This window comes from Microcaecilia unicolor, unplaced genomic scaffold (assembly GCF_901765095.1).
Source record: "Microcaecilia unicolor unplaced genomic scaffold, aMicUni1.1, whole genome shotgun sequence".
Lineage (NCBI taxonomy): Eukaryota > Metazoa > Chordata > Amphibia > Gymnophiona > Siphonopidae > Microcaecilia > Microcaecilia unicolor.
Genome location: NW_021963151.1, coordinates 112,568 through 174,119, shown reverse-complemented (window position 1 = coordinate 174,119; position 61,552 = coordinate 112,568). Strand labels below are relative to the sequence as shown.

Genomic DNA, 61,552 nt, shown 5'->3' with positions numbered 1-61,552 from the left:
GAGTTCGAGACAGCAGATTGTACCCACCTGGTCGTCAGCAATATGGTCGGAAGTACCCGATTCAGGCACATCAGTCTTCTTTTATGTGGACAGGAAGTCCTCCTCTCAAGTCAGTGCCCGAGCTTTGCAATGATGTGAGGCTGGTCCACTCCTCCAGTGGAAAGATGTCTTCAGGAGTTTTGGGAGGAGTGGACCAAAATCACGTCAGACCAGTGGGTTCTGGATATTCTTACAAAAGGTTACTCCCACCCAACTGGTCCTCTCTTCTTGCAGCCTCCTTGTTGAAAGGGAACCAAGGTGGTCGAGGTTCAGGCCACCGTATATTTCTTTCTGGCAATCTGGGCCATTGTTCCAGTTCCCCAGGCCAAACGGGGACAATCAGATACTCCAATCTTAGATCTCAAAGGTCTAAACCACTGTCTTCCGCTTTCACCTGGAGACACTAAGAGCAGTTGTTAGCCTCGGTTCAAGCAAGAGAATTTCTTACCACCCTCTGTCTCAAGGAGGTGTACTCGCATATATACATATGGCTGCCACATCGGAGGTTTCAGTGTTTTCTGATGCTGGTCTATAACGTCCAGTTCAGGGCTTTGCCCTTTGGTCTTGCCACGGCTCCAAGAACATTTACCAAGGGTTATTGTGGCGGCCTTCCTTTGGTGACAAGGAAAAGTTCACATGTATCTCAACTGGCTCGTTTGTACATCATCCTATTTGGATAGTGTGGCGGTGACGGAAAAGTTGTCCATCTTCTGCAGTTAGGTTGGGTGATCAATTTTGAGAAGAGCAAACTAACTCCAGTTCAGACACTGGAGTATCTGGGCATTCTATTCGACACAGCATGGGAGAGTATCTAGCTCACGGATTACAGGAAGTCGAAGCTGGTTCACAGATTCATCTTCTCAGTCAAAGCAGGCCCAGGTCTGGAATTACGTCCAGGTTCTGGAGTCAATGACAGCATCAGTGGAAGTGATGCAGTGGGCAAGGGCTCATATGTAGCCATTACAGGAATTTCTTCTCTGCTGCTGGTCTGTGGTGTCACAAAGTACGACCTTCATCTTCTTGGATGCTGATTGCCGGACAGAGTAGGCAATGGTGGTTGTCGCCCAGGAATTTGAGTGTTGGAGCTCCCTTTCTGATAACACATTGGGAGGTGGTGACGGTAGAAACCAGCAAGTTAGGTTGGGGAGCTCGTTACAAGTTCCTTCTGGCACAGAGCACCTGGACGGAACAGGATGGTCGATAAATTGGAGCTCAGAGCAGTATGGAATTCCTTACATGACTTTGCTCCCTTTCTGGCAGGAGCCTCAGTCCAAGTTTTCTCCGACAATGCAGTGGCGGTGGGTTACATCAGCAAGCAAGGTGGGACCTACAGTCCAATGATAGTGGAGGCGGCATCCCTCATGGGTTGAATAGAGAAAAATCTGTGCTTTGTCAGCAGCTCACTTCGTGATCTTGAATGTGGAAGTGGACTTTCTCAGCAGGCACTCCTTGGACCAGGGAGAATGGGAACTATCAGCCAGGGTTTTCAGCTGATAGTGGACTGATGGGGTTTTCCACGTCTGGACTTGATAGACAAAGAAATGCCAAAGTGCCCAAGTTCTTGGAAAGAACCAGGCATGATGGGGATCCATGCCCTACTGCAGCCCTAGCAGTAGATGTCTTCCCTCCTTGGCCAGTGGTAGGCCACGTGTTTGAAAAGGATTGCATTGCACTAGGGTTGATAATTCTCATAGCCCCTGATTGGCTGTGGTACACAGGCTTGATTTGACTGCTGGATTGGGGTCTTCTGCAGGTTCGCAGCCAAACACAGGGTAGCTGTGGCATGCTCAGAAGTCAGTTGTGAGGCTTCGGTCCTCAGGGAAGATCTCACCCACTCTAGGGATTGCTTTTCAACATCCCACGGGTTCAGTAATAGTGGGAAGCTATGTAATGAAAGGAGAAATTAGGTCTTACCTAATAATTTTCTTTCTATTAGACCTTCCCACTATTCCAGAGGCCCGCCTGAGGTTTCTGAGATGTTTAGTCAGTGCAAAGTGATGGGTAAAATGATTGCCACCTTGCATGGTGCTTCCTGCATATCTCTTGTTCTCTACAAATGGTCCAGAGATTAGAGGCCACACATGTTTGCTCATCTGGTTAGTGTGAGATTAGAGGGGAGTTGTGTTTATTCTGAGCTTCTCCTTACCGCACATCTATGTAAATATTGAGGAGCTGGACTGCTGGTTGATGGACACAGCTATGCCACAGGTTCTGTAATAGAAAATGATCAGATAAGACCTAATTCTCCTTCTATTGAATGATCAAGTTTTGTCTGAAACTGGGATTGGTCTAACTGCTAATGGACTATTTTTTTTTTTTTTTTTTTTTACCAGTCTGAAGATCTTTTCTCCCTCATTGAAACACATGAGGGAAAACCATTAAAACTTTACGTGTACAACACAGACACCGATAATTGTCGTGAGGTGATTATTACACCAAATCATGTTTGGGGTGGAGAAGGCAGGTAAGGGAGTTAAGTATTTCTGATGTTGTCTGCCTGATTATTTAGTGTGTTTAAGCTGCTTTTTTTTTCCTCCCCCCAGCTTAGGGTGCGGCATTGGATATGGATACTTGCATCGGATTCCTACACGCCCATTTGAAGAGGGCAAGAACATTTCTATTCCAGGGCAGGTGCCCAATGTACCAGTTAGTCCTCTCAAAGATGGTTTTACAGAGGTAATAAACATTACATCTTAAACGCGATTTCTGGATGAATGTCTTGTATATATTGACCTTAGATCCTAAACCAAAACCTGAGGAAGAAAATTGAAAAAGAACCATAGTTGGGGGCCCAGCAGTGATGAGTGCTCACTGTAGAAATAATGGAAAATTTCTTTAATAAGAAGGACCTAACGGTATAGTTCAAAACCTGTAGTAATGTTTTTAAAATTACACTTGCAATCTAGAGGTGGATTGTATAGTACTATATTTTGAGAGGCTAAATAATCATTTATACTAGTTGTACCCAAACCTGGTCCTGGAGGCACCTCAGCTAATCAGGGTTTCAGGATATCCACAATGAATATTCATGAGATATTTGCATACACTGCCTCCACGGCTTGTAAATCTCTCATGAATATTCATTGTGGATATCCTGAAAACCTGAGTGACTGGGGTGCCTCCAGGACCAGGTTTGGGAACAACTGATATATACAGTTTTTAATAGACACACAAGACAGTTCAATGTCCTGGTTGCTTACAATTTAGAATAGACTGGCAAGACATACAGACTAATTGACAAAAAAATAAGAAGCTTGGTATGTGCTAGCCATTAGTAAATGACCTATAGAGGTACCAGAGAATTGTGTTAGGTTGGGATGAATCAAGATAGGGGCAACTTGAGTAAACTTGCAAGTAGTGAGGCCACTAAGCTTTATATAGTCTTCTGCCAGTGGGGCAGGTGAAATTCTAGAAAAGAGTGGTTAGATGGAGTTCACTTGAGGATAGGAAACACTCAAAAGCATCTGAACTCTGCCTCTTAACCAGAGATGGATGTGAGACAGCTTTGCAAAAGCCAGAGGCTAGGCAGAGCTCTTAATCTGCTACGTTTTAAAACTTGGTTCCATTATCCTTTGCTATCTTACAGCACACCTAGGTTGTGTAGTTCAGAGGGGTCTTTAAATTAATGCTCTTGGGTATTTAAGTATGTTCTGGATGCCTTTTAATTTATGAAACATCCTACTGCTACCTGCTTTTCCCCAGATTTTGACAGAATAGTCAGAACATAGTATAATTTTTACATAGGTGGCAAAAACCTCTCGGAATACTTAATTTCTTAACAATATCTATGAAACATCTCTGTAGGCGATGTAAGTCTAGATAAGGAAAATTAAGTATTCTCGGGTTTAAATGTCACACAATTTTCAAAACTTTCCACCTTATGGTGAAACAGTCTTTCTCCAATGAACTGAGCCTGATTGTCCTGAATCTTTGTCACTACCTATTCCAACTGAGTTTGTTTAATCAGAATAGTCAACTCACCCTTCTTTATTGCACAGCATTATTTAAGGAAACAGACAAGAATGTGCAAACCTTGTGTAGAGATTCAAGATCCGTCCAGGTTGAGTCCCGCAAAATCTCTTGTGATCTTAATCGCTGAAGCGTGGCAGTACGTAGAGAAATTTCTTCTGAGGTATAACCAGATATTGGGGAGATTGCCTTCGCTGACACCATATACAAAGATCGCTGACCCCCCCCCCCCCCCCCACTATATGCTGCGGGATCAAACCAGCAGCAGAAATTTCCCCCAACACAACCACAGATAAGGACTGCTGTTCCTCCAGCTCCACTGAACCACTTCCTGCGGAACCAGTGCAAGCTGCTCACCGGGTTGTGAGATGGGAGGGGTCGTTGGTCCTGCCAGGCTGAGTGACGATGTACTCTACGGGCTCTTCCCTGCCCTGGAACAGCAGAAATGTCTGAAATTGGGGAAGATATAGCATAGGCTGCAATTGAAACTTGACGAAGGACTGGGGGGGAGGGGGGGGAAGAACACCCTTCAGCTTCCCTTCCTATTCAGCATGCTCACAGTCAAGAGCCAAAAGGTAATGCTGAAATTGCAACAAACAGGAGCACTCCATTTTGGATCATTCCTTTTTTAACAATATAAATTGTAATTCATACATGGCACATGTCCATGCTATCAAACTAGCAGTTGATGTATGCTTAGAAATTAAGAACATAAGAGTAGCCATACTGGGTCAGACCAATGGTCATCAAGCCCAGTATCCTGTTTTTTCATACAGTGGCCAAGCCAGGTCACAAGTACCTGGCAGAAACCCAAATTGTGGCAACACTCCATACTACAAATCCCAGAGCAAGCAGTTGCTTCCCAATGTCTGTCTCAATAGCAGACTATGGTCCTCCAGGAATTGTCCAAACCTTTTTTAAACTCAGATATGCTAACCGTTGTTACCACATCCTCCGGCAAAGAGTTCCAGAACTTAACTATTCGTTAAGTAAAAAAAATATTTCCTCTTATTTATTTTAAAAGTATTTCCATGTAACTTCCTCTAGTGTTCCCTAGTCTTTTGGGACGAGTAAAAATCGGTTTACTTCTACTTGTTCTACATGGTTAACTGTACTTTGTTTCTTTGAATCTGTGGATTCCTTCAGATGTACTGGGAGGATGATGACATTTATGGCAGTAGCATCAAGATTGTCTTGCAGAATGGAGTGTTCTGAGAGTGAGAATAGTGTCACCAGGAGTTTCTACCAAGCACAATGTTACATTTAAATTTATATTTTTAGATTCTTGGTACAGTAATTTAAATCACCCATTGTTATACTGTTGCCAAATTTGCTAGCGTGTTAACGTTTCATCATCTGTTTGTCCTGGCCTGCTGGATAGTAGTGTAGCCCTACCGGTATTCTCTTTCCCTTCACATATGGAATTTTTATCCATAAGGATCCATATTGCTATGTTTCCTTCTGAATTTTTATTTTGTTAATTACCTTTTTAACATATAGCACCCCTCTCCAATATGATCCACCATTATCACTGTTATATAATTTGTACCCTGGTGACACATGGCGGGGCATTTTCGATATGATGTTTAAGTCCGACTTTAGACGTTTGCAAAAACATCCAAAATCTGAAAAGAAAGAAGTTCATTTTCCAAAAAGAAAGACGTCTATCTTTTGTTTTTGAAATACTTTCTCTAACAAGGTTTTGTGCTTTGGACATTTTGTTTTTTGGTCCATTTTCAACAAAAAAAAAAAAGTCCAAGTGGAAAAACGTAGTAAATTAAGCCATTGGGATGTAGGAGGGGCCAGCATTTTTAGTGGTCTTCCAGACATCCAAGGAGATAAATGGGGTACCCTAGGGGCACTGCAGTAGAGTGCCAAAACGTGCTCCCAGGTACATCTCATTGTTGCTCCCCCAAAACCCACGTCTGTACACCACTACAATAGCCCTTATGGGTGAAGGGGGCACCTATATGTGGTTTCTGGTGAGTTTTGGAGGGCTCACAGTTGCTCCCACAAATATGACAGGTAGAGGGAGATAGGGACCAGAATATCTATCAAGCACTTAATATTCAGCCATTCTTGACCAGGACAGACTATTTAAAAAGTAATATAGTGCACATATCAGTAGAACAGGATATGCAAAAAAAAAATACAACCATAATCAAAAAAAAATCAAAGGCAGGCCCACCCACTGACACCAACTTGGATCTTAATTTCTAAGATATGAACAAGAATCAACAAGAAAAATTCCTGTTGTGGAAATTAGCCAAATTGATGAAAAATCCAAGAGGACAATTCTCTAAGTTGGTGCCTCAAGTTGGGTGTCACAATGGCACCTGACACTGAGTGCCAGTTCTATAATAGGACTCGGTGTGCCTACTTTGTGTTGGAATACAGTATATAACCCAGATTGGTTTACCAAATGTTAAAGCACTTGTGCCAGATCAATGGCAGAGGTAAGTGTGCGTGCCCAAGTGTGTAATTCAGTTCATTTAACTTATAGTATTCTGTATGTAGTGTGTGTAAGTTGGAGACTTGCCCATGGTATGCCCCCTGCAGCTATATGTGCCTTTATAGATAACACTTAACGCATTTGTGCACACAAGTTCCAATTAACACTGCACTGTGCACAAGGTACATGTAATTGTTAACACCCAGTTATAGAAATGCCCTTCAAGTGTTTAGATTCAAGCAGAAAGGATTAGTCACACAAACCCCAGTCTCGGTGAGGAATGTATTCCAGAAACATGAACCATTTGTAGAAAGACCTTGACCTGGTCATTTTTATCCACAGGATATTTAGGACCCCCAGCCTTTGTTGGCCTTAATAGCCAGTGAGTGTCTTAAATTAATCTGTATTTGGATTAGTAGCCACACACATAGTCAAATGGAATGTACCCTTTAGACAGGGTTTGAAACGTTCATTCAGGCCTCAAAAAGGACAAAACGCATTTACTGTGTTATTCTGCCATCATCCCTGCTCCCCAAGAATTATTTTATTTTTGTGGCGGGGAGGGTGTGACAAGGGGCATAATATAGTTGAGTTCTTGTCTTACCTCACACCTCACCCTACCCTCTCACAGCCCTCTCTCCTCCTCCTTCCTGCCTCACCCAGATGTAGTCTTTTGTCCTTCCAGATATGGCTTCTTCCTGCTACAGTCCGATTGCTCCCAAAAGTGTGGAGTAAACATAAACACTTTGGCAGGACTGCACTCGCCTGCTGATTTGACTCTTTCCCACCCCCCCCCCCCCCCCCCCCCCACCCCCCCCCCCCCCCCCCCCCCCCCCCCCCCCCCCCCCCCCCCCAATTCCTGCCTTTAGTTGTAGAAGGTAAAGATATAGTTATGGTTTTTTCATTCTTACCAAAGTTTGCCTTCTGTTTTTTCTGTTTTTTGAAAGGTTCAGCTATCTTCAGTGAATGCCCCCTCTAGCTTACCATCTGGGACTGCAGGAATTGAAACAGATCTTTCACACCTTTCCATTAGTTCGAGCCCTTCCTCTGTCAGTAATGCTCTCAGCACAGGTGAGTAGAGTGTGCCCTTCAGACAGATGCATAATTTGCAGTATATTGACAAAATATGCAGAAAAATGACAACCACAATGTCAAAAGTACATAAGTATTGCCATACTGGGAAAGACCAAAGGTCCATCAAGCTCAGCATCCTGTTTCCAACAGTGGCCAATCCATGTCAGAAATACCTGGCAAGATCCCCAAAAAAGTGCAAAACATTTTATACTGCTTATCCTAGAAATAGTGAATTTTCTCCAAGTCCATTTAATAATGGTCTATGGACTTTTCCTTTAGGAAGCCGTCCAAACCTTTCTTAAACTCCACTAAGCTAACCCTTTACCATATTCTCTGGCAATGAATTCCAGAGTTTAATTATGGCCCTAGTGTCCTTAGAAACCACTGCAGAGATAACTTGAGGGTGGGAGACTCGCCCAGAGGCAAGAGAAACCCAGGTGGGGTGGAGGGTATGCCATTGTGGAGCATGTGCAAAGGTGCAGGTGGGCATGAGCAGTGCTGGGATAGACCCTTTAGGTGGCCTGCAGGCATTTCGTGATGGTCTCTCATATTTCTCATTGCACGGAAGAGAGAGAGATTTTAGTTACCTGATTATTTAAAATGTATTTTCCATATCATCAAGCTGATCAATCCATAGACTGGTGGGTTGTGTCCATCTACCAGCAGGTGGAGATAGAGAGCAAACTTTTGCCTCCCTATATGTGGTCATGTGCTGCCGGAAACTCCCCAGTATGTTCTCTATCTCAGAAGGTGGTGGTCACACACAGCAGCAGCTCTGGCTAGGCCTCCAAGCCTAATCCTTAGGTTTGTTGAGGCCTGGGGTTGAGGGCTCTTTTGAGCAAGTGCAACCTGGTGGTGCCAGGTCCCTCCTTTTCTCCCCCCTCCCGCTGGCTCCGTTTAAAAAAAAAAAAATATATATATTTTAAACGTCTTTAAAGGCGTTAATTCGACGTTTCTTTAAACGTTCATTGCAGCTACTCACTGGGACACCAGTTCGTTACAGCTCGGAGCAGCAAGCAGGTAATTTTACCTTTTTATAGCGGGCAGGGGGTTCCCCGATTCTTCTCCTCGTGGCAATGGCGTCGGAGGGCGAGTGCGCAAAGGGTCGCTCCCCGGATCGCTGGAGCGCTTCTAGAGGGGATGCGGGGGTTTTACAACCTGATTCGCCCTTGATGGGTGATAGTTTAGTGACCGATGAATGTCCCGGTCGTTCCTCCGGCGTGGCGGTTTTTTTCCCGCCATAAACGCCCATCCCCCACTCCTCGCCTCCGCCATCTTGGCCGGCCACGCGGCTCGGATGGCTTCTTCGGGGCCGCCCTTGAGGTGGAGACATTAATGCCATGAACGCCCTTAATTTGGGCGACGGCACAAAAGCGGCTAAAGTTAAGCGCCGTTCTTCCCGCGCGGCTCCTTCACGGAGTTTCGCTCCGGACGCCATTTTGGATGCGCAGCATGTCTCTCCCCCGCTATTGCGAGCGCCGGTTGAGAGTGCGTCTAGGGGCTGTTGCCCAGGCTGCGGAAGTGCACAGTCTGGGGGGTTTCCCCCGAGTTTGTTTTGCTGCTGCATCAGGCTTTCCTCATGCAAAACGCTGCCCCTGCTCCCTCTTCTGATAAAGAGGTTGAGGTTCCCAGAGGTAAACGCCCTCGGGTTGATTTCCAGGCCTTGGAGGACTTTTGTCTCCTCCGATGTAGATGAGGGCAGCGTGTCTGAGGTCTCCCAACGATCCTTTGCGGATTCCTTGGAGGAGATAGATCCCCGCTCAGATGGAGCGGATGACCCCTCTGCAGCGCGGCTTTTTAGCCCAGAGGATTTGCCCAACCTGTTGTTACAGGCCATGGACACTTTGAAGATTTCCTCCCCGGAGGACGTCTCTCCCTCAGCCCCTGTTGGCTCTGCCATTATGCTGGGGACGAAGCGCCCGCCTAGAACCTTCCACGTGCATGATGCCATGCACACCTTAATTGCGGCTCAAGGGATGTCCCGGAAACGAGCCTTAAAGTGGCTAGGGCTATGTCCCGCCTCTATCCTTTGGCTGTGAGTGAACGTGAGGCCTATCTGTGGCCTACCGTGGATTCTTTAAGCACTGCGGTGACTAAGAAACGGCGTTGCCGGTGGAAGGTGGCACGGCCCTAAAGGACGCCCAAGACAGAAGATTGGAGGCGGCCTTAAGGTCGTCCTTGGAGGCAGCTGCTTTAAGTTTGCAGGCCTCAGTTTGCGGCTCCTATGTGGCCAGGGCGTGCCGGTCTATGGTGCAGCGGGCTTCCCCCTCGGATCATTCCTTGAGGGCTGATTGGCCGGCCCTGGAATCGGGCTTAGCCTATTTGGCAGCCTTGCTGTATGATGTCTGGAGAGCCTCAGCTAAAGGCATGGCTCAGACAGTCTCTGCGCGGCGGTGGCTTTGGCTGAAACATTGGTCTGCTGACCACGCCTCTAAATCCCGCCTGGCTAGATTGCCTTTTAAAGGCAAGCTGCTCTTTGGGGTCGAGCTGGACAAAATCGTGACCGATCTCGGCACGTCTAAGGGCAAGAAATTACCAGAGGTCAGGGCTCGGGTTAGTACTCATCCCGATACCTCCATACCGCCCGGGCAAGTCGGGTTCCTCTGCCCCCTCTTCCTTCAAGAGGAATTTCTCCCCCCAAGCAGCATTCCTTTCGCAGAGACCGCCGTCCCGGAGGTGCTCCCTCCGGTCCTCCCCCAGGGTCTCGTACCCAATGACGGGGCCTTGGTCCACGCCCCAGTGCAGATTGGAGGACGGCTGTCCTCGTTTCTGGGCGAGTGGACCACTATAACTTCAGACGCATGGGTGCTGGAAGTCATCAGAGACGGCTACAAGCTAGAGTTCTGCCAACCCTTAAGAGACGGGTTTGTACTCTCTCCCTGCAAGTCTCCGGTCAAGCTGTGGTAGTGCAGCAGACCTTGGACAACCTGATCCGCCTGGGTGCGGTCGTTCCGGTGCCAAAAAATCAGATTGGCAAGGGACGTTACTCCATTTACTTTGTGGTTCCAAAGAAAGGAGGTTCTGTCCGGCCTATCCTCGACCTCAAGGGGTCAATCGGGCCTGGAAAGTGATGCACTTTCGCATGGAGACTCTCCGCTCTGTTATAGCGGCAGTGAAGGCAGGAGAGTTCTTGGCTTCCTTGGACATCAAGGAAGCGTACCTGCATATTCCCATCTGGCCTCCTCTGCAACGCTTTCTGCGTTTTACAGTCCTGAGACGACACTTCCAGTTCAGAGCCCTCCCTTTCGGGTTGGCTGCTGCTCCGCGGACCTTTTCCAAAGTAATGGGGGTCATAGCGGCCTTCCTGCTAAAGGAAGGAGTACAAGTCCATCCTTATCTGGACGACTGGTTGATCCGAGCCCCTCTTATGCAGAGTGCGGCAAAGCTATGGACCGGGTAGTTGCTCTTTTGAGCTCCCTGGGATGGATCATCAACTGGAAGAAGAGCCAGCTGCGCCCGACTCAGTCCCTGGTGTATCTGGGAGTTCGATTCGACACCCAAGTGGGCAGAGTGTTCCTGCCAGACAATCGGATTGTCAAGCTTCAGGCTCAGGTGGACTAGTTCCTAGTAGCCTCTCCTATTCGGGCTTGGGACTACGTGCAGCTGTTGGGCTCTATGACGGCCACGATGGAAGTAGTGCCCTGGGCCAGGGCTCATATGAGACCACTACAGCTATCTCTGCTGCTGCGCTGGACTCCGATGTCGGAGGATTATGCTGTGCGCCTTCCCGTGGACCCAGCAGTGCGCAAGGCGCTGAGCTGGTGGACGCAGACAGACAAGTTGTCTGCAGGATTGCCTCTGGTGACCCCGGAGTGGATTGTCGTCACGACTGACGCCTCTTGATGGGCTGGGGAGCCCACTGCTTGGGAAGGACAGCGCAGGGGCTCTAGTCTCCTGCAGAGGCAAGTGGTCTATCAACCTCCTGGAACTCAGAGCCATTCGCTTGGTGTTATTGGAGTTCATCCCGGTACTTGTGTTGAAGCCTGTACGGGTCCTGTCGGACAATGCCACGGCTGTGGCCTATATCAACCGCCAGGGAGGTACCAGAGCGCCCCTCTAGCCAAGGAGGCTATGAGTCTTTGCCAGTGGCGGAAGCGAACCTGGAGCAGCTTTCAGCGGCCCACATTGCCGGAGTCATGAATGTCAAGGCGGACTTTCTCAGTCGCCATACCTTGGAGCCCGGAGAGTGGCAACTATCTGCTCAGGCGTTCTTGGACATCACGAAGCGCTGGGGCCAGCCGAGCCTAGATCTGATGGCGTCATCGGCCAATGGCCAAGTGCCGCGCTTTTTCAGCAGAGGACGGGACCCTCGATCCCTGGGAGTAGATGCTCTTCTCCAACAGTGGCCGACACAAGAGCTCCTCTATGTGTTCCCGCCCTGGCCCATGTTGGGCAGGGTGCTAGACCGGGTGGCAAAGCATCCCGGCAGGGTAATCCTGGTGGGTCCGGATTGGCCCAGACGTCCCTGGTATGCGGACTTGTTCAGGCTCTCAGTCGACGATCCTCTGCGGCTGTCAGTGGAGCAGGGCCTGTTACATCAGGGTCCCGTGGTGATGGAGGATCCCTCTCCCTTTGGTCTTACGGCCTGGCTATTGAGCGGCAGCGTCTGAGGAAGAAGGGCTTCTCAGACAAGGTCATCGCCACTATGCTGAGAGCGAGGAAGCGCTCTACTTCTACTGCTTACGCCAGGGTTTGGCGTATCTTTGCAGCATGGTGTGAAGCAGGCTCACTTTCTCCCTTCACTGCTCCAATTTCTTCAGTGTTGGCGTTCCCTGCAAGAAGGTCTGGAGAAAGGCCTGTCGCTCAGTTCCCTTAAAGTCCAGGTAGCGGCTCTGGCTTGCTTCAGGGGCCGCCTGAAGGGTGCTTCCCTGGCTTCGCAGCCAGATGTGGTGCGCTTTCTCAAGGGAGTTAATCACCTGCGCCCTCCTCTGCACTCAGTGGTGCCTGCGTGGAATCTCAACCTGGTGCTAAGAGCATTGCAGAAGCCGCCTTTGGAACCCTTGTCGAGGGCATCTCTGAAAGACCTGACGTTGAAAGCAGTCTTTTGGTGGCTATCACTTCAGACAGAAGAGTTTCCAAGCTCCAGGCGCTCTCATGTCGAGAGCCTTTTCTGCAGTGCACTGAGGCAGGAGTGACTATTCGCACAGTGCCTTCCTTCCTGCCCAAGATTGGTTCTCGCTTCCATGTGAATCAGCAGCTCTGTCTCCCTTCCTTTCGTAGGGAGGACTACCCAGAGGAGTACTCCGCTCTTGAATATTTGGATGTGAGACGAGTCATCATCAGATACTTGGAAGTGACCAATGATTTCCGGAAATCGGATCATCTGTTTGTCCTGTTTGCAGGTCCTCGTAAGGGTCTGCAGGCTGCTAAGCCTACAGTGGCAAGATGGGTCCAGGAAGCCATTGCAGCGGCTTATGTGGCCGCGGGGAAGGTGCCGCCTATCCAGCTGAAGGCTCACTCCACGAGAGCTCAGGCGGCCTCGATGGCAGAGGCCGGATCCGTCTCCTTGGAAGAGATATGCAAGGCGGCAACGTGGGCTTCGGCTCATACATTCTCCAAGCATTACCGTTTGACTGTGGCTGCACGGGCGGAGGCCCGGTTTGGAGCTTCAGTGTTGAGGTCAGGGATTTCTATGTCCCGCCCTGGGTGAGTACTGCTTCGGTACATCCCACCAGTCTATGGATTGATCAGCTTGATGATATGGAAGGTAAAATTATGTATAATCATACCTGATAATTTTCTTTCCATTAATCATAGCTGATCAATCCATAGCCCCTCCCAGATATCTGTACTGTTTATATTCTGGTTGAATTTTAGGTTCAAGTTTAGCCTTCAGTTACTTCAGGAGGACTTCGTGTTCAAGTTCTTCTTTCACTTGGATTCTTCAAGAGTTGAGACGACTTTGTGTTACAGTGAGCTGCTGCATTCCTCTCCCCTCCGTTTTACGGGGCTGGATTGAGACATAAATTCTGCCGGCACTCCCTCCCGCTTCGTGCGGCTGTAGGGCAGCTTTGTACCCCTCCCGCTTCGGCGGTGTTAGGGTCAGTCAGCTCCTCCCGCGGTTGCGGTTGCAGGATAAGCCAGATCCCCCCGCATCGGCGGGTGTGGTGTCCCTCCCCCGCTCCGCGGGGATGAGCTGGACGGATTCCCCTCCCCCACTTGTGTGGGGATGAGCTGGGTTAATTCCCCTCCCCCGTTTCGGCGGTGGTGAGCTGGGCAGAGTGTCCCTTCGTGGGTGTAATTCTCTAAGTGCTGAGTCCTGCGGATGGAGCTTTGATATCGACATACTGAGGAGTTTCCGGCAGCACATGACCACATATAGGGAGGCAAAAGTTTGCTCTCTATCTCCACCTGCTGGTAGATGGACACAACCCACCAGTCTATGGATTGATCAGCTATGATTAATGGAAAGAAAATTATCAGGTATGATTATACATAATTTTACCTTGTCTGCTAAAGTGTTGGCTCTGTGGTCTAGGAAGGTACCTGATGTGGTTCCACAGTTTAAATTTAATCTCAGATAGAGTATTGCTTAGATTTATTGTATTCTCTCTCATATGGCTCATATGTTTGTTTGAAGAGGGAACATCTCTCTTTTTTTTTTTTTTTTTTTTTTTTTTTTTTACAATTTTCTTGTCTCTATCCTTTGAGGGTTTAATTTCCTCTAGCATTTGAGATTTATTGTATATTTAATTTTTTGCTGTTTAATGGCTAAGCTATTTATTTAATCTGTATTTGCAATTTGTAACTTTGAATAAATAAAATACATTCTAGCTAAATTGTTGACTAACAGATTGCAAGTAATGATGCACAAGCTTATTCACGAAGATCAGGCCGTTATGTGGGAGATAATATAAGGCGAGTGTTAAATTTAACCTGGTGTGTGCAGATGGAGGAAATCGTATCTGTTCTGCTGGTGGTAGATGTTGAAAAAGTATTTGGTCACATGCATTGGGCCTATATGTTAATAGGGTGGCAAATAATGGAATTGGTCCAGATTTCTGTAGGTGTCTGAAGGCAATGTATTCTGCTCTAAAAGCTAAGGTTAGACTAAATGAGGGACATTAGGAGGAGTTTGGTTTTGGCCGGGGAATGAGGCAAGGATGCCCTATGTTGCCACTCATATTTGCTCTCATTTTGTAGCCTCTGGCGCAGCACATTAGGAGGCATGGTGACATCAGGGACATTGAGATGGGGCCATTGTCATTAAAAAGGAAATGCTGTACATGTATGTGAATTTGTTCATTTTTTGCAGGTATCCCAACAGTACCATTGTTGCCACCCCCTCCAGTAAACTCCTCCCTCAACACAGTGTCGCCATCAATTAACCCAACAACAACACTGCCAGGTAAGAAATGACCACCAAGCAACAATAAAGGGAATGAGAGTGGAGAACAGAGTGGACTGCTTTATATATATATATATATATATATATATGTGTGTGTGTGTACACACATGCGTGATTTTAGTTTGTTCCTTCTCCTTGTTGTGAAAACTTAATCTCCGTACCTCAGAACAAAAGAAGCAAGCAACAGATAATCAAAATGGACTGGGTGCAAAATTGAATAAACAGTCCTTTATTAATAAAACACTTCACATTGAATCTAAACAAGGACTCGACACGAGCCATGTTTTGGCGTAGACGCCTGCATCAGAAGCCACATCAATCTGATATTCATGTACTAAATCTGAAGGAATGAAAAACATCTCAAGATGATAATTTGAGACTGCATTTAATTCTGTAAATAAAATCACAAGAAGCTGTAACAAATGTTACAGAAAGCAAACCTTGATAAACAGTGGCAACAGCAAATCAGGGGATGAGCAAACTTGAGAGCATAACTATGCTGATTAAATTCAAGGACCCACTGATTTGAGGTTATTTGGACCTACCTGTGTAAAAACTGCCTTGGTCATCCTCCCACCAGAGGAACTGGAGCATGGGCCCCCATACCTCACACTGCAGATCTAGCACCTCCACACTCCCAGCTGGAGCACCCTGACCTTTCTGACCACCCCGAAAGGGATGGTCCCGATATGCAAATCTTCCATGCTGAGAACAGCTAGCCCTACCATATAGTGATGTTAGATAAAGACCTGTACAGTCCATCCAGGCTGCCCAACAAGATAAACATTACATATTGTATGATATACTTCATATATATGCCTAATCTTGATTTGCCCTTGCCATTTTCAGGGCATAGACCGTAGAAGTCTGCCCGGCACTGTCCTTGTTCTAAAATTTCTGAAGTTGTTGAAGCCCCTGATAAGCTCCACTCCAGCCCATCCAAGTCTATTCAGCCATGATGAAAGCACAGACCATAGAAGTCTACCCAGTACTGGCTTTGTTTCCCAATTAGTGTTGCTACCTAATCTCAGCTAAGTTTCTTTGGATCCGTTCCTTCTAAACAGGATTCCTTTGTGTTTATCCCATGCATTTTTTAATTCCGTTACCGTTTGCATCTCCACCACCTCCCGCAGGAGGGCATTCCAGGTATCTACTGCCCTTTCAATGAAAAAAATACTTCCTGACATCATTCTTGAGTCATCCCCCTTTCATCCTCAATTCATGTCCCCTAGTTCTCCTGCCTTCCCTTCTCTGGAAAATGTTTGTTTCAAATATTTGAAAATCTGTATCACATCGTATCCCGTTTTCTCCAGGGTATACATGTTCAGGTCAAGTCTGTCCTCGTACATCTTGCTACGCAATCCCCATAACATTTTCATCACTTTTCTTTGAACCACTTCGTCTTTTTACATCCTTCGCAAGATACGGCCTTCAAAACTGAACACAATACTCCAAGTGGGATGTCGCTAACAACTTGTACAGGGGCATCTTCTGCTGATTTACTCCTGTCTGTGCTGCCTAGCATCCTTCTGGTGGCAGCCACCTCCTCGTTGCACTGTTTCATCACCTTGATATCCTCAGACACCATCACCCTGAGCCCTCATGAGCCAAGCTTACCAATCTCTCCCCTGCTATCTGGTACATCTCTTTTGGATTTCTGCACTCCAAGTGCATCACTCTGCACTTCTTGCCATTACATTTTAACTACCAGATCCTTGACCATTCTTCCAACGTTTGGAGATCCCTTCTTATAGTTTCTACTCCTCCCAAATTATCCACTCTTGTCTATCTTCGCATCATCCGCAAAAAGGCAAACTTTTCCTTCTAACACTTAAGCAATGTCTTTCTTTCAAAAATATATTGAACAGAATTGGCCCCAGCACCAACCCCTGAGGCATGCCACCTTTTCCTCCAAGCATATTCCATTTACCACCACCCTCTTGTCTTCCATCAGTCAACCAATCCAGTTCACCACTTTGAGTCTTAAGTTCAGCCGTCTCGGCTTATTCCTGAGTCTTCTGGGAGGGACTTTATTAAAAGCTTTCCTGAAATCCAAGTAGATTACATCTAATGCGTATCTGTCATCCAGTTCTCTGGCCACTAAGTCAAAGAAGTCAATCAGATTAGTTTAGCAGGATTTTCCTTTGGTAAAGCCATGTTTCCTCAGATCCTGTAACCGGCTGGCTTCTAGAAAGTTAACTATCCTTTCCTTCAGCAGCACCAACATGAGGCTTGCCAGCCTATAATTTCCCACTTCTTTCCTGTCTCCGCTTTTGTGAAGAGGGACCACATCAACTCATCTCCAATCCCGTGGAACTTCTCTCATCTCTAAAGCTCTATTAATCCTTAGATCCCGCCAGGACTTCTCTGAACTCCTTCAGTATCCTGAGATGTATCCCATCCAGCCACATAGCTTTGTCCACTTTCAGTTTCTCAAGCTGTTTATAAACGCTTTCTTCTGTGAATAGTGCAATTTCCACTCCATTCCCAGATATTCCCTCAGCAGCCTACTCATGGTCCTTCTCCAGGATTTATTTTCCATGAACACAGAAGAGAAGTATTTCACACGTTCACTTTATCATCATCCGTCAGTCTTCCAATTCCATTCCTATCTTTTCTCCTTTCCCCAGTATATCTGAAAAAGGTCTTGTTAACATCTCTTTACATCTTTAACCATGTGTTTCTTCCACCTGCGCTTTCCCTAGCCGTATTTCCCTCTTCGCTTCTTGAGTTTACTCCGGTAATCTTTTCCGTGATCCTCTTGTTGCATTCTTCTGTATTTCTTGAACAAGGCCTCATTTGCCCTTTTTTTTTTTTTTTCAGCCACTTGTTTGAAGAACCATATAGGATTCCCTTTTCTCTCGTTTTTGTTTACTGTCCTTATGTAAAGATCAGTCACCATGTTTATAGCAGCTTTCAGCTTGGACCACTGTGGTTCCACTTCACCTATGCCTACCCATTCCATCAGCTCCTCTTTCAGGTGTTCCTACATTTTACAAAAAGCAGTACGTCTGAAATCCATACTTTGAATTTTGTGCATCTTCACTCCGTTTTTGCTCTTTACATCAAACCATATTGTGTGATGATCATTATTACCTAGGTGGGGACCCACACATACATTGGAAATACTTTTTCCATTTTAGAGCACTAGATCCAGCGTCGACCTTTCCCTCGTGGGTTCCATCACCATGTGATCTTTGTAATTCTGCTGACGGGATAGCCCAATGCACATCAGGCAAGCTGAAATCTCCCAGCAGTAGCGCCTCCCCTTTCATTCCAAGCTTAAATAGCCACCTGAACAAGAATTGTGATGTCTTGGAATCAGTACTGACTCAAAATAGCACTGTGAAAACAGTCCCATCAAAAAAGCACTGACAAAATAGCCCCATCAAAAAAAAAACCCTAACAAAAGAGCCCCTGACATAATAGTCTCTGACTACTATCTGCCCACATTTTGGCCCCCTACAAAATGGCCCAACATATTAGGCCCCCCCCCCCCCCCCCCCAACAAAATGGCCCAATTAGGCAATGCTCATTTACCCATTACTAGCTGCCACCAGTTGTTTAGAATACTGAACCATTGGCATTTATGTGGTTCAATTTAAATGCGCTGCTCAAACGCACCATTTTTGATTAGTTTAGCAGTGCTCCACTCCCAGGGTATGTTTGCAATCATGGTGTTAATGGTGAGTGCCTTTCTATATTTTTTTGGCTATTTACAGTTGTACTATTGTTTTAAAAAGAAGCAACATTTTACTGTTTGAGATACTTAAGCTGTACTGATCTCTCTCGATTATACTACAATCTGTTCAGTGTATTGGGCATTTTCAAATATAGAGGGTCTTACAAATGTGTGCTAGCGTTTCTAGCACACGCTAATCATTAGCTTGCACTAAAGACTAGAGATGCCCATAGGAATATATGGGCATCTCTTGCATTTAGCGCATGGCTTATTTTTAGCGTGCACTAAAAACGCTAGCACGCCTTTTTAAAAGGACCCCATAGAACATTGGCTTGTATTTATGTAAGGTACTATCTTTTTTTTTTTTTTTTTAATAACATTAGTTTCCACCTAGGTAAGACTCCCCTTTTTTATTTTTACTATTGGCATTTTTAAGAAAGTAGGAGCATTTCGTCAGGCATACACATTTTTAAAGCTAGTAATGTGTTGATAGCATCAGTTGCAGGCTACGATTTAGAGTTACATCGCATGTTTCTCAGGAGGAGTGCCATTTTTTAAGAATACATATTTTTATGAATATTCTTGTAGTTGTGGGTATTCCATTTTGATTCTAAGACTAAGATTTTTGGAAAGAAGTTTTTAGCAACAGTGTTTGCACAACTTGGCAACAACCTTGTAACTTTTCTTCTGATGGCCTATTATTTTTTATTACTTACACACACGCACAGTCTGCCCAACAAGATAAACTCATATGTGCTACTTTATATGTATACATGACCTTGATTTGTATCTGCCATTTTCAGGGCACAGACCATAGAAGTCTGCCCAGCACTAGCCCCGCTTACCAACCACTGGTGCTGCCACCCAATCTCTGCTAAGCTTCTGAGGATTCATTTCTTCTGAACAGGATTCCTTTATGTTTATCCCACACATTTTTAATTCTGTTACCATTTTCATCTCCACCACCTTCCTCGGGAGGGCATTCCAAGTATCCACCACTCTTTCTGTGAAAAAAATACGTCCTGACATTTTTCTTGTCTGCCCCCCTTCAACCTTATTTCATGTCCTCTAGTTCTACCACCTTCCCGTCTCCGAAAAAGGTTCGTTTGCAGATTAATACCTTTCAAATATTTGAACGTCTGTATCAAGTCACCTGTTTCTCCTTTCCTCCAGGGTATACATGTAGTGCAATCTGCTTAAGTGCAAGGGTCTGGGACCAAAGAAATACATGCAGTTAACCGGAGCGTGCACTTAACCGTTGTGACCCAAAAAAGCTTCACATCTGATAAACATATATACAGTACTGTTTATTATACGTTCAGTATACAGTCTTCATTAACTGATGTTATACTCTCTGTTAACTGATGTTAGGCTTACTTGAAGTAATCAGTCATATTCCTTGTCATCAAGCAGATGAATCCATTACAAATGGTTGTGTCCACCTACCAGTAGGGGGAGATAGAGAGCACTGAAAACCATAGTGCTTCTTGGCCAGCTAGCTCCATCTGCCTCCCAGTATTCTCTATCTCCCCAGCAGGGTGGATGCAGCTTATTCAGCTCCTTCAGAAATCTGCCTGGGTGGCTCCTGTGCTTTGGCCAGTTGTAGCAGGGGTGTTGTGGCTGATGGTGCCCACTTTAAAGGCACATAGGTTCGCCCTTTCTCTGCCTTACCCGGCCTCCTATGTGGATGCAGGCACATTGGTTCGTCCTTTCCCTGCCTTTCCCACTCTCCTGAACCTCGAGTGCCTCTGTAGCTGTTGCCTCTAACTTTCCTCACAACGTTAAAAAAAAAAAAAATGCAACGCGCTTGTTAGCGCTGCGATTCTGAGGCTTCCTTCTGTTTGTGCAGCGTGACCGGAGCTCTGGGACTCGGTCTGGGGAGGTAAGAGAGTCTTGTAGCTCCTCCAGGGAGGGCCCGCGATCGGGATGTTTTTGGTGCAAATCCACCATTTTGAAATTTTTCAGCGATGGCTGCAGAGGTTGTTAAGCGCTGCTCACGTTGTGGCAAGCGTAGATCTGCAGCGGGGCCCTGTAAATCGTGCTCTTCAGACATCAGGGCCGGCCTGAGCATGGCGAGCAATGTTTCTTCCCGCTCGGTGGAGCTGGCAGCGGGCGCCATCTTGGATGCGCCGCATGGCTCAACCCCCACAGGAGCAGAGGGGTCTGAGGCCGGAGGGGAGCCTCGGATGGAGGCTACCAGAGGAGCTGCTTACCCCGGATTGGAACCGGGAGGCAAGGGTGAGCCTTTCTCCACTGAGTTTGTGTTGCTTTTACATAAAGCGTTCATGTTAAGAGCTCTGCCGCAGATGTCTGTCTCTGCGTTGCTACCTGGTTCCCCTCTGTGGCCCAGGATTGCCGTCAGGCATTTTTTCCCCAGACAGTTGGCCGCAAGACAAGTGCAGAAGGGTAAATTCCCCTTTAGAGAGCGGGCGCCCCCCCCCCCCCCCCCCCCGTGGTCAGGCTGTGGGGATTCTGAGAGGTTTGGCAGGCCTTCGTGGTCCGAAGAGCCAGAGGTAGGTGTAGGATTGCCACTGGATCCAGATGATCCCACTGTGGTTAGGATTTTTCACCGCGAGGAGCTGCCAGCGCTTATTTCTGATGCCTTACAGGCCCTCTCTATTGAAGATCCTGTGATGGGCGAAGCCTCCTCTGGTAGTCCAAGAATGGCAAGTACTAAGAAGCCTGCTCGAGCCTTTCCTTTGCATGACTCCATCCAAGAGCTTATTTTGGCTCAATGGGCTGACCCTGAGGGGCATTTGAAAGTTGCCAGGGCAATGGAGCACTTATACCCTCTCAGTGAGGAGCACTTGGCACGCTTGGCTGTGCCTAAAGTGGATGCCCTAGTCACGGCTGTGACGAAAAAGACTACCCTCCCAGTTGAGGGAGGGGTCGCCCTGAAGGACATGCAGTGGAATCAGCAATCAAATGGTCCTTTGAGATTTCAGGCCTAGCCTTACAGGCATCTGTGTGCAGTTGTTATGCTGCTCGAGCCTGCCTTGCTTGGTTTTAACAGGCAGTGGAACAGCCCGGGGATGGAGCGGAGCCCCTTGCGGAGGTGACACCGCAGATGGAGTCGGCCTTGTCATTTTTGTCTGATGCCCTCTATGATCTGGTCAGAGCTTCAGCTAAACAGATGGCTGTGGCGGTGGCCGCTCGCCGCCTTCTATGGCTACGGCATTGGGCAGCTGACATGGCCTCTAAGCAAAGGTTGGTGAAGTTGCCCTTTCAAGGCCTTCTCCTATTTGGTGAGGAGTTGGAGAAAATTGTCAAGGGCCTGGGGGATGCTAAACCCCAGCGCTTACCAGAGGATAGGCCGCGGCCTTCTTCCAAGTGTCAGGCGGTTCCCTCCTCTTCCAGACCTTGCTTCCATGAAGCTAGAAGGTACCGCCCGGGGCGTTCTGCTGGGTTTACTTTGCGTGCCCGTTTTCAGCAGAGGAACTCCTTTCGCTCAGACAAACGCTCCGCAGCGGCCGGTTCAAGGCCTGGAGTTCATGGGCAACCCTCTCAATGATGGTGCTCCGGCCCACTCCTCGATTCCTGCAGTTGGAGGACATCTTTCCCTCTTTCTCGAGGAGTGGGTCAAGATTACCTCAGGTCAGTGGGCTTTGAACCTGATCAGAGGACGGCTACAGATTGGAATTTACTGCCCCGGTGAGAGACGTGTTTTTGGAGTCCCGATGCGGCACTACTGTTAAACGGGCTGCGGTAGAGGAGACCTTGCAAGGATTGTTGCACCTGGGAGCGGTGATCCCCGTGCCTCCCGCCGAACACGGCTGTGGCCGTTACTCCATTTACTTTTATGGTGCTGCGAAAAGGAGGGTCTTTTCGGCCCATTCTAGATTTGAAGAAAGTCAACAAGTCACTCAAAGTACAGCATTTCCACATGGAAACCCTGCGGTCCATCATTGCGGCGGTTCAGCCAGGAGAGTTTCTCTCGTCTCTGGACCTGAAAGAAACTTACTTGCACATCCCTATTTGGCCCCCGCACCAACAGTTTCTCCGGTTTGCAGTTTTGGGAAAACACTTTCAGTTTCAGGCCTTGCCTTTCGGCCTTGCCACAGCTCCCTGAACCTTTTCCAAGGTAATGGTGGTGGTAGCTGCCTTTCTCAGGCGAGAGGGTATCCGGGTTCACCCGTACCTCGACGACTGGCTCATCAGAGCGGACTCTGCAGAAGAGAGTCGTCGTGTAACAGCCAGAGTGGTCTCACTACTGCAATCTCTGGGCTGGGCCGTCAATATACCCAAAAGTCACCTGACCCCCTCTGAATCTTTAGAGTATTTGGGGGTTTGGTTCAACACGGCCTCGGGGTTGGGTTTTTTTTTACCTGAGCAAAGGAGGTGTAAGCTTCAGACCCAGGTCCGTCTGATCCTGAGGATGCCTCACCCGCGAGTTTGGGACATTGTCCAGCTCTTGGGGTCAATGACGGCCACCCTAGAAGTGGTGCCTTGGGCGAGAGCGCACATGAGACCGCTGCAGTGTTCCCTGCTACAACGTTGGTCTCCCATTTCCCAGGATTATCAGTGCAGACTCAGTTGGCTCCCTGCGGCCTGACTCAGCATGGAGTGGTGGCTCTCAGACAGCAAGCTGCAGCAAGGAATGCCGTTAGTGCTCCCCGACTGGTGCCTGGTGGTAACCGATGCCAGCCTGAAGGGCTGGGGAGCTCATTGCCAGCAGAGGCATGCCAAGAATCGAAGTGGTCCATCAATCGCTCGGAGTTAAAAGCAATTTTCCAGGCGTTGCTGGCCTTTCAATTGACCTTGGAGGGATTGGCTGTCAGAGTGCTGTTGGACAATATGACGGCATTGGCCTACATAAATCGTCAAGGCGGAATGCAGAGCAGTGGCTGTGCAGACCGCTCAGATTTGCCACTGGGCCGAGTTGCATCTACAGTTCCTGTCAGCAGCTCACATTGCAGTTCAGATAAACGTGCAAGCCGATTATCTAAGCAGACACCACATCGACCCAGCGGAGTGGGAGTTGGCAGACGAAGTGTTCCTTCAACTCTGTGCCAAATGGGGAACGTCCGTAGCGGATCTGATGGCGTCAAGCACAAATGCCAAAGTCCTGTGCTTTTACAGCAGACGGAGAGATCCTCGCTCGGCGGGGTTGGATGCCTTGGCTCAACCCTGGCCTCTGGGCCATCTATATGTGTTCCCGCCTTGGCCCTTGATAGGGCGAGTACTCCTGCGAATTCGGCTGCACCAGGGAGTGGTGATTCTCATTGCCCAGGCAGCCCTGGTATGCAGACCTCCGGCGGATGCTGGTGGAGGCTCCTCTTCCTTTGCCTCTGGTACCGAACCTGTTGACGCAGGGCCCGGTAACCATGGAGGATCCCTGCCGCTTTGGTCTTACGGCATGGCTATTGAGAGGGTGCAATTGAGAAACAAGGGCTATTCTAACAAGGTCATCTCCGCTCTCTTGCAGGCCCGCAAGCGGTCCACTTGTTGCGTATGCCCGGATTTGGCGCCAGTTTGAGGCCTGGTGTGTTCCAAACACGATCACACCCATGCGGGCTTCTGTCTCGCCGGTTCTTGACTTTTTGCAGGCTGGGGTACAAAAAGGCTTGGCCTATAATTCCCTGCGGGTTCAAGTGGCAGCATTGGTGTGCTTTCGAGGGAAGGTCGCTGGCCTCTCCTTAGCTGCGCATCCAGACATTGCACAGTTTTTTAGAGGGGTGCTTCGGCTCTGTCCTCCTGTGCGGGCACCTTGTCCGGCTTGGAACCTGGGGCTAGTATTAAAGGCTCTTCATTGTTCGCCCTTCGAGCCGCTGAGACGAGCTTTGGAGAAGGATGTGACTCTAAAGACAGTCTTTTTGGTGGCCATTACGGGTGTCTGAGCTCCAGGCACTGTCCTGTGGAGACCCATTTCTGCAATTCTCAGAGTCCGGAGTTATGGTATGTACTGTGCCTTCCTTCCTGCCTAAGGTGGTTTCAGCGTTTCACCTAAACCAGCCTATTTTTCTGCCCTCCTTTACTAGGGAGGAGTTTCCGGAATCTTTTGGGCAGTTGCACCTCTGGATGTGCACAGGACTCTGTTGCAGTATCTGCAGATGTCAAATGCTTTCAGGACCTCTGATCACCTTTTTGTATTGTTGTCAGGTCCTCGCAGAGGGTCTCCAGCGTCTAAAGCCACTATAGCCCCGTTGGCTTAAGGAAGCCATTTTTTCTGCATATCTGCTATCTGGCCGGCCTCCACCTGACGTCTTTAAGGCACATTCCACAAGAGCGATTTCTTTCCTCTTGGGCTGAGACGGGAGCACTCTCTCTTCAAGAGATATGTAGTGCAGCTACTTGGGCTCCTAAGCTCTCTTTTGCCCGTCATTACAGGCTAGATGTGGCTGCCAGGAGGGACGCGCTTTTTGGAGCACAAGTGCTTGCGCGTGGTGTGACTTGTTCCCTCCGTATCTAGGGATTGCTTTGATACATCCCATTCGTAATGGATTCATCTGCTGCTGATGACAAGGAAGGGAAAATAAGGTTCTTACCTTGGTAATTGTCTTTCCTTTAGTCACAGCAGATGAATCCATGATCCCTCCCTGATTGACTGTTTTGTGTTCAGTTTTTCCTGCAGATATGTTCCCTCATTGGGAGAAGTTGGAAAACAGTCTTCAGGATTTCTGTTCTACTACAGGAGGTTGAGTTCGTCCCTCCTTTGTGTTATTGCTCCTGTTCTGGGGCGTTTGTTCGCTGTGAGGAAAGATCATGTTATGCTACTTCGCGGTTTAACACTTTTGGAAGCTTCAAATACTGAGAGGCAGATGGAGCTAGCTGTCCAGGAGGCAGTATGGTTTTCAGTGTACTCTATCTCCCCCTGCTGGTAGGTGGACACAACCCATTCGTAATGGATTCAGCTACTGTGACTAAAGGAAAGAAAATTACCAAGGTAAGAACCTAATTTTCCCATTGCGGTTTACTTTTTTCTTTTAGGTTTGATGCCACTATCCACTGGACTACCCAATCTATCTAACCTACCAAATCTAAACATGCCTGGACCACATATAATTCCTGGTTCTGTATTACCAGACGTTATGCACCCTGGTATGTATTAATGCAATTAAAAAATAGTTCAGTCTATTCTCATATTTGATATACTGTTCTTAGTCTTGAGGTGTTAGAGCAGTTTACAAAACAAATATAAGGAGCAGAAAAAAAGCAGAAGATAAAAATTACAAAAAAACATAAAACAAGGAAGACTTCAGCCAGAATGCACATGTCCCTATCATTCCCAAAGGCTTTGGTGTAGAAGTAGGTTTAAGACTCCACTTTTTAAACATGGGGTAGGAGGACTGTACTCGCAGATAAGAGGGAAGAGTTCTAGAAGAAGGGGCAAGGAAAAGGAATTACCACCGGAACAGTGCAGGGAAAGAACTCCCTTATGATCAACGTTAATAGCATACAAATTTTATGCACGTTATTAGCGTTGATCATAGGGGGACTTCTGCGGGAGGATTGTGTCTGGGCATGTGCTCAAGGCACAGTCCTCCTGCAGAAGAGGTTTGACAGGTCTGAGATTTTCTCCCAGGCCTGTCAGACCTGGACATCTAGCCCCCCACCCCCACCGCCACCCCGTGCTGACAAACACAAGGGCCTGGAGATCCAGTGGACCCCTCAGCCCCCCCCCCCCAAAGGCATTTAACCCCACCCTCATGCCACCAAGTACAGGGGGGCCTGGAGAGTCAGTGGACCCCTTGCCCCCCACCAAGCACAGGAAGGCCTGGAGGTCCAGTGGACCCCCAGACCCCCCCCCCCCCCCCCCGAATGCTCTGGTGGTCAGTGGGGGGGGGGGGGTTCTCCCACCCCCATCCCATGGTACCTTTAATTTGGAGGTGGAGGGACTAGCACTACCTTCTCCTCTGTGGGCGTCTCCTCAAATGGTGGCACTTTGCCCTGCCCAGTGCATCCCAGGATACACTGGGCAGGCCGCTGACATTTTGAGTTGGTTCCTGCAGAGGAGGAGGGATTGCTAGTCCCTCCTCCAATTTAAAAGGTACCAGAGGAGGGGCTTGGGGGATCCCCTCACCATTAGACCACCAGGTCTAGCCTTTGGAGGGGATGAGGTCCCACTGCACCACCAGGGCATTTGGTGTATTGGGGGGGGGGGGGCTGGGAGTCCCCAGAGGGGGTTGGGTCCCACTGCACCACCAGGGCATTTGATGTATGGGGGGCCTGGGAGTCCCCAGGAGCTCCAGGCCCTTGTGTGTTTGAGGGGGCTCGGGGATTGGAAGCATGCAAATGCATGCTGATCAGGGCCTCCCTATTCCTCCTTAATGCCCCGGCAAACCCTAACGCCAGCTCTGAGCTGGTATAGGGTTTGCCGCGGAAGCAGGGCCCTTTGAGCAGGGACTGTCTTTTTTGTGTATGGTGTACAGCGCTGCGTATGCCTTGTTGCGCTATAGAAATGTTAAATAGTTGTAGTAGTACTCGGCAGGCAGCTCGCCAAACATTGGGGAGGAATAGTGGTGTCCCTGTTTAGCATGCCTGGCACTATTGGTCTCTAGTGTCCGTGTTTGCTTTTGATTATCTGGCTGACAGAGCATTGAATAGCCTTATGTGCCTGATGAAAGGGGGAGGGTGGCAGATACAGCTTAGACATAGCTCTTCCGACCCAGGCCACTGCTTTGGGAGAGCCCCACTCATCTGAAACCAGAACCTGAATGGGGTTTGTTGTTTTTTTTTGGGGGGGAGGGAGGGCTTGAGCCTGATGCATAGGAAAAGCTATTTTTTTTTTGTGGGGGGAGGCCTTGAGCCTGATAGGAAAAGCTTTCTTTTGGGGGGGGGCCCTTACTATGGGGTCATTACCTTTACCTACTGAAATCTTGCTGTCTTCTAAAGACTTTCTGAGCAACAAAGTCCTTGTTTGCTTCCAAAGACCCAAAGATCATAGCTGAAGCGAGCAAGTCTGACTTCAGGGATCCCCCAGAGTCAAAGCATACTTCCGAACTTCCCCTCCATGAGTCTAATGTTGAGTTAACCAGCCCTGCCACCACAAAGGCACCGGGCCTGCAAGCATTTCAGGCGCACATGGAGACAAAATAGCTGCTACTTTCTTTCTGTGAGAAGCGTAGTTTGGCACAGCCAGGTAGGAAAGGTCTCCCACAGCCAGATAGGAAAGGTCTCCCTGCTGGCATAAATCATGCTGAAAAATCATTTGGCATCTCCCCATGGGGCTCCCCTCCTGTTCAGCCGCAAGGAAAAACAAGTGTGGCAGGAAGCACGTTGCCCTGAAGAATCTTGCGGCCGACACATCGGATGTAATACTTCATCTGCTCTGCAGGAGCTTCCATAGGGAGCCCAATTGGCAGTCACCACTACTGCACATAGAAGAGCTGCCGGCCTATTTCATTACTTAATATGGACATAAAAATTATTTCGCAAGTTCTGGTTGATAGGCTGGCTACACATATGCCGACATTGGTGGGAGATCACCAGGCTGGTGTTATGCGTGGTCAGCATGCAGTTTTGAATGTGAAAGGCATTGCTTGCTCTTTCTCAGAGCAAGCAACTGGGAATCCTCTCTCCGGTGAGCTTGGATGCCGAGAAGGCTTTCGACCACGTGAACTGGTGTTTTTTTATTTGAGGTGCTTTAAGTAGGATTGGATGGATGGGTCAATCATGCCCCTAGGTTACTGGTAAATGTCAGTCGGCCCACGTGCTTTCCACATTTGTCGGGGCTATCCACTCTCACCTCTTCTTTTTTTATATTTAGAACCCCTTTTACGAACTATCCATCTCGGCCCCCGGGTTTTGGGTATCTCACTACCGAGTCTTAGAGTCAAAGCTCTGGCGTTTGCTGACTATATTTACTTATTCTGATAAGCCTCCATCAAACTATTCTGCAAATGCTCTCAATTCTGAATGAATTTCAGTTGTTGGCCAGGTTTCGCTTAAATCTCACAATCTATGGCACCCCCAATCCAACGTTCCATTTGCTATCTGTGGCAAGTGGATTTTCCCTTCCAAAGGGCTTCAGATACACTCGGATATCTGAGGATATTGCTTCCTTCGGATCTCACCCTCCTATACTCAAAGAATATTGGCCCACTGCAGGTATCTACTTAGCGGCTGCTGTGGACCTGGAGGGCACTCCCGCTTTCTTATCAGGTAGGGTGGCCCTCTACAATATGATTATTGTTCTGAAATGGCTATATAAGGATGGCATTTTTCTGCGCAGGGTTTGTTCCTCTTATGGAAGGGAAAAGGGCACGATGATACTTGTATCGCTTGCAGTTGCCTCGAGTTTGGGGACGTTTGGGCCTTTGCGGTAGCTTGCTGCATGTATCATATAAAGGATTGGTTTAGGGAACCTCTTTTTTTTTTTTTTTTTTTCCTCTCATACAACTAAGGAGCGGGCAGTATTTCAACCCCATCATTTTCGCTATTTGCTCCAGGCAGCCCCAGGTAGGATGTGGGCACCACCCCATTTTGCTATTCTTTTTATATTTCTATACAAGACCTGGCAATGGCTTTATGGATTACATAGACTATCCAGAGAGGTGTCCCCTTGTTGCCAGTGGTGGTAAACTTGTCCTTCCCAGTAGGGAGCACTTCTTGGTATTTAGATGATGGGCAGAGGGTGGGGCCTATTATTAATAACATGTACTTATTTATATAATTTTTTTTTTTTATTGTTGCATTTGTATCCCACATTTTTCCACCTCTTTGCAGGCTCAATGTGGCTTACATAGTGCCGTTAAGGCGTTGCCTTACAGAGCAGGGCACTTTGAAGCAATTGCAAGATGTTAATGTGGGAACAGTGTTCCCACAGGACTCTTGCATACCTACTTCCAGCTACAGCACATTGTGGGGTCCCTACCCAGAGACTCTCTCTGATGATTGCTGTATAACACAGTTTTAATGAGATGTTTGGTTTGGATGTACAACTTTCCATACCTGTTAAGTTCTATCATAATCATTTACGAGCCAAATGAAAGACCCAGGCTATGAATCCATGGCACAAAGGTGGTTGCGGGAGCTGCCCTCCTTGGTGTCTGCAGCTCAACTCAAAAGTTGTTTGGTACAAGTGTACACCCTGATGGAAAATGCCACTCTTCGAGAGTTACAATTCACGTTCCTTTATAGACTTTATATATCGCCACATAGAGCTCACCGAGCAACTTTGAGACCAGATGATCATTGTCTCAAATTTGGGGGGGGGGGGGGGAGCTACATTAGGGCACATGTTTTGGACATGTCTTCTCATACAGATTTTCTGGACGCAGCTGGTCCAGCATGTGTCCCAGTTTTGGCAAATTCATTGGACTCATCCTCTTCCTAACTTTTTGATATTTTTCAAACACAGAGGCCCCAGACAGCTGGTCTGCGTGCCTTTTTGAGGTGTTCAGTTTTGCTAGCAAAGAAAAAGTATTTTAAGTCTCTCTGGCTTTCACATGAGGTGCCCACTCTCTTCCCATTGGCAGTCCTCTATGATTTTGCTTAATGTGTTGTAGTGTAAGAGTATGGGGGACCTGTCTTCCACTGTGGGTGATCGATTCCTTCAGACCTGGTTGCCCTTCTGGAACACTTTGAGGCATATTTTCAAAGCACTTAGCCTTCCAAAGTTCCATAGAAACCTATGGAACTTTGGAAGGCTAAGTGCTTTGAAAATATGCCTCTTTGACTCCAATTGCCCAAAGTACAGTAATGAATGCTTAAGGAGTACCATATCTGTAGATGTGGGATAGAGAGATAGGTGGGATTTAGAGGGATGATTCCTTCAGACCTGTTTGCCCTTCTGGAACACTTTGACTGACCTCCAGTTGCCCAAAGTAGATTAATGTAGGTGTGGGGATAGAGAGGTTGGTGGTGGTAGTGGGGATTTAGAGGGACGGAGAGGGTTCTGTGTTATATATAACTTTTTTTTTTCATGGTATACGTAATGCTGAGTTATTATTTTGTTATGACTCATCCATCAGTAAATACGATTTTCAAAAGAAGAGCTGCACATTGTGGCCTCAGTTGCTAAGTTTTCCTCACCCTCAAGCTCCCTCAACAGAGTGCAGAAACAGACCTACCACTCTAATCTAGCTCACCATAGAATAATGCACTGCTGTTTCTGTCTCTGAGCCAAAGCTTTCCTTATGTTTCTGGATTCTTCCTTTTGATATTCTTTAACTGATAAATGTAGAAAAGGAGGGATTGAAGGGACTCTATCCTGTGAATAATCCCTCTTTAAGCAAGACCAGACTTTGCCAGTGACTTAACCCCCTCCCCCTATTCTAATGGGTCCCAGTTCTACGAATGAGCCTGGTTTGACCAGACCAGGAACTGCATGGTTCACCTGTCTGCCATCTGTTGGAAATAGAATGCTGTGGAATTAAAGCTATAAGCAAAAAGTCAATCCCTTTAAATTCCCTCAGAGAGGGGAAACCAGGGCCTATACCAGAAGCGAATAAAGAAAATACTCGACTATATAGTTTATAAAGGGGTACACAGAGAGTTCAGTATAGGCTGTTTTCTACAGCCGAGCTAATTTGCATAATGATTTACTTTTTATAAGCGTTTCCCCTAGTTTTTTTTGTGTGAATACACCACTACAAACTTAGTGAAAAATGTTAAAACAATATAATTCGCAGAAAACTGCACAAGGAGAACACTTGGGGAAAAAGAACAGCCTATACATACACAACTAAAACTTGTCTGATTGTAGCAAAACACTATGCTGTATCATATGCACTGCAAAAATGAAGTTAATCAGAACCAAACTTATCTGAGTCCAAAATTCTTTCATTATACTTTGACGATATTTCCTGAAATGAGTCGGGTCCTTCAGAAATTTCCGTTTTCAACAATGTATTCATCAGGGATGCCAGTGCTTCAACGTTTCAGAGGTCCTCCATCTTTAATAACCTCAGCGGGAAAGCAGCGTCTTTAAACAAGAGCCTGACGTTGCTTACGTGCTTATGGCATCCAATCAAAGGTCCAGAAAAACTTACCCAGTGGGAACAGATGTTTTGTTAAATGCTCACATTTGAATATAAATTTAAAGGTAAAAGGGCATACCTAAAGTATAGTAGCATTCCATTAAATTTCTTCATTTAGACCGTCTGGAACAACTGATTTTAATTCAAAGATTTAAAATTGTTCACGTAATGCTAAATGAGCATCATGTCCCATTCCATACAATGAACAACCATTGGAGCTGTTAATATTTTGGGGGGGGGGGGGGTGGGGGGGGGTTTAGCCTATTACGGTGTTCGTTCAAATATTTCCTTACAGTCCTACTGGTATGACCCACATAAATTTTTGGGCAAGGACACACGACATAAATCACATAGGTAGAAGAACAGTCTGTAGATGTACTTAAATTGTATACTTTTAGAGTTTGAGGATGTTGCCATGTGTTGCCAACCATGGACATAGGGCATGCTTTGCAATGACCGCAAGGTTTATGGCCTTCCGTGTTAGAAAGTTTAACTTTGGGTTGAAGCGAAAGTGGTTAGATACATTTTTTGCCTCTAGAGTATGCTACTCATGACCAGGTTGAAAAGTTTCATGTAATTGGAGCACATTACAATGTTCATATATGTAAACTATGTAGTTTAGTAGAGTGTTTGTTTATTTTTATTTGCTTCTGGTATATGCCCTTGTTTCCCCTCTACGAGGGAATTTAAAGGGATTGACTTTTTGCTTATAGATTTTTTTGTCTCTCTCCCACAGGTTTTGTGTGTTTGCATTGATATTTAGTAAGACTAAGCGGCACAGTGCCCTTATAGGACAAAACTCACAACTCTGTATTCTCTGATGCGACCATTTTGGTTGGCAGGCACTACCCACAGGTTCTGGACTCATCTGGTGAGGGCACTAAAGAATCATATTGGGAATGATTGTTGCACCACAAACCCTTATTAGAACTCTCAGAGCAGAAGTGGATGTGGCTTATTTACATCTACAATACTAGCAAACAACAGTATGTTAATGATGACAAATGGATACTGAATTTAAGTCAAGGTTAAGGTTTTAAACTTTTCCAGCATAAGTGGATCCTGATAGTGGCAGCACTTCCCACTTCTGCAAAACCTAGACTATGTAGGTAGGAGTATGTGTGAATGGGACTTCAGTGGTGAGTAATGTGTAAGAAGGTTCTGGGGTGTGACTGCATGTAGTTTAAATAGCATGGGAGGGGAGTTATGGAAGACGATAACTTCAAAGATTTATCGACCACATCATTATCTACAACTTGCTTGGATGTTATTTTTTGAACGCCTTCATTGTTGATGCCCACCTCTATGGAACGGCGGCTTGTTTGCTTCTGAACTCAACCACAAGTGTGTTTATACAAGATTTTCAATTTGGACCATGGCTTGAATGACTCCATATGGGGCTTAGAAATTTTGGCATGACCTTGGAATGTATGAATAGTTGTATGTATGAGATATGAGTGATGTTGATATTACAATAAATAATTTTGATATGATTTACATAGTTCTCTGGAGTATTTATATTCAAAGTATAAATGAGGTAAAATTTGAAACCAGAAACAGATTAGTACTTTCAGAGAACTAGATATATTTGAAATATAGTCTACTCCAGTTAAAGAAAAACTGGAGTAGACTATATTTCAAATACTACTAATCTGGGGTAATAATTTGTAATTTAATAGTTCAAATTTTATCTGCCAAATGAGGTGAATTTTCATCCCTCTGAAAAGTTATTGTGCCACCAGACAAATGGACATAGAGGTTCTTTTTTATGTAGTTATTTCCAACATTCTGTAGGTTGACAAGCATAAACAGGTTTATTTTGTTTTGCTGGATTCAGTTCCCTAAAAAGTCAGGTATTCTTAGTAAGGGCAGCACGCAGGTCTGGTTTTCAGAATATGAACAGTGGACAGTTAATTGGATGTATTTGCACACATGTGATTACCCACAAAGCTGGACCAGAGGTGAGAATCTGAAACTTAAATAGTGCAGGGATATAAGACTTCTGTGGTTTGTAATGGATTTTCTCTCTATTGTAGGCTTGCCACCTTGAATCTGCAAGGTATAACGCCTCTTCCAGCACCACCTCTGAATCTGCCTGCTTTAGCACCTCTTTCAGTATCGTCTGAATTCCCCACTTCGTTTTCTCTCATGCCAGGTGTGCAGGTGTCTGCCTCACCTGCTGAGTTGCTTTCTTCCATCACTCAGATGGGAAGCTTGCCTGCCCTTGATACAGGAACTGCTACAGGAGTAGAACCAGTATCTGTTCCCACGTTGGATACAACTCCTTCCTGAAAGCAGCCACTGCTGAAAATGAAGGCAATGAATGCAGTGCTGTTAGTGACACACCTTTTAGTGGGATCACTGAGACACAGGCTTCAAATCTGTCTTAGGAGCTGGTTTGAATGGGATTGGCTTGGTATTATTTAGCCACAGAGGTGTGTTTTGAAATGGCAACCTGTCATTAATTTCGTACGTGTTTGTACTTAACTGTCTTGTAAATAATTCTGAGAGTAGAGAAGAAAAGAAATTTGGGTTATATGCTGTTCGGTGAAGGCCCATGCTTCCTATGTGGAAGCAACTGAAAAAATAATGTCTGTAAACTTGGACTCCCACTGTTAAACTTGCCTCACTGGGTTGTAAATTTATTTTAGAGAAATTAGTTTCCAACAAAAATGCTGTATTAGTTACAGAATGTGAACAGTTAAACATCTTTTTATTCAGCCTCTTTACAGTTTATGTTGAGATCTTAAAAACATAAATAATTTTGTAATTCTTTCTGCTTTGCTTTCAAGAATATACCTGCAAAATGCATTCTGAAAGAAATAGAGAATGAAGGGTGATGAATGTTACTTTTAAACCAGAAGGTGGCACTTTGTAGATACTTGGGAGAATATACATATATTAGAGGAACATACAGCAATAAAATTACTGAAATTTTATACCTTCTTATGTCTTACATTGAAAGGATTATTTGTTCTGTGCAGCTAATAGAGTACCATTGGAGAGATGTTGAAGCAACATTGTTCCTTTATACTTGTACATTGTTATGTAGCAGGTACAAGTGTGAGGAATGAACATATTTACCGTAGTCTATTTAAAAATAGCCCAACATTTTCCTCCTCCTCCTCCTCTTTTAAATCCAGCTCAGTTGAAATAGTCTTTTGTGCTGTGGTATGAGCCTTCAGTTTGCTAACCAAATATTTAAGCACCTGATTTTAAGTTGCCAGTTCATTCTGTTAAGGAAACTAGTACTGGTAATTTCAATTAAACATTGTTAAATGGAAAGTTTTATATGTAGCTATAAGTCAAGATAAGTTTTATAGAAGTAAAAAAATATACCGTATTTTTCGGACTATAAGACGCACCGGACCATAAGACGCACCTAGGTTTTAGAGGAGGGAAATAGGAAAAAAAATGTTTTCCTTTTCCCTCCTCTAAAACCTAGGTGCTCCGGTGCGTCTTGTCCGAGTTCGGGATCCGCCCTCCCCTACCTCACGTCAGCGATGTTCCCTGGTGGGTCTAGTGACGTCGGGGCAGGAAAGAGCCCCCTCTTTCCTGCCCAGCACGCTGCTCTCCGTCCTCCTCAGTCCTCCTGTATGCTGCCTGACGGTCTCGGCGAGATTCAAAAATGGCCGCCGAGAGTCTCGCCGGCCATTTTGAATCTCGCTGAGACCGTCAGGCAGCATACAGGAGGACGGAGGAGGACGGAGAGCAGCGCGCTGGGCAGGAAAGAGGGGGCTCTTTCCTGCCCCGATGTCACTAGACCACCAGGGAAACATCGCTGACGTGAGTAGGGGAGGGCGAATCCGGAATCGCTACCTTCGGGACTATAAGACGCACCCCCCATTTTCCTCCCAAATTTTTGGGAAAAAAGTGCTTCTTATAGTCCGAAAAATACGGTATATATTCTTGATTGACCTACCTGAAAACTGGCCAGATTTACAACTACCTGATAAACTTTAGCTTAACATGAGTTGAATAGTCTACTGTACAGCATTATTTACACAACACTGGATGGGAGAATTGTCAGAATGGCAGCCTTTTGTATGACCTCATAACAAAGGTGGTCTAAAGCAAGTTTCTTTGGATTTAGAAAGCCAGTGCTTGAGACATGTACCCACATTATCTCTACCGACTTTAAGAACAATGTTCATAAGACAATCTATTGCACCACCTTTGGAACCTAATTTTCTAATGCTGCTTCCCAACTACGTGTAAGGGGTGAGTAAAGTTAAAGTAGGCCTTTAATGCACTGCTACAGGCTACTAGCAAAAATAAGACAACCAATAGCCTGTCTTCCCATCCTATTTTCACCCAGTCCCTTTCCCTATCAGTCTCCCCCCCCACCCCCTCACAACACAGGAAGAGAATCAGCCAGCCCCCCCCCCCCCTCCCCCCACTTACTTTACCTGCCCTGCTGCCACTGGAAGCTAATTTCTCCTTGCATTATGCAGCTTTCTTGAATTTGAGCCACACGGTGCAGGAACTCACATGGCGATTTTGGTTCCAAGTTCTGTGAGACCACTGCTGGAGTTACCTGCACCGTGTGCTCAACTGTATTGATAGTAGTAGAGGCAGCAGAGAAGAACAGGATATGGAAATCCTGGGCACTAGGGCCATGGCCATCTGGTGCCTTGTCAAGCCCCTGATCTGGAGCATGCAAACAGAAATTTGTGGTAATCCTGAAACCTTTTGGAAAAAAGTACTTTAGACCTGATGCAATGAAACTCAACTGTTAAGTCACAACCATGTAAGATAAAATTTAGACTAACAAGGAGGGTAAAATCTTTGAAGAGAACTCACCAGCTGTTAAGCTCAAGAGTGGAGCTATAGTGTGTTTATTCTCTGGCAGCCAGTGGTACAAGAAATATTGTATGGTTGGAAGGAAATGTGTTTAGAGTAGATATAACCTTTTTTGATATTTTAACCATTATTTATGTACTAGTAAAAGAGGCCCGTTCAGAGCAAATGAAACGGGCGCTAGCAAGGTGTTCGTCGCCAACACCCCTCCCTCCCTGGCCAACCCCATCGTTATTCTTCCATTGCTCCGCCCCCGTCATGTTGACGATGGCGGGGCCTGGAGCGATTTCTCACCCCGCTTCCCTGCCTCCCTCCCTGCCAACCCCTTTGTTGTTCTGCCATTGCTCCGCCCTTGAGGGCGGGGCCCGGAGCGATTTCCCACCCCCCACGCCTCCCTGCCTCCCTCACTGCCAACCCCTTTGTTGTTCTGGCCATTGCTCCGCCCTCGAGGGCGGGGCCCTGAGCAATTTTGGTGGCTTCACCACCACGAACCTTTTTGAAGGAAGTCAGGGCTTGGCTTCACTGACGTCAGTGTCCTCAGAACGTTGAGGGTGAGTTTTATTATAGTAGATTGTGAAACACCTCGAGCAGAATATAAATGATTGATTCGATCAACATATCCTAGAAGCTAATGTCTGACTGAATGAATTCATGCCGAAAAGAGATTCTGAAGGTATGTTTTCAACAAAACAACTATTCTAATCAATCATGAAGCACTTGCAAGAAAGGGAGATGAAGGTTTGGAATGGCAGTCTTCAGACTAGATACTACTGAAAGCTGGTGGGGGGGGGGGGGGTCATTTGAAAGCACATTGACTTGCAAAGTTATATATTTGCTTTATGTGCTTTGAAAATGAGCACCTAGTAATAATTGAGATACAGGAGCAGTGTGGGGGAAACAAAATCCCAAAAGCAAGAATAAGAAGACTTTACCTGACTACAATGAAATGTTAGAAGCTGTTATTTCTTTTAAAGCAGGTGTTACAACAAGCATGAATGTTTGTACCCACCTTATTCATGGTTTTACTTTTGAATTGTTAAAAAGAAACTGCAAATGGTAATTAAAAACATCTTTCTGCAAAGTTAAATGCATAGTGTACCATCTGTGGTTATGTCATTTTATGTTCACTTAGGAATTCATTTAAAATATACAGCTTGAGGGGTACCTAAACCTTTGTATACAAATGTAGTCTTACATTTATTTTGCATACAAATTATAAGAATAGCCATACTGGGTCAGACCAATGGCTCATCTAGCCCAGTATGCTGCTTCCAACAGTGGTCAATCCAGTTCCACAAGTACCTGGCAGAAACCCCAATTAGTAGCAACATTCCATGCTACCAGTCCCAGGGCAAACAGTGGCTTCTCTCATGTCCATCTCAACAGACTAGGACTTTTCCTCCAGGAACTTGTCCAAACCTTTTTTTTAAACCTCTGATATGCTAACTGTGGATACAACATCTTCTGGCAGTGAGTTCCAGAGCTTAACTATTCTTTGAGTGAAAAATATTGCTTCCTCTTTGTTTTAAAAGTATTTCTATGTGATTTCATTGAGTGTTCCCTGGTCTTTGTACTTTATTTTGGTTGCTTTTCTTTGAACCCTTTCTAATTCTGCTATATCTTTTTGAGATACAGCAACCAGAATTGAACGCAATACTCCAAGGTGAGGTCGCACCATGGAGCGATACAGAGGCATTATAATATTCTTGGTCATCTCTTGCATCCCTTTCCTAATAATTCCTAGCATCCTGTTTGCTTTTTTGGCCGCCGCCACACACTGGGCAGAGGATTCAGCGTATTGTCTACAATGACACCTAGATCTTTTTTCTTGAGTGCTGATTCCTAAGGTGAACCCTAGCATCAGGTAACTGTGATTGGATTATTCTTCCCAGTGTGCCTTACTTTGCATTTGTCCACATTAAATTTAATCTGCCAGTTGGATGCCCAGTCTTCCACTTTCTTAAGGTCTCCTGCAATTTTTTACAATCCACATGTGTTTTGGACAACTTTGAAATGTTGTCATCTGTACATTTAATCACCTCACTGTTCCTGTTTTCCAGATCATTTATAAATACGTTAAAATAGCACCGGTCCCAGTTCAGATCCCCTCTGGCACTCCACTATTACATAAGTATTGCCATACTGGGGCAGACCAAAGGTCCATCAAGCCCAGCATCCTGTTTCCAACCGTGCCCAATCCAGGGCCAAATACCTGGCATCCCCCCCAAAAAAAGTACAAAACATTTTATGCTGCTTATCCAGAAATATTTTCCCCCAGTCCAATTTAATAATGGGCTATGGACTTTGCCTTAGGAAGCTGTCCAAACCGTTTTTTAAACTCTGCTAAGCTAACCGCCTTTACCAACATTTTCTGACAATGAATTCCAGAGTTGAAGTACATGTTGAGTGAAGAAACATTTCTCCAATTTGTTTTAAATGTACTACTTGTAGCTTCATCGCATTCCCCCTAGTCCTAGTATTTTGGAAAGTGTAAATAGACACTTCACATCTACCCATTCCACTCAACACATTATTTTATAGACCTCTATCATATCTCCCCTCAGCCGTCTTTTCTCCAAGCTGAAGAGAGCCCCAGCTGCTTTAGCCTTTCCTCATAGGAGTCGTCCCATCCCCTTTATCATTTTCGTCGCCTTTCTCTGCACCTTTTCTAATTCCACTATATACTTTATGAGATGCGGCAACAAGAATTGACACAATATTCGAGGTGTGGTCGCACCATGGACCAATGCAAAGGCATTATAACGTCCTCATTTTTCTTTTCCATTCCTTCCCTACTAATACCTCACATTCTATTTGCTTTCTTAGCTGCAGCAGCACACGGAGCAGAAGGTTTCAACGTATCATCCAACGACGACAACTAGATCCCTTTCTTGGTCGGTGACTCCTAACATGGAACCTTGTATGGCGTAGCTATAATTCGGGTGCCTCTTTCCCACCTGCAACAATTGCAGTTGCTCACATTAAACGTCATCTGCCATTTAGACGCCCAGTCTCCCAAGGTCCTCTTGTAATTTTTCACAATTCTTCAGCGATTTAAACTACTTTGAATACTTTGTCTCGTCAACAAATTTAATTACCTCACTATTTACCCCCATCTCTAGGTCATTTATAAATACGTTAAAAAGCAGCGGTCCCAGCACAGACCCTGGGGGAACCCCACTAACTACCCCTTTCCATTGAGAATACTGACCGGGGGTCACGTGGATGCGAGGGAGCTGAACGGACGTCCGAAGACCCGGCTCCGCTCCCGACTCCCATTATTTTTGAAATTAATCAGCTTACCTCCCGTCTTTAAAACCTACGAGCTAAGCAGGGGAACGGTAGAAGATCCGCGCTCGATTTGCGAGATTGTGTGGAGGAGAACACGGCAGAGGAGAGCGGGGATGCCCGCGAAATCGCAGAGGCCTAAAAAGTCCCGCATGCCCGAAGTGAAAGCCAAAATGGCGGCGGTTAAAGAAACCGCGGGAGAAGCGAGTCAGCCCACAGAAGTCTTTCAAGAACTGATACACCAGGTGACGGCTATATTAGAAGATAAGCTGTCCAAATTCCAATCCTCCGTAGAGCAAATTCGGGAGGCAGTGGAACGACAAAGTGCGAGACTCCAGCAAGCGGAGGAACGGATTTCCAGGCAAGAAGATAGAGCGGAGGTAGCAGACACTCGAATAGACGGCTTAGAGCGCAAATGTGAACGCCTGGAACAGCAGATCGACGATCTGGAGAATCGGAGCCGAAGAAACAACGTCCGGATAGTTGGGCTTCCTGAGTCGGTACAAGATAAAGACTTATGGAAGATTATGGAGGAATGGCTCCCAGAACAGCTGGGATTACAGTGCCCAGGAAAACCTTTGCAGGTTGAAAGAGTCCATCGGATCGGGGCACGCAGAGAAGGGGAGAACCGCCCCAGGACAATTATAGCAAAATTTTTAAATTACGCCGATAGAAAATATTGTTGGCATACAGGAAGAAAGCAGCGCTGGAATATAATGGAAATAAAATATTGCTGTTCCAGGACTATTCTGCTGTGGTCTCGGAGCAGAGGAGGAAAATGGGACAGCATTGCAAACGCCTGTTTGAAAAAGGGGTGAAATTTGCCCTACTTTTTCCGGCTAAGGTGCGGATTATGGCTGATAACAAAGTGCTGTTTTTTACTGACCCCAGCGAGCTGGCAGCATATGTGGAACGCATATAAGGAACTTGAAAAGTAAATCAGTTATGATACCTTAATGGTGATAGGACAACTTACTGGACTATAAGACAAGTGTATGAGATAAGAAATTTGCGCTAAGACCAGAATAAAGAAGGGACACTCATGAGAAATTGTGGGTCCTAAAGGTCGCTCAAACTGTGATTTTAGAATGGTGCGGACCCGAACCGTTGGATCACCCAGATTCGTGGGAATAAGTGACCAGTGGTTGGTGTCTACATCGCAGTTCTTACAAATGGGGAAATTGATCAAGTCATGGGAGCACCAGGGAAGTGGCAGTCCACAGACAATGGTAGGAAGAACTTAATACCAAGCTGAAGAAGCATTGGCAGTGATCAGCAGACATGGCAGAAGAGGACAGCCTGTGAATAATGGCTCCAGAACGAGAGAACCAGATGTTGCTGGAAGTTAAGTTTTTTTTTTTTCATGTGGAACTTGATATAAAGTTGAAGTGGGTTTGAAGATTATCTATGCTGCACATGTGTTGGAAGGTGTCAGCAAATGTTGGGCCTTTTTACTGTTCCTGTTTTTGAGAGTAAAAATGTTATAAGAAGAAGGAAAGACTAGGGCAGAAGAGAAGGGGCGATAGGTATAAAGGACGGGAGAGTGTGAACCAATAGGGGAGTCGGGAGTTGTGAGGGCGGGGGAGTTAGTGGTAAGGGGAAGAAATGTTGATTATATGGATGGCAGTGTGTGTGTTGGGAAATTGGAATGCAAGGATCAATGAGGGAAGGGAGGGTGGGAAGGGGGGGAGTAAAGGGGAGGATAGTGATAGGGATGGGGGAATGGGGACAGTTCTGGCTATTGATACTTCATGTAACAACATATCAGGGGACTGGAAGGGCATGATTGAGTGGGGAGAAGACTCCATAATTTTACAACTAGATGTTAAACAACAAGTCTGGTCTGGAGGCCTAGCTGGGGGGCCCCCGGACAGAGATACGCAGAGATGGATAAGTGCAGAATTATCAACAGATGGGCTGAATGGCTAATCTAAAAGTTGTGTCATTGAATGTAGATGGAGTGCACTCACCAATAAAGAGAACAAAAGTACTGCAGGCACTCAAGAGGCAAAAGGCCGATGTGGCACTGATACAGGAAACACACTTAAGCAAAGTAGAACACCTTAAGCTGAAAAGAGATTGGGTGGGAGACATATTTTTTGCAGCATACAATGGAAGGCAAAGGGGAGTAGCCATATTAATACGGAAAGCAATTGCATTCAATATACATAAGCTGTATCAAGACCCGGAGGGGCGCTTTGTAATAGTGACAGGATCCCTGCAAGGTGTCAAAGTGGGACTGTGTAGCGTATATGCACCAAATGTGTATTCTCATAAGTTTTTTACTACTTTAATAGCTAAATTGGTAGCTTCTGATGAATATCACTTTATTGTAGGAGGGGACTTTAATGTTACGAGCGACCCCTCTATAGATTGTAAACCCCCGAGGAAGGTGGGGCGGGGACATGAAGAAAGAGGGGTGAATCTACTTATGAATGAGCTGGGGATGGTGGATATTTGGCGCCTCCAACACTTAGAAGAGCATGATTATACTTTTTTTTCACACCCTCATGGAGTTCACTCGCGCCTTGATTACCTGCTTGTATCCCACTCAGTAAGCTTAATAGTAGAAAGGACTGGAATTGGGGAGCCCGAGGTTTCTGACCACGCCCCAGTGTGGGCTGAAATGCGGTGGGGGGAGAGGAAGAGACCGGCAAGGTGGCGTATGAATCCGGCTCTGTACCAGAGTAGAGAATTTAAAACTTACCTGAGGCAGAGCTGGACGGCCTATGTTGCTGAGAATGATGCTCAGTCGGTAAACCCGAGAATTTACTGGGAGGCAGCGAAGGCCGTACTCCGAGGCAAAATTATTTCTTATGTTGCCTCGCAGAACAAGCGGCGGAGCTCTCAAATTATAGAAGTATCCGGGAGATTAAGGGATGCCCGCAGAGCTCTTATTGTCTCTCCCACAGAAAATAATAGACAAGCATATGCTGAGTGTAGGAAAGCAATGCAAGATATACTGGATGCAGGAGCGTTATACAATATCAAGCTATACAAGTATAAGCTGCATCAATGGGGGAATAAAACAGGCAAGCTTTTGGCGGCTTTGGTGAGGCAGAGATCAGGGAAGCAGTATATAGGTAAGATCCGAGAAACGGGGGGAACGGTAACAACAGACCAAAGGGCAGTAGAAAGGGAATTTGTGCGCTATTACGCAGCACTTTACAAAGAGGGCCCTTTTTCAGAGGAAAAGTGTATAGAATTCCATAGAGATGTAGATCTCCCCACGCTAACTGAAAGTCAGAAAGAGATGCTGGAAGCACCACTGCAAGGGAAAGAGGTGCAACGAGTAATTAAACGCTTGCAGCTGGCCAAAGCCCCAGGACCGGACGGCCTGGGGACGGAATATTATAAAATATTGCAGGATCTACTTATCGAACCCCTCATACATATGTGCAATGAGGTGAAGGAAACGGGCGGGATGGGACCTGTACTGAACCATGCCCATATCACAGTCATACCTAAACCAGGGAAAGATAGGGAACAAGTTGGGTCTTATAGACCCATTTCACTGCTCAATCAAGATCTTAAATTGTTGGCGGCAGTGTTGGCAGATCGATTGAGTCAGGTAGTCCCCTGTCTAGTTCACCCCGATCAAGTGGGTTTTGTTAAGGGAAGATACGCGTCGGCCAATATACTGAAAGTAAGTCGAGTGCTAATTGAAGGCAGGGGGAGAGCAGGAGATGCCATTCTGGCCAGCCTGGATGCTGAGAAAGCATTCGATAAAGTAGTGTGGGAGTATCTGTTTTGGGTCCTGAGGCGCTTTGGCATACAGGGAGAATTCTTACAATGGATTAGAGCTCTGTATAGCAACCCAACCGCGCAGATTATCATAAATGACTCCCTTACGGATGCTTTCCCATTACGGGGTGGTACCCGACAGGGGTGCCCGCTGTCACCGTTATTATTTATCCTGACATTGGAACCCCTGGCGGCAAAAATACGGCAAGAATCCAGATTAACAGGGTTAAGAGTAGGGGGTGCAGAACATAGAATAAATTTGTTTGCTGACGACATGCTTCTGATGTTAGATAAGGCGTCTCAAACGCTACCTCTGGTGATGGATATTATTAAGGAATACGGGGAATTTTCAGGGCTTAGCATTAACTTTGGGAAATCAGAAGCGTTGCCCATCAGCGATCCCTGCACATGTAGGACACGCGTAGAGTTTCCTCTGATGTGGGCCCAAAGGGGCATTAAATATTTAGGGGTGTTCTTAAGTGCAGATCAGAGCTGGATCTATAAAAAGAATGTGACAGACCGAGTGGAGGAAGTAAAACGACTTTGTGGCAGGTGGAAAGACTTGCCTATAAATTTTATGGGTAGGATCGCTTTGGTCAAGATGGTAATGCTGCCTAAATTAATATATCCTTTACAAATGCTTCCCCTTTGGGTACAGAAAAGGGAGGATTGTTTGTATAGAAGTGTGATAAGTACCTTTATTTGGCGAGTGAAGCGTGCACGGATCTCCTATGTGAAACTTACTCATACTCGCAAGCAGGGAGGTCTAAAGTTACCAGATTTAAGAACATATAATGTGGCAGCATTGCTGCGGTGGATTCATGAGCTGCAGTCGGGAGAGAGTTTTTATGCCACTAGGGGCTTCTGGGAGAGTTGGTGTGGTCAGAACGATCCGTTTGCAGTGTTAGAATCATGGGTAGTGAAAGGAGCCAAAAAGATAGTAAATAACCCATATGTGGCAGCCCTACAGCGGGCCTGGAGATGGTGGAGGGGGCATGGAGGTATAGTGAGAGGAGCTAGCCCATTCCTGCCATTAACGGGCAACATGGCCTTTCCGGCAGGTCAGGGAGTGTCAGTATTTAGGGAATGGCGCGAAAAGGGTTGTAGATTTATAGGACAATTTAGGGCAACGGACGAGGAGGCTTTCCAGCGTTCACTGAAGTTAGGGATGAATTACAATTACCGGGCTCGCAGTTCTTTGCATACCTTCAAATTAGAGACTATGTGCTGAGCGTGGAACGCAGGAGCCGGGGGCGAGTGCATTTCACGCAGCTAGACAAGTTGTTTTTGCAAATTCCGCCCAAACTTAACAGACTGTCACAATGGTGCCAGCTAATTCGGGACTCCCAGGAGGCGCTACATATTCCACAATTAGCAGAGATTTGGAGTAGGGACACAGGTGAGGAGATATCGGTGAAACGACTGGGAGCGGTTTTTGGGGGATTAAGCAAAATTACCCCGAACGCAGCTCTGCAGGACATACAATACAGGATTTTATACAGGATACACATCACTAAAGAGAGAGGCAAGATTATGGGGATGTGGGAGGACGATACTTGTAATAAGTGTGGGAAGAGTGTGGGAGGCTTCCTGCACTCATTTATGGAGTGCCCGTGCCTACATAAACTGTGGGTAGGTGCACTGGAAGTCATTGAAAAGACGCTGCAGCGCGAAATGGAGTGGAAATATTCGGCTATTCTGATGGGATGTGGGGAATCTCTTGGACAGCAAAGACTGGGTGTAGCTCAGTGTAAATTTGTGCTGTTGGCTACATTATTAGTTAAGAAATGCATTTTACAAACTTGGGTTGATGCGTCGCCTCCATCTCTGGAACGGTGGAAGGCTCATATGAAGGAAATGGCCCAATGGGTGCATATGACATTAAAATTTACAACAGTGCTCAGTAACCGCCAGTACAAAGATATATGGGGGAGAGCACGGGACTTGCTCATGACACCAGACCCTGATTTGCAAAGTAATGGATAGCCAGAAAGGGGAAGAGGAGGAGGGTACATGGGGGAGGGGGGAAGTCTCACACACAAGGGTAGGGTTTAGTAAGGGGGGGGGGGGGGGGGGGGGAAAAAATAAGAAAAAGCACATGGAGATCAAATGTATAGGTTTGTAGGTGCAAAACCTGTAATGTTGTTTTTTTTTTTTTTTTTTTCCTGATTGTAATGTTTTGAGTGATGCTGAGCTGCAGGTGACAGCAGATGTTTGTATTTGTCTTCATGATGCAATAAAGAAATTTTCAAAAAAAAAAAAAGATGTCAATTACTAAATTTTCCTAGCGCTGTTTTATTCTTTAACTTCTTTTATCCTGGTCTCTGTGAAATGATGCTAGAAATGCTGAACCTCCATCTTGGATCTTATCCACAAAAGTGCTTATAAGCCAATTCATTGAAACTTATGGCTGTTTAATAGATGCAAAGATCAGCAAAGAAGCCATTTACATCATCACCAGATGTTTCTTTTTTACATTGGTGTAAATTATGTTAATTCAGAAAGATCCTGTTCCTAGATCAAATTCTGGAATTCACAACATAGTTTCAGATATTTTCATTTCTTAGCAACAAATTATAGTTATAATACAGAACTGAAATAATGAGGGCAGATTGTTTGACCTCAGATCTGTTTATCTTGTTTTTTTTAATCAAAGCAGAGTAAGCCTTTTATGTTGTAATCAGGGTTGGAAAATTGATAAGTGCCAAAAACTATCATCTGCTACTTGCAGCCAACCTGATGTAGGAAATGTCAATGCAGATGTCCAAAATTTGGGAGGAGCCACTGGACAAGCCAATGCTCAGACCCAGGCCCAAAGATAGCCACTTTTGCTTTAGCTAAGGCTCACGTGTAACTGTTGTCTGGGATTGTTTCTTTCCCGCGTAGAAAGAGTCAAGGATATATTTAGAGGAGAGATACCAGAAAGAATTTTTAAAACAACTGGAGAAACCCCAAGTAAAAAAAAAAACAACAACAATTACCACCCTTTTGTAAAGAAGTGAATAGTACAACAATTTTGACTTTAAGAACAAGTGATCTTGGACACACAAAGAGCAGGTGAAACTACATATAAATTTAACAGTCAACCATCATGTCTTCTAAATAAGAATAAATTCATAGATTAATCCAGTCTGTCACCTCAAAATGTTGCTTAAAAAGCTAAGTCTTAAGAGCCTTTTAAAATTTCTTATAAGAAGACTCTAGTCTGAGTTCCAAAGAAAGAGTATTCCAGAATGAGGGAGCAACAAAGCTAAGGGTCCTGTTTGCTAAACCGCACTGTAGGCTCACTAACTTTTTAGCCCTAAAAGTAGTGTGGCATGAAACCTTCAAGCCAGATTTTTTAGTATAGGAGAAAACCACCTGAGAATAAGGCAGGTTCCTGTGAGTCAGTTGATAAAGCAAACGAAGTGAGTGCAGATAGGAAGGAATCCCAGTGTAATATGCTCTTATGTGCTAAGATCAGTATCTTAAATTTTATTCAGACCTGAACTTGCAACCATTATTATTCTTGCAGGAGAGAATTGACATGATCATATGATGCAACATCATTGCTATATTTTGAATCAATTTTAAATTATTTGATAAAGGTAGCAGAGTTTTACTGTTCCTGAGTTGATAATATAATTCTAAATTTTGTTTTTCTATGGTGAAGTGTAAGGGATCCTACCACCATAGTTGGCATAATGTGGAATGTGTATTACAGATCTGGAGACCCAGGTTTTATGCTGAGATTCCTTCACATCTAATCTAATTTAGACTTTAATCCCAAATATAATAATTAGTTGTTATTATTATTTGTAGCATTTGTATCCCACATTTTCCCACCAATTTGCAGGCTCAATGTGGCTTACATTTGCCGTAATGGTGGTTGCCATTTCCGGGTAACAGAATTACAAATGGTGTTGCGTTAAGGTGCATACATACATAGTAACATAGATGGAACATATAACATACATGGAACAGTTCATGGTATATATATATACCATGTGCATATATACATGGTAAAGAAGAATACATTGTGGTATTGCATGAAGGTTCCTGAGTGATAATTGGATTATGAAATATATTAGGTCATCGACTATGGAGAGACCATATTCGACATAAGGATTGAAGTGATAGTGCTTGTTCACTAATAGCAAAGAGGTTAATCAGTCAAGTGATAAGATTTCGGTTGTGTCTAGGTCGTGTATAGTCTTATTATTTAGTATTTAAGATGGATGTTTATGATATGCCTTCTTTAACAGATCTGTTTTCAGTAGCTTTCAGAAGATAGTTAGGTCTTGCGTTGTTTTTATGGCCTTCGGTAGTGCGTGCCATAGCTGGGTACAAATGTATGAGAAACTGGTTGTGTATGTGGATTTATATTTTAGCCCTTTGCAGTTAGGGTAGTGGAGATTGAGGAATGTGCGTGCTGATCTTTTTGCGTTCCTAGTAGGCAAGTCTATAAGGTCTGACATGTAGGTTGGGGCTTCAGATATGATGATTTTACTGAATGAATAATACTAGCTGAGGGGTTTCTTTGTTGCATGGCAAAAAGGGTGATTTGATATACTACAGATCTGAAGATCAACTGAAAGTGAGTCTACCTCCTATCAAGAAATTAAAATTGGCCACTTGGAAAGAGAGATCTATAAGGCCAGGTATAGGGTCAGAATTGTGAAACTATCTTCTATTAAATCTGCATTTACAGAAGAACTATGTGAAATTTTGTCATTGTTTAAAAATGTGGCTGTTTAAGAATTAATATAATTTAAGATGTAACATCGTACTGTATTGTTCATGATGATAATGATCACTGAAAGCTCTGCAGTTTGAATGTCTGTAGAATTTATTGTATTATCATCTGCCTTGAACTATATAAATTAAATTAAAAATCCTTAACCTAACATATCCGGGAATGTCAGCATACTTAACTTTTTCTAAGTGGTGTTAATGGAGGTCCTATACATCTAAAGTCTGTCATTGATTTTGCCTATGTCAGGTAGAAAAGGTTAATGTTTTTTGTCCTTCAAAGGAACAATATTCTGGTTCTTCTTGTGTCTACCAACCCTCTTCTAGTGGTTCTTTTTTGGTAATAAAATCATAGAAATGTGTTTGGTGCTGAAGAGAACATTCTGAGGAACAAAAACATACAGCCATTTTACAGTGAGATCTAGCCATCTAAAGTAAGAATTTGTTTAGCTAGGTCCATTGCAAGGTGAAAATACAACCCCATAGAGCACCCACATTTGGTCAACTAGATTCACTAGCTGTCCAAAACAATGGATGACTCCTGGGCATTCCCGACTTAGCTGGCCAATACTGATTTTCACTGGCTAAATTTAGGATATTTTCAGATGTTCTGCTAAGTTCAGCTGAAATTCAGCATGTCTTAAATTGAAAATCAGCTCCATAGTTTCTGGATGTAGTTTGGCATCATTATCCTGGGATACACTGGTAAATGTTGTACCATTTTCTTTCTTTATATCATCAACTTGCTTTTCTCCTAACATAGCAGTCTCCAATTATGTTGCCTGTTTAAAGACATTAGTCTAACATTACAGAAGCTGAAAAAGCATTATGCTATTCCTCGTTTGTTTAGCTTGCAAAAAATAAAAAAAAAAACCCTTCTAACACTGATTGATACTTTAACTATAAGACACTGATGAATTGAATCTAGAAGATTAGATGAAAAATAAAAAGTGAGGAAAGCATGTGGAGCATGGCTTATGAATTTCTTTCCAACCCCTTTATTTTCTTCTGTGAACGTCTGTGACGGAGGAGAGAAGGGAGGGACAGTTTGAATGGAACAGTACCCAAATATTCTGTTGGTTTGGAAAGAATAATAAAACGAAACCAAATGTGATAATATATCAAGCCATGAGATTTCTCTGTCAACAAATTTAAAGGAATAGTTTTTACTGTTAACCACAGGGTGCCACTGGCCCACAGCAACAGATATAACTATACACAGCAAACTACATGGTTCAGTCAGGTAGGGGATAATTCTGTAACCATGTGCCTATATTTAGGCATCTGTTCTATTAAGGAAAGTAGGCTACTTTCCTTTGTAGAATACTAATTCATCCTGGTTTGTGTGTACGCCTTAAGGCCAGACATAATACATGTACCTTTCATTATTCTATGTTACACATGTAAATGTGAGTCCTGCCCAGACTCCACCTATGTGCATGTCTACCTGTGAAATACATGCTATGTAAGATACACGCGTATATACAGAATAGCACTTAGGCAGATTTTGGGGCATTTATACCCATATGTTGCATTAATCTAATCATTTACTTAATCAGAATGTGAATGTTAGTGCCTACTGTGTGAATTATTCCCTACCCCCCTCATTCTATATCCTGAGCACCTAAACACAAGCTCTGTTTGCATGCTAAAAGGAACACTAGCACTTATTCATGAGACTGTTACATATGTGTCACAGTTCACAGTAGAATTTATAACAAAGAAAATGAAATAAAAATCTGAATTGCTAGGTATATAGCAGTTGTGAGGTGTGTGATGGGGAAAACATTCAGAGCATGCCTCCTGGGATTATTTCCAATCACTCTGATTTGTATATATATGTGTGTGTGTGTGTTTGTCTGTCTGTCTGTCTGCATCAGTGTCTGTATTTTGTTTGTATGTATTTGTTTTGTTTGTGTCTGTGTAGGATCTGCAGATGACTATGACTGGGAGAGTAGACAATTGGGAGAGTTAGTTTGAAAGGAGCAATTCTCTGTTGTATTGTCAGTGTTTCTTTGCATCAGAAGCTGAAATGGCTTTTCTCATAGAGATTCATTGGGCCACTTTTTAAGACTTTTATTTCTCTAGCCCTTTTTTTGAACTCAATGTGTCTCTCACCTAGTGTGCCTTAGATTTGGTCCTTTTCTGTTATATTTTTGGCAAGTTGTTTTGGTCCTCAGACATTCTTGACTCCATATGTATAATTTCTTTCCAACATTCTGTGGAGTTGGAAAGAATAACAAGTAGGGAAAACGTGCAGAGCATGGCTCATGGAATTCTTTGCATATGTGTCTTTGACTTGGAGGAGAAAGGAGAGGGAGCAGTTTTGTCATGGCTCCCTCTTTCCATTCTTCACTTGTCCAAAAATATCAGGTAGAAAAATGCAGGGCCAAGTTCTAGGTGTAGGAATAACAGCAGTTTGTGAGTGAGCATGGTGTCTGTACAAGCACATACTTTGAACAGAGTGGTCTAGGGTTCAGCTGGAGATGTCATTTACATCTTCCATTACCTGTGGGGAAAAAGCTGAGATGCCAAGGTTGGACTGTCTCAAAGAATGAGATTTACAGGCAGTATGTCCAAGGTATAAATCAAGAAATTTAAATATGAAAAAGACTTCACAAATGGGGAAAAAAATCAACAGAAAATTTGAGTGGAGGCAGTATTAGGACAGTTTCCAAAGGAATTTGTTCAGCTAATTAGATATTTGCCTAGGTACATTCTCCTGTACTTATCTTGCTCTTCACAATCACAGAGACACCATACACACATTTCTTGTAAAGTTCTTGCAGCTGGTGACAGCTCTTTCCTCAACCTGCAATGGTCCCCTTTCTTATCATACATCAGGACATTAACTGACTGTATCCAAGGTCAGCCGAGTGCATCTAACAGAATTCATTCCTCACTCCCCTACCTCAGAGGAGCTTTCCCCTAGCTCACCCCCTCTTTTCCTGTGACTAGAGCAGCCTTCCATTTCTTCACCCTAGTGTCTTTCCATTGGCTGGATCCTATTAACAGTGTAACCAAGGGTTTTAGTGTTTGGTAGACAGTTGCCCAGTGTGTTCCCAGAACTTGAGTAACCCCTTTACGTAAACAGTATTTACCGTATTTTTCGGACTATAAGACGCACTTTTTTCCCCCAAAATTTGGGAGGAAAATGGGGGGTGCGTCTTATAGTCCGAAGGTAGCGTTTTTGGACCGCCGTCCCGTACTTACACGATGCCATGTTCCCTGGTGGTCTAGTGACGTCGGGGCAGGAAAAAGCCCCCTCTTTCCTGCCCATCGCGCTGCTCTCCGTGCTCCTCACTGCTTTCTGACGGTCTCGGCGAGATTCAAAATGGCCGCCGAGAATCTTTCCTGCCCCGACGTCACTAGACCACCAGGGAACATGGAATCGTGTAAGTACGGGACGGCGGTCCAAAACTCGGACAAGACGCACCGGAGCACCTAGGTTTTAGAGGAGGGAAAAAGGAAAAAAATTTTTTTTCCTATTTCCCTCCTCTAAAACCTAGGTGCGTCTTATGGTCCGGTGCGTCTTATAGTCCGAAAAATACGGTAAGTGGCTTGGATCAGGGCCAGAACCGGAATACTTCAGGAGACTGTAAACAGCTTCACTGTCTTCCCACTGTTCGTTCTCTTAATAAGCCAGTTTACTCCAGAGGCGGTTGTTCTGAAATTGTCTCCAGGCAAATAAGTAAAATCTGGCAGAGGAAAATACAGGCAAGAGGCAACAAAAAAGCAACTCAGTTATTTACAACGTCTTTGAAGGTTAATACGCCTAACTCCAAAGCTCAGAGAAAATCCTAATCTCCTCTAATCAAGTGCCTACTATGTTGGGTATCAGGGGATCTATACAGTTCAGTAGAGGTTCCACTTATAGTTCTTGGCTGCAGCAGCTGCTATAATGCTCAGAGACTCTGATGCTGAGATGCAGGTTTTAGAGATCTGGGTCCTCTGGAACCCTGTAATTTAGATGGTAAACTTCTTACAGCCTAGTAGATGTTCTTGGACCACCTGTAGAAGAGATAAAATCCAATTCACCTTGCTGAAATAAATATTCATATAACCCAGTCTTTCTTTACTTCTCAGAAGGGATGAAGAGAGTTCCCTGTTCCCTCAGATACCTAACTGGACAGATGCTTAAATGATATCTGTCACTTATGCATTGCTGGATCATTCCTTGGCCTTTATATATTAGCTAGGGTAGTACAGCATACAGTTTGTAGACTTCTCTGACTTCAATATAAAGCTAGGGCCTAGGCTTAAGAACATAAGAGTAGCTATACTGGGTCAGACCAATGGTCCATCTAGCCCAGTATCCTGTTTTCCAAACAGTGGCCAAGCCAAGGCTTGAAGAGCTCTCTCCTTGAGTATATGATCAGAGGCCAGGGAGGTGGTTGCGCCAAATACAATTATTCTGATGCAAGACAAAAGGTTTTATACTCAGGGGAGTTTCCTAGCAAAACTATTCCTTCCCTCTTATTGTAACTTAGTAATACTAGCTGCTGCTACTTTCTGGAAGAGGCTAGAATGTCTAAGTGCTCCTCTAGTGCTCTTCTGGCAACTACTGATGTCAAGAAACTCAATTAATTATCACTGAGATTATTTTTCTTTTTCTTTAAACCTTCAAAGGTAAACCCACTGGGTTTACCTTTGAAGGTTTAAAGAAAAAGAAAAATAATCTTAGTAATAATTAATTGAGTTTCTTTTCAACGGATAATATATTACTGATAATCTGCTATAATACAGTGGGCATTATATTTAATAACTACTGATGTCAGACAACATGTAAAATTTTATTTTTTCATGTAGAGGGACTGAGAATCTATGCAGGCATCCATACTACAACATTACCAACTGCCCTACAGTAGTCTCTGCTGCAAGTGATTCTGAAAGCAGGTAGGGTAGGCCAGATTTACTCAGGGAGGAGGACTGGAGAACTGTAAATAGAGGTGAGAGTAGGGAGGTGGTATATTTAGTGTGGCAGGGTAGGTGTGGGATGGGGATGCATGGATTGTTGAGAATAGAGTGGAAACAATTTGAAAGGCGCAATTCCCTAACTGCTGTGCTTCACTGGGTCTGTTCATATGCCACAGAAGTTGAGATCGCATCTCCCACAGAAATTCATTTGGCCAATATTTGTGGGGAGCTTATTTTCCTGGAGCCCACCCCCCCAGTCTGATCTGACTAATCTTTGAACTTAATGTGTCTTTTCATCAGTTATTCCCTGTGCAGAAATTTTTATCCTTTTCTGTTAAATTTTCAGAAAATAATTTTTCCCCCAGATATTGTCCACCCATTATTTATCATTCTTTCCGAATTCTGTTGGGTTGGAAAGAATAAAAATGAACCAGTTGTCCTTTAATGTATGATGTGTTGAAAGCTATTTAAAAGCGTCCCTTCATTGAAGATTATCACCAGGTCATAGCAAAGTGGTTAAACCTCACCATGAAAACTTTGCTTGTTCCTGGAGGGCCACACCTTTGTAAAGATACGAAGAGGATGGACACATTTCAAGAGCAGAGTACCAATTGATACAGGGCATACATTAAGAGAAAACATAGAGGCTTACGGAATTCAAAAGTTAGCGTTGAGACCGAATTGCTGAAATATAAAACAATCTTCAAATAAATTCCCTAAAATATTTCCTGTAGTCTCTCCTTCCCTTTGATAAAATCAGCAGAATCATATCTTGGAGGTGGGGTTATTTCTCTGCATAGTTGTGATGTCTTCAGGAGCAGGGAGGGGTTCCGCATTAACTGGAATACCCTGAGGCAGGAATTTCTGATGCAGTCCTGGTGTGGCATGTTCCTCCTGGCCACAAACCAACATTTTCAAAATGCCTGGACTGGGTGAACTGATCTTGTGCATTGCTGATCTGTAAAGTGTGGAAATGCTTAGGCGCGATGCCGGCATTATGTGAAAGTATTTACCAGAGCTTTACTCCAGACACCTCTGACTGCATTCAAGCCCAACAAGAAAGTTGTTTAAGTATAACAAGGGGTTCATGATATGGAGTTGGAAGGAGAAGTCCTTGCCTGCCAACATATTGTTTAGAACCACAGGCTTAAGCCAAATAAAATCCTGAATTAAAAGAAAATCAGGCAGCCAGCAGAAAGAGTGAAAGTGTTCATATAACAAAGGTTTAAACTGAAGTTGTAAACTAATCTGAGTCTGTTTCCAGGAGGTAGCCTCAGGTGGTCTTAAAGTTTTAAGTGTGTGATACATAGAGACTTGGATCCATTAATTGCTGTACTGTATATTCTCCGCTCATAAGATAATCTGCTCCTTCATTTCAGACCTTTCTGGTGCTCTCCAGGTTTTATATTATTGTGAGGTGCCACTGAAGCTTTTGATGGCAATGGGCAGTTCAGAGGGAAGGAACAAATTTGGTTTTGAAAAGATAGATGTGTGTTCTGAAGGAAGCTATTCAGGCATCTTGAGCTTTGAAAGAAGATGAAAGGTGAAACAAAAATTGTCTTATTTTCTATCCCTTTCCTAATAATTCCTAGCATCCTGTTTGCTTTTTTTTTCGCCACTTCACACTGTACCAAAGATTTCAGCATATTGTCTATGATGACATCTAGATCTTTTTTTTGGGTGCTGACTCCTAAGGTGGACCCTAACAATAAAGTACTTATGATTCAGATTATTCTTCCACATTTAATTTCATCTGCCATTTGGATGCCCGATCTTCCAGTTTCCTGTTATGTATGTGTTAGGCGGGGAGAGTCTGATAGGTACGGGCGGAGAGAGGGATCTTGGGGTGATAGTATCTGAGGATTTGAAGGCGACGAAACAGTGTGACAAGGCGGTGGCCGTAGCTAGAAGGTTGTTAGGCTGTATAGAGAGAGGTGTGACCAGCAGAAGAAAGGGGGTGTTGATGCCCCTGTATAAGTCATTGGTGAGGCCCTACCCTGGAGTATTGTGTTCAGTTTTGGAGGCCGTATCTTGTTAAAGATGTAAAAAGAATTGAAGCGGTGCAAAGAAAAGCTACGAGAATGGTATGGGATTTGCGTTACAAGACGTATGAGGAGAGACTTGCTGATCTAAACATGTATACTCTGGAGGAAAGGAGAAACAGGGGTGATATGATACAGACGTTCAATTATTTGAAAGGTATTAATCCGCAAACGAACCTTTTCCAGAGATGGGAAGATGGTAGAACGAGAGGACATGAAATGAGATTGAAGGGGGGCAGACTCAAGAAAAATGTCAGGAAGTATTTTTTCACGGAGAGAGTAGTGGATGCTTGGAATGCCCTCCCGCGGGAGGTGGTAGAAATGAAAACGGTAACCGAAATCAAACATGCGTGGGATAAGCATAAAGGAATCCTGTGCCGAAGGAATGGATCCTCAGGAACTTAGTCAAGATCAGGAGGCGGGGCTGGTGGTTGGGAGGCGGGGATAGTGCTGGGCAGACTTATACGGTTTGTGCCAGAGCCAGTGGTGGGAAGCGGGACTGGTGGTTGGGAGGCGGGGATAGTGCTGGGCAGACTTATACGGTCTGTGCCCTGAAGAGCACAGGTACAAATCAAAGTAGGGTATACACAAAAAGCAGCAAATATGAGTTATCTTGTTGGGCAGACTGGATGGACCGTGCAGGTCTTTTTCTGCCGTCATCTACTATGTTACTATGTTACTTCCGGCACTTTTTCAGTGTTCCAATGCACTTTAACAACTTTGATTGCTTTTGTGTTATCTGCAAATGTATTCACCTCATTTGCCATTCCAATCTCCAGATCATATATAAATATGTTAAATAGCACCAGTCCCAGTACAGATCCCTGTGGCACTCCACTATTCACCCTCCGCTGAGAAAAATAGCCATTTTCTCGACCCTTTTTTTATTCTAGCCATTAACCAGTTTCTAATTACAATAGAACATTGCCTCCTATCCCATGGCTTTTAGCATGCAGTCTTTAGCCCTCTGCTAAACCCGCAGGAGATTATTACTCTCTAGTCCCTGAGACTGCAAGCACAGCCTGACAACTGGGAGTCAGGTAAATCGGAAGGAAGAACAACACAGAATGCTGTCAGGTAAGTAGAGTGTTTAAGGCCACAGATGGAACAACAAGGCAGATGCGGGAATCACAGGAAACAAATGTTTTATTCATAACCCGACATGGCCCGTGTTTCAGCTGCTGCCTGTATCGGGGTTTGCCACATAAACACAATATTATGCATATTAAATTTAATACATTAAGACTTAAATAAATATAATCATAAAAATACATTTAAAAACATAAATACCATTGAGAATTAAAACATCAGTCTAGAGTTTTCCTGTTATATTGTTGAGTATTCTTCTTCACACCATGTTTGATTAAAACACTGCATCTTCATCATATCGAGAGAGCCTGGAAATTATTTAAAATCACCCAAAGTATCCAAACCAGAATATATATAATAATTTAAATAAAGATAATTTTTTACGTCCAGGCAAAATAGCTTCCACACATATGGACCTCAGCTGACTTTGCACCACTGAAAGGCTGATTCCTAAGGAGCTTGTCATCCCAAATTTACAGACTTAAATTCCTGCTAAACGTTTATATCAAAAGCATTTATTTGGAGCATTTTACCATATAAACTACTATGCAAGATCATAACTGCCTTACTTGCAATGGCAGTACACACACACACCAAAAGAAAAAATATAAAAACTAGCACCTCTCTCCTCCCCCCAGACTACCTTACAATCTCTGGTGGTCTAATGGTATATTCAGGGCAGGAGTCATCCCCAGTTGCTCTTACCCATGTCAGTTCTACTCTCAAAATGGTTGCCGCAGCTTCTTGAGGCAGTCTTTTGAGAGTGCCACCATCCAATACATTAATACATATGGTAGAGTCTACTAGTGACTGAGGAAGTATGAGGACATGTGAGTAAATAATGTACCAGCAGAAATCAAAACTGAGACACAATTTAAGCATGCTTGAGTCATATACAGAGCAAGTCTATAAAGTACATGCTCACAGTTTTGCACGGATTATGCATGTAGAATTAGAATAGTGGCTTATACTCACATACATGTGTAAATGCCAGAATTCTGCTTAAGCAAATATTTTTCAAGTAGGCATACAGATAGGTGGAGTTTGAGCAGAGTGTGGGCAATGCACAAAGTTATATGTGATTCTGAGCAGAGTGTGGGCAATGCACAAATTATATGTGTATCTGCAGTCTGCTCTATGGCTCGTGTAAATGCTCACGCCTAAATTATTGTCCGCATGTTTTTGCTCTTATACTAGGGAATATCTGGGAGGAGCCTATTCTATAAAGGGAAATGGGCCCCTATGTTCTTTTATAGAATAGGCTCCTACCAGATGCCCATCAATAGAATTGCCCCATAGGGGACAGTGGTAAGAACAGAATTCAATGATTGGGTAAAAGAAATTGGATGCCATGATGTTGGTTTAATATGTCAAACTGCAAAGAGTGCGAATATGTATCAAAAACACTAAATATCACTCTTTTATTAAATCTATAGTTGGACGTGAGACTTTGATCAAACATAAAATTTTATATATATATATATATATATATATATATATATATATATATATATATATATATATATATATATATAAAATAGCCTCAACAGCCCAGGGAACCTAACATTAGGACTCCACTGAAATGGCCAACATCATAGGCTCCTGCCGCCTTCCGAAAAATTCACAGACATCAAAAAACTCCCAAACAATCCATACTCAGGGAGAAAAAGTTTCTGTGAGCAAAAAACGGAAAGCGGAGTATCTTCCAATATCAAAAAGTGATCAAAGTCTACACACCCCTCTATAGTGAATACTAATGGATCTGAAAAACTCCAGTATCCACTACTAAACCCTCTTAAGTGAAGTTAAACTGAAAGGTATCGAAGATAGAAAACACAACACAATTGCAGTATCAGCCGCTCATCGCATAACAGCAACTAAACATTCCAATAATCAGTAACTTAGCTTGAATTGTTGTTTTATAACTCTTCTGGAGTCTTGCGTTGTCCTGACTCTCAAATAGCAATAATAATGTCTCAAGTTGCTAACTCAATCTTTCCAGTCATACTTGCAAGAAGGTCTTAAATTTGATTACGATTTCTCTTATCAATTTTTAAGTGGGTATGAATTTACAATCTTCCACACTCGCAATGTCTTATAAACTTTCCCGACAGCAAGGGACCCCACTGTGTCGCAACCTTCATCAGGAGAAATACAATAAATAAAAATTTTTTTTTCTTTTCTTTTCAATCCATCGCGAACAATAGCTCTGAAAATGGCGGACATTCAAATAGGACGCCAACATCATAACTCGGCCCCTTCTATAGTATTCACTATAGAGGAGTGTGTAGACTTTGATCACTTTTTGATATTGGAAGATACTCCGCTTTCCGTTTTTTGCACACAGAATCTTTTTCTCCCTGAGTATGGATTGTTTGGAAGTTTTTTGATGTCTGTGATTTTTTCGGAAGGCGGCAGGAGCCTATGATGTTGGCCATTTCAGTGGAGTCCTAATGTTAGGTTCCCTGGGCTGTTGAGGCTATTATATATATATATATATAAAATTTTATGTTTGATCAAAGTCTCACGTCCAACTATAGATTGAATAAAAGAGTGATATTTAGTGTTGTTGGTTTAATATGGAAATTTGAATCTTATTCTTACCTGCACATTGTTATGCCTTATTCTCTCCTCCGCACTGTTTCTCTCTCTACCATTGCTAGCCTTTGCTTTGCTTTCCTTTAATTCCTACCTCTGCAACTTTCTCACGCCACTGTTTGAAACTTTCTTCTTCTCTCAGTCACTGATTAATCTTTCTTGTCATTACCATTATTCTCCCAAGGCCAGCCCTACCAGTGAACGACTGTGCGTTTGGTGTGCATAGCCTGCTTTACAGTCTTTACTGACTTATGCAAATGAGCCCCCTCCCTTCTCAGTGAGAATCCCCTACAGGCCACTCCTGTGAAACAATAATAGTTTAGCCTCAAATATTGAGAATTTCTCAGAATTTAAAAAGGACAATGCCAAGGCACGTTCATTTGTAAACCGCATTGATTAACATTTTACCCACATTGATAGTATATAAAATTTAATAAATGAAAGTAAATAATAACTGTTAAAGATCCCTACGCATAGATAATAATACAAAATATTATAAATGGCAGTTTACTTACATTTATTTTCTTTGAAAAAGCATTAAATACTATTCTGATGGCTCTCTTATTCTACATTAACAAGTCTAAATATTAAACCAGCATAAATCCTGAGTGCGTATCAGAAGAGCCATGGGTAGTGAGAGGTGCCCAATATAGAATTCAAGGAGAACCAGAATCTGGGGACTGATGGAGCTGGAGAAGGTCTGAAAATGCCAGAAATTAAGGACTAAACATGAAGTGTATGCATTGAAAATGCTAGAGACTGCTACAGAATACAGATAGATACAAACTAGATGGAGATTTCTGCAAAATGTTGAAGGATTGTGTAAATTTATTTTCGTTGTCTAGGTGGCATCTCTCAACAATTCAGTACTTACACAACTACTTGAATTATTTTGTGTCTCCTCCGCTAATTTAGTAACCAGTATATAATTCATTCAGATGTGCCCTCTTTCATTATACATTTTCTTTACTCTTTGTGCTTCAGGAATTGGAAAGAAAGGTGAGTAAAGAACAGAATTACATAAATCAGCATGTCCACTTTCTTTGTTGTGTTGCTTCTGTAGAGGCCACCAGTTAATGAGGTTCACAGAGTTTCATAATGACATGAAAAGAAAGCCAGAAAAAGAAACACCACAGAACCTTTGGCTAATAAAGGAAAAGAAACACATTTCATTTTTTTTCTAATATATTGCACTGAAACATGTTAATTAACCATTATGAGACCAAATGAACCTTTTCACTGATTCTGGCAGCTCTGTTTCCTTTTACAGCAAGTTCTTTCATAAAGTTGACTGTTTTAATCCACAAAATCTGACATGGCAACATGAAGAGGAAAGCAGACAATGGAAAATATGTTCTATGCCATACACTTACTGTTTCTTGTTTCCTGAAAGCATTTTCCCTCCCATTCCCTGTGCTTGATTCAGTCATGACTTTCAGTAAACACCTTAGTTGTCCATTAGTATATTACTACCTCACACTTTGTCTTTTTGGAACTGTCACCCAAAGGACTGTACTTTGGTACACCTCTGATTATTTTTAGGAGTGCATTAGACCAGGGCCAAGACAGAGTTGTGAAGTAGAACTGAATGATTTAGTCACCCAATCACTGTGAGAGACACCTCTCCCACAAAGCAGAGGTATTTTTCTCAGGAGTACGTGTTGGTGCATGAAACCATTGGATTTGTTGAGAGGTAGATACCGATTTAAAACAATACAAATGGTAACTAATTGAGGACCAGTAATCCAATTCATAAAATGATTGAGGAAAGTCAAGCACTTTGACATGTCAGGTATTAATATGTCAGCTTTAATAATTGCTGATGAGATCACAACAATAATGAAAGTGGAAGTTGTGGACTGCTCCCTAGTCAGCCAGGACTGGGGATGCTGAAGAGGAACTGTTTACAGCCCTTGGGGTGTGGGGAGGAATCATAGTCAACTTGCAGTGGTGAGATCTGATGGCTGGATCTAAAGTCCATGATTATTTTTTATTTTATTATTTGTTACATTTGTATCCCACATTTTCCCACCTATTTGCAGGCTCAGTGTGGCTTACATAGTACCGTAGAGGAGATCACCAGTACTGGTATGAACAATTACATTGTGAAGTTATGGTAGAATAAAGGTCATGTGTGATAGACACATTAGGGAATTGTAAAGGAGAAAAAGTTAAGCTATGTCCAATACGATTTTTGGTTTTGGTATGTTGCAGGGTTAAGGCATTTAAGTTGGATCATTAGGGTATGCCTTTTTGAACAGGTTGGTTTTTAGTAGTTTCTGGAAGTTAAGGTTGTCATATGTTGTTTTCACGGCGCTTGGTAATGCGTTCCATAGTTGCGTGCTTATATAGGAGAAGCTGGATGAGTAGATTGATTTGTATTTGAGTCCTTTGCAGCTTGGGTGGTGGAGATTTAGGTATGTTCGTGATGATCTTGATGTGTTTCTGGTTGGTAGGTCTATGAGTTCTGTCATGTATCCCGGGGCTTCACTGTAGATGATTTTATGAACCAAGGTGCAGATTTTGAACGCAATATGTTCTTTAATTGGGAGCCAGTGTAGTTTTTCTCGTAGAGGTTTTGCGTTTTCGAATCTCGTTTTTCTGAATATGAGCCTGGCTGCTGTGTTTTGAGCAATTTGGAGTTTCTTTATGATTTGTTCTTTGTATCCCGCATAGATTCCATTGCAGTAGTCAAGATGGCTTAATACCATAGATTGCACCAAGTTGTGAAATATTTCCCTTGGGAAAAAAGGTTTCACTCGTTTGAACTTCCGCATTGAGTAGAACATTTTCTTCGTTGTAGCTTTCGCTTGGCTCTCTAGTGTGAGGTTTCGGTCGATTGTGACTCTGAGAATTTTC

At 44.3% G+C, this 61,552-nt stretch overlaps 1 protein-coding gene across 1 annotated transcript; it reads left to right on the top strand.

Annotated features, from left to right (window-relative positions):
- Nucleotides 1-2,366: 2,366 nt before the first annotated feature.
- LOC115459013 (Golgi reassembly-stacking protein 2-like) lies at nt 2,367-25,628 on the top strand (the record flags this gene model as incomplete). Its single annotated transcript, XM_030188872.1, has 5 exons — nt 2,367-2,503; nt 2,583-2,715; nt 7,408-7,531; nt 14,790-14,882; nt 25,492-25,628. Coding segments are annotated over 5 exons (609 nt in total), but the record flags the coding sequence as incomplete, so codon positions are not given.
- Nucleotides 25,629-61,552: the final 35,924 nt, after the last annotated feature.